Raw genomic sequence first — 71,932 nt, 5'->3', positions numbered from 1 at the left:
AATGGTATTCTTCTAAACGATCACATGCACGATGCCTTAGAGCAAAACGAAATATATAAAGATGCATTTTTTAAACGTAAACACGAATTCACGTAACTCCCCCTGGTTGGGTTTTAACAACGGTAATACATCTAGTGACGCTCTCAATTTATTTCGACTTGACGTGGTGAGTCACGCGACTGCGTCACGGGGCCACGTGACGTGACATTTTCTGACAGCATGTCTTGGCACCATGACGTCATTTGACCACGTGACACATGATTAATCGTAGTGCCAATACAAAAGCGCCACGAAAACCTACAATTTCTAACACATTGCGATTCGGTATATGACAATTTGACCACTATCTAGAAATACAGCTGCCAATTTTTACTTCTCAAACACTCATTTTGCAAAAATTAAAAATAAAAATACCGGGTACCGCTATATTTTTTTCCGGTTCGGTTCCGGTTTAGTTTTAAGATGGCGGCGAAGATTTCGGTTTGGTTCATTTCCGGTTTGGCTAAAAATAACGATTCGGTTCCGGTTTTCGGTTCGGTTTAATTCCTGTTCGACACTTTGGTTGGTAGTAGTTCGCGATGAAGTTGTTTCTCGTCCCTTAAAAATCTTGGGCGACTTTAACAAATACTTTGTCTGTTTTTAGTATGTCACCTGACCCGCGCTCGCAGGCCGTGCCGACGTCCCTGATGACTCACACACGCCGAAGTTTGTTTCGTCAAAGAGCTGTATTTTTAATTTGCTTTTGAATATTGAAGATAAAGAAGGCGTCTGGACCACACGGTATTTCGAACGGATTCCTGAGACCATAAACGGAGAGGGTATCTCGGTACTTTTCTTAATTTTGAGGCTCCGTTCCGACAAGGCAAGCTACGGGCAGATTGGGTGTGTGCAAAAATTGCGCCTCTTCATATTTCCGGAAACAAGATGACTCATCAATATTATTGTCATAAACATTTAACAGCGGCATATAGTAAACACGTCTTACTAGATAAGCACCACAGTGGGTTTAGGCAGGGTCTTTTGACCATCACGAAAGCATTTAAATGCACACACGAGTTTATATTTGTAATGAGCAAACGCAGTCAGGGGGACCCAATGTTCGAGGACTTTTTTAAACACGTTGGATTGTAGGCGTTAGAACGAATTTCTCTTAATAACTAGGTAAACCGTGATTGAATCATTATTAATCAATATTATAGAAACGCTCCTGTTTAAGTAGCCGAATGCCTTGTATTTGTTGTAATAGTTTATATAAATTACATAGCAAAAAACTTGTCTTTGGTCTATAGTTTTCGCAGGCAGCTGACATGTTTTTCTTTTAGTCGATAAGACACAGTTTAATATCAGGGACTGCTCAGTGCACATCTAAACGGAACCTGTTCGTAAGGTAATAACCCATAATTATTCATTTAGATAACACTGTGTTTGGCAGTATTGCTAAATAGAAAAATGGTTTACACTTCCAATATTGACTGCATGGAACTTAATAATGTAGACGAATTTAAGCATTCAGGGAGCATTTACAGTAATGCGCTGCGCAGGAAAAGTTACGACCACTTCCAATTTTACGTGCATGGTTAGACGAAGCGGCATGCGATTTAGGATTAGGTTTCGGTGTTTTTCGGATAAATATGAAAAAAAAAAGTTGTAAAACCACCCCAGTCAAAATGTTTCGATTCGCCGTTTATTCGTAAAATGCCATAATTTAAGGTTAAATGAAATCAAATAACGAAGAAAAAACAAATAAACGCTATGCTAAGCGGTTCTAAGGAGAGGTCAACCTGTCCCTTCATGGTTTTTGGACGATTGACGCGTGAGAGACTATATCCCACCTGGTCCGTTTACTACCGCGCGTCATTGTATCACTGGGTCACAAAACGCGGTGTCTTAAGTTTGTACCATACCAGTTGAGCTTCCAACCTAGAGGAGAGTTTCTGGTTTTATAACAGTGCAATCTAAGAAATGATTCCGCAGGTTTCGTGTTGAAGGTGGAATCTGAGGACCTTTTGGGGAAAAGGGGGGGGGGGGGGATTTGAATTTTTATATTCTCCGTTCTCCCTGCGCAGACAATAAACTTTTTCTGTGGACTTCGCTGCGTCAAGATGGGAAGAAAACGAAAGCTTCCCATCTTATACGTCGGACACCTGACTGAATTAGAAGAGTCAACGTCTAGCGAAAATTCCCATATTTAATTGTCTTGTAGAGTGACCGTTAGTGTCAACAATGTAGATAATTCATAACATTATCAGATTTTTTTTTTAAATAGACATTTGTGTGTAGATGTTCTTGCTATTGAAAACTTTGGGCAACTGGAAAGGCAGCAAAAGTAAACTCCCAAGTTCGGATAATCACAAATATAACAAAAACATATTCTGATAAACATCAAATTTTTGAATAAAAAAAAAAGCTTAGGAAATTTTTTTTTTTACATTGTCGCTAAAAACGTAGAAAACACGGAACACAAATATGATATATCCATCTTCCCATTTTTCGTGCTATAATTTCTTTTTTAGGGATTGGCAGTAATGATGCAATCAAATATAGAGGGCCTTATCAATGTTATATTAATGTAATATTAGGGCACACAGGTTACGAATGGATATCGAGAAGACAGCGAGTCACGCAAAAAGAACGCACAAAAAAACCTCGCATTTCGGTTTATTCCTCGAATGCACACCACGGGTCGGTGACGACAATACAAATTGAGGGGAGGAATTGATAAGTTACAAAAGAGAGAAAAAAATGTCGTAGTTGAAATAATTTCACCATTGAAACTGGCATGACAAACATTATTCCTGAACTGCACCTGCAACCCTCAACGTCGCTCTTCCAGGGGACGGGCGACACTAACGCAATTGCTCCGTATCAGTTCATAGATTATGTTTTCAAATACGCTTGCCGAAAAATAACCGAACGCAAGGCTCTGCGGGAGCAAGTTGTCAACTGTTGTATTATTGAGTTATTCGAAATCTATCCGAATAAACTGCTAGGTTAAATTACGTACGTGGAAATATCCGTCTAAGACACGCGCAGGCATGCAATTACAACCTACTTGTGCACGCTTTAGCTGTTTTGAGTGCATGCATGGATACGCAGTATTCCAGATACATAAATGACAAAGATGAGGCGTCGCAGATTCGATAAAACAACCTCTCCAGGCGGCACGTTAAACGTACATTCTAAAAGACCGACTGCAACGGCCGCTCACACAGGCGTTTCTGTTCTGCATTTCTAATTATAATTCTGACTTCAGAAAGACGGTGAACTCACCATAGTTAATAGAGATGACGAGGCACAAAACCACGGGGAGCTTCATCCTGGCTGAAATTGTGTTTGTCCTCACTCGTGTAGCAGCCGCGTTGGTTGCTCCGGTCTACGATAAAAAAAAAGAAAAAAAAAAAAAAAGAAAACCCCCTCTCTTTCGAGTTTTTCTTTTTTTAAGCTTTACATCCCGTGCGTGATTCAGGGAACAGCTGTGCGCTAATGGTAACACCCTTCTCTGAGCGTGTACCGCGCTGTCCCACAATTGTTCTGCTGTTCCAGTTGCGTTACCAGAATGTCAAAATTAAAAAAAACAAAAAAAAAAAAAAAAAAAAAACGACAGGGAGTTTTAGTTTTGTTTTTTGTGTATACCTCGAGCACGTGCTCGCTGCCTTTCGTCGTGCTCTGGCTGCGCGTGCATGCTGGAGGCTCACGAGAGGACGAAGTGTTATTACTCCGCCCGGAACGCATCTCCGACTGATGCCTTTAGCGACCTATTCCACCCATACACTTCGGACGCCGCGCGATCACGGCGGTTAGTCCTAGAAATTGCTGGCGATAAGCACGTTCGAACACGAGTGTCGCCCTCGTCGCGGCGTCCTAGCTCCTGGCTGCCAAAGCTTCCGTGGATTGTACAGCTGGAGAGCAACCTGCAGCAGAACAGGCGTCTGTCATGTACACCACAGCTGTTGGGACGCCGCCAGGATCGCGACCGGCGACAGCGTGACACTTCTATGATGCCTTCAGGCGGATATCGGGAAACCACTCTTTTGGACCCGGTAAACACACCAGTCAGAGACGCGTTCTTTCTATGTCAGTTTTGCTCGGTGTGCCTCAAACTCTCATAAAAAAAAATATCAAAAGCGAATGCCAGAACCCTAAATAAAAGTCTACACAAAGATCTCAAGTGATTCCGTACCTGTGCATAAGATACCACACTATCTAAAAAAAGTGGCAAACCGCTTCGATGTGCCGCTGGTGTTTTCGGCGCCATGCAAGTGAGCACAACTGTGCCCTCCCGTAAATCGGGCAGATCAGAATAACAGCAACCGGACTTCATGAACCGTCAAACACGCAAGCAAGTTTTTGGACTGCGCGGTCAGCGTCGTATACAAAGTTCCGTGATCACACATGCGCGGCCGAGTTTAGGAAGGGCAATCGGGACGAAAGAATGCGTGAGCATGCCCTTTCTTTGCTGTCAATGACCGGAAGCCACTTGGGCGAAGACTAAAGTTTCAGCGATGCATATTTATTTTTCCTGAGAAAACACTGTGCATTGTTTTCGGGGACGCTCTGTACATTGCATAACGCAGTTAGCGCTGTGCGTGCCCCTGCTCTCTGAATCTTGAGCGTCCATGAGAGCAATACTTGGGTGTCCTTCAATTCATGCGAATCGCCGCAAAAAATTATTTACAGATATGATCATATTCTGAGCTTCGTCCTTCACTCTAAGAAAGTCTGTGCGTCTACTTTCACGCACAACACTGGAGAGCCAATCAGCGCAACTTACGGAGGCAGCTCAGCGAATGACGATGCCGAAACATACGTTTAGTCCAAGAAACGCAGTCTGAGTTGTGACATTAAACAATGCAAAACGTTACGCTTGCATTGCTTAATGTCACAAATCAGTCTGCGTTTTTTGGTCTAAACAGAAGTTTCGGCATCGTCATTCGCTGAGCTGCCTCCATAAGCTGCGCTGATTGGTTCTCCGACTGTTGTGCGTGAAAGTAGACGCACGGACTTCTTTAGAGTGTTGGCTGAAAATATTCCGCTCTTCGTAGTCGGGGCCGTACCCAGAAAAAAAGCTCGGGGGGGGGGGGGGGGGGGGGGGGGTTTCGGGGACAACGGTGGCCATTTTGAAAATGTCTATTGTGTTATTTTCACCTACGAATCATGTGCATCGGTGTCATATAATTGAGAGTTGCAGCAAACCGGAGAACCGGTCCCAGCTTGGTACCCGGTAGACGACCGGCGCCACTGCGCGTGGGCAGAGGTGGAGATTAAAATCGGCTGGCTGCAAGTACACCGACCAGGGCCCTACGCAGAAAAATATTTCGGGGGGGGGGGGGGGGGGGGGTCAGAACCCCCTAATTCCCCCCCCCCCCCCCTGGTTACGGCCCTGTTCGCAGTGATTTACTAACTGTGTGTTCTGCAGTAAAGCTACCAGTGACCATGTGCTCTTTTTTTTTTTAGAATCCATATTAATAGTTCATGTATATTATTCTTGTTATTTAGGAACACACAGATATAACAAAGAGTGAGAATGTCCAGTGTTTGTTTTCACGGATGTGTGAAAAAAGTCAGACATATGTTTGTGCTGGTACCGGTACCCGACGTTGTAGCTGTACCGTGTTATAAACTGATAAATCGGAAAGAAGCATCACCCGAACCAAGTTTTCAGTTTTACACGGTTTATTTTAATTCCCTTAATATACAGCATCTCCAGAAAAAAATATCGCGGAATTAATTTTGCCTTCTCCACGAAATCGGCTAACTCTTCCGAAGCTTCTTTTGTTTCGATGGCGGAAGTCAACTGTACAAATCAATCTTGTGAGCCAGGTCGTCGCTGTTTTGAGACAAAATCACGGTGTAGGTTATTATCGAACCGGTCATCTGAAACACACACAAGTACAAATGAGTATCGTACGTTTTCGAATTCATTCGATTATTAAGAGTAATTGACGCGGGGTGGTGCAGTAAAGCTTATTTCCCCTAGTTACTTCGCGAAGGACCATGTTTGATCGTCAGACTGTGCAACCAACCGCTTATCGAATATTGGTGCGCGCAAATTCCAATAATTATAATTTAATTTCATGGTGGAAAATAAAAATAAAGATGATTTAAATTGTGATTTAAATCAGGCCAGTTTTCCTATGACGATTTAAATCTCCCCTTTTTCGCAAAAGTAACCCTGAAATTTTTTTAATTTTCCCATTTATCTAACATCTGATGCTTTCATTCTGTGTGAATTTGTTTATATTTAAATCAAGTAATAATCAAGGCAGAAATATTTATATCAGGCTAAATACGAGCATAAAGCTCTTCTGTGTAATCGGTGCGTTGACGTTTTCTTTTTACCCTTTACTTCGTTCGTCAGTTACGTAAAGCACATCAGAGCGCGAATGAAACTATAACTAAAAAAAGAAGTAGTGTCCTATTGCAAGAAAATTAGAAAGCGAAAGAGAAAGCGAATTGAGCTTTTTGACTGACTGAGATAACATCACGTTGTTTCTGTTCTAATATGGCGAGTCATCAATAAAGTGTTGTTAATTAAGCTACTTCAAATTTACTATAATTATTTCTTCCGGACTATTACCGTCTGATCGGACGATATTGGTCAATAAATCTGCAGCGTCTAAAAATACATCACGTGACAAAGAATAAATATTTTTGAACTACCTCGATTTACATCAAATATCAGATTAATTTTATTAACAATATGATGTTTTATTACCCTGTTTAATACATAGAGTGTCCCAAGCAGGCCTCCTGCTCAAACATTCACCGGATCTGCTCTGAACAGGTTGGTTTACCGTGTGAAATTTCAAAGCGCAGTTTTCTTCCTGCGAATAGTTAGAGCAAACAACTTGCCAAAGTCGAGTTTGAGCACGTACGCAGACGACCGAGCTAGCAAGGCTATTTACTTGTGGCGCCATCTCCCGACTGGTGCACCGGGCAGACAACAGAGTGCGTCATCTGCAGGCGAGCCGTAAATATTTTGCGAAGAGTGCCCTAATGTACACAAAATCGAGCTAGATACCATTGGTATACTCTCCTGATGCTAATGATGCAGGCGTACCTCGAACCAGAGACAAGAATGGCTTGGTGTTCTACTACTCACGTTCATCGAAAAAAAAACAACAACAACAACAAACAACTAACCAATCCTCAGCTTTTTATTCGCAACAAAAAATGCACCGCTAGTACATTACCAATTAATATTCTGGTAAAGAAGCAAGACCACCACATTGATTACTGCAAACGAAACATGGTTAAAAATAGATTCATGCATCTTCTGGAATATTGACGTATACATGAGTGTCTGATAGGTACTTACCAACACCAGCAAGGATTTCTTCAGGCGGAAAAACCCACCGCCGCTGAGGCACATGCCTTTCGGGTCTATGGTCTCGTGTAAATAGCGAAGCTGCGAACGAACAAATTTGCAAATAATTACCCCTGCCCCTGCCTCTTTTGATATGCGTGAGCACGTGCTGCGTATTACTACCGCGTGATGCACGTTAGAGACCCCGGGCTAGCAGTCGTACTGCGCTAGAAAAATTTCTCTTCTACAGAGGAAACCAATGCCGGCTTATTATGGCGAGGCAACCTCACGATGTCTAAACACTTACGTCTATCTTGCTGTAGCAAGCATTTCAATCGATCACACTTACCTGCTGTATATAACATTCCATCGCATGTAACATGGGTGCTACCTTCGTAGCATTCTTCAGCTTCTGCGCCTGAAATCACCAATGAATTACGCTTTATTTTGTTGCCCTTGCTGACGTGATCCCGCTTACCTCATCGACCAGCGCTTGACTAACGTAGATCATATCAACAAACGATAACCAAGAGTAAACAAGGAACGACACGGACACCCAGACCTCTCTGTGGTGCACTCCGTCCTGGAAAAGCGTGAAGAGAACGACGCAGGTCATGAAGATAATGCCTGAGCACGTTGCTCCTAGCGACCAGTGCCAAATGCTGTTCAAACAGTCCTTGAGGTCCCTAATAACACCGAGGTTCAGTCGAACGGCTTCGATCACTTGAGATGCGTGGGCGTCTGAGCGGGCGCCCTGAAATCCTTTGCAGAGTTCAAATTTAACGAACTGGGCGCGCATGTATTCCACCAGGACCGAAGAACAGCATCTCAGGACCATGTAAGGGATAGAATTGTAGAGGTGAAAGAGAGCACAAACGAAAGCCCCAAATATGTTTCCTGTGAGGATCCACTGAGGAGGTAACAATACAGTCAAACCCGAAACTAAGAAATGAAATCCCACGGCGTAGCTGTTCAGGAGAGCTACAACTACCAGAACTCTGTGGAACTTAGACCACAGATGATTTGTAGCAACGCTCGCGAAGGGTCGAGCTGACAAGAATCCCGTCGACGCTTCGAAGCGTGCAGAGTTCCGAAGAAATTCGAGAAGTCTGGATGACCCTACCACGATTGATACAAAGTTGATTATCATTTTTAATGATACTGTGGAACTTACAATCAGCAATATTGACCTGGAGAAAGAATGGGTGATATTAGATATCATTTCCGCTCTGTGAATCACATATGCCACCTGGAACGAGATTATAGATAGGAAGCAGGTGGCTGAGTAAATGGTGTAGAAGTTTTTCCAATTGACTTTAGCATTTTCCATTGACTTGCTGCTAAAGGTTTGAATGAAGAAACAGCCTCCTAGCCGACAAAGCATTCCAAAGGCAGCAAAGTGTCGTAGCATCACAGGGCTCAACGGGGCTTTAGGCTGCATTGGAGCTATACCCGCATCAGTAATGAGAAAATTTGCAAATCAGCTTGTTTACCTTCTGTCATATTGCACACAACTCTTTTTAACCTTAATCTTACTCAAAGTGCGTAGTAATGAAAAAAAAAACAAAGAAAGAAAACAACCTACAATGTACATTGTGTCCCTAAAACAATTAAATTGTGTGTGTGTGTATGTGTGTTTTACTGCGTATATTGACCACGCATCGCCGAGTGGTCAGTTTCCGCTCAAATGTAGCACTCTAGCTGTTCGAACCGGATGTCAAAGTTTAAGAGCTAGCCTTTATCTTATACAAAGTCATGAGAAATTTTCTTAAAATTTCAATGGGAAAATTGTGGCCGAGTCTGAGGAAACCGTCGAGCACATGCGTTGAATTTCGTAAACATTATTTAAAGATTCAGAAAGTCATTGATAACATTGAAATGAGATAACAGTTAGTTCGGAAAATTTGAAATCTGGTCCGGATTGCTAGTGCTGCATTTGGGCATGTGTGGCGCAGTTTAATTTCAAAGTGAATGTTTGCTGTAATTTTTTCAAGGGACACGTTGTATATATGCACATAAAATAGCTCAATTTAGGACGAGGACACGAAAATGCGCGTTGCGAGATGCTGGCAGGTCGGTTCCTCTGGCTTTAATTAAAGGCTTGATGACACACCCAATGAAAAGTGCAGGAACGAGTAAACAAAAACATGCAGAGTAAATTATGTAAATATTCTCAGGCATTTTGGGTTAAAAACGCGCTTACATACAACCTGCTAACGCCATAACGAACGCGAACGACATGAATAAAACCACACAAACACTTACTCTTAATGGAAAAGGAATGATAACCATGAACAGATATCACGACGTCAAATCCTTTTCGGCTAGATGCAACTTTCTCCGACAGGTACGCCGCAACACAGGTGAATCAAAGTACGGCACAAAGAAGTTACTGTGTTCCAAAAACGAAACCTTAACTCAGGAGTAAAATGAAGTAAGTTTTGAAACAATGCCAGTGATATGTACAGTCTCCGGCGATATGAAAGACCCACTGGGAGCGCGTGGCCGAGGCGGTGGCTGGCGGGGGCGCTGCGAGCGCTCCGGGCAATTCCATTCTGCTTCGAGGGGAGGACGCTCACTCGGGGCTCAGCACAAACTGATAAGTGCGCGCTTTAGCTGAGCCCCGAGTGAGCGTCCTCCCCTCGAAGCAGAATGGAATTGCCCGGAGCGCTCGCAGCGCCCCCGCCAGCCACCGCCTCGGCCACGCGCTCCCAGTGGGTCTTTCATATCGCCGGAGACTGTACAGTTATGCCAATGCGTTCGCTAAACGCGTTCGTTTGGCGGCCACGCCGGCGTGGCCGCACAAATTTGAGGTAGAAAACAAAGCTTTGGTGTTAATGATTCCGCAAAAATACGTGGAGGTCGAAACCGTCGAGCCTCATTTCCGACGCAGAGAACTGTGTCATATATTATTTACGTTCCGTGGGTAGGCCATATCAGGCTCTCGGGTCCCTCCCTGGCGCGGTTTCATTGCAGCCGGCTTCATTAGCATATATGTCATCGCCTTTACGTTCGTGCTGATGACCATTTCCCGATAATATGCTGGGGAAGCCGGGGGTAGGGGAGAGTCTGCCCGAAGGGGACCTGAAGCCACTTAGAGTTTCGATACATATAGTGCAAATGCAGCATGCCTGGTCCCTGGGCCGACGCTCTGGTTGGATCGGGACATGTTCGATCGTCAATGTTTTGTGCAGATTGCGATGGCAACGTATAGAGCGTGCTTTGAACTCCGCACACTTTATTACGTACACAAAGCTGACTAAGCGCCGCAGCATATTTACTCTGATGGAAGTTAGAGCTGGAAGTATTGAACGACCGTGTTAACGACAATGACGAAACGAGAAAATTCAAAGGATTCAGAGCGGACGTGTGTAATCTATAGGAAGAGTACGCAAACGCCCTTAGAGGAAAGCTTTCTATCTGGATTTGTTTGTGGGATAGATTTTACGCAAGATATTCACTTACGTGAGCCCGACCCCGTTCCTTGCAGAATATGTTTTGTCGCAAGTCAAAAATTCCTACCCTATTTGACAATTTCCTAATCAATGCAGTCGTAAAACACTCCACTCCGCGGTAATACGTGCAGTTATGAAGAGCAATACCCTAGCTGGCACCTTCACGCTAGTCGTTTTGCTAGTGCATGCTAGAACAATACAGGCTTCTTTTGTGGAGGACAAAGAATTACTTTTAGTGCGAAAGCAGTAACTGTCGCATGGAGCGAGAAGACGTCATCAGCTTTGAAACCGCGCCAAACGGCACCTCAAATCCATTCTCCAAGTGAAGCCAGCTCCCAGCTATGAAACGATGCGAAAAGCTAGCCAACGGCACCAAAATTTCTCGATCCCAAAGGAGCGGAGTAAAGCTGATGGATTTTCAACTTCGGTCCCATTGGCTGGCGCGCGTCGACGAGGCTCCCATTGGCCGCTGCGCGTCAGTTTCAACGACCGCTCACCCCCTGGCGCTGCGTGTCCGTCAGCGCGACGCTGACACAGAGCGTCCAAGGTCAGAGCGGCGAGGAGAGGGCGGGCTCTGCCGTCGACGCAAATACGCTACAGACGAAATAAGGGAGCGGAAGAATGATGTACAAGCTTTCACATTCACAACTCGTAGGAAATGCTTAGGTGTAACTTGAGCCTTTATTTTTTTTTAATTGAATCACCTGGAAATATAAACCCTATTTTTATTTATTTGTTTACACATACTGCCGGCTGCCATTTGGCAGCCAAGGCAGGAGAGGGCACACAGGGCAACACACAAGAAGAAAACCACATTGCACGCTAGTGAAAGAAAAAGCATCTAGGACTGCACATCTAAGAAATAATGCTGTAATGATGAGGCGAATTCCTGAACGGACGAGACATTGGTAATGTTGGCAGGAAGACTATTCCATTCGTTAATGGTTCGTACGAAAAAGTACTTTTTTAAACATTGGGTTTTGCTGTAAGGTACCACAATTGTGTTGGAGTGCTTGTATCGCGTGTGACGGGATGTGTTAAATTGCATAAATCTGTCAAATGAAAGGCGAGATGAGTCATGTACAATAGTATACAAAAGCTTTAGACGATTAATTTTGCGCCGGGTTGAAAGAAGCTCAATTTTCGACTTATTGTACAAGTTAGTGACAGAGCTCATTCTTCTGTACTCGTTGTAAATGAAGCGCAGTGCTTTCTTCTGTACCCCCTCGAGTCGATCAATATTAAGTTTAGTAGCAGGGTCCCAAAAAACATTCGCGTATTCTAAGACAGGTCGTATTACTGTCGTGTAGATTGCAAGCTTGGTTTCAGGGGTACAGTGCTTCAGCCGCCTCTTCAATGACCATAGCCTTGCTGATGCCTTCTGAGCAGTCCAGGATATGTGGCTATTCCAACTGAGGTTCGAGGAGATAATGACACCTAAGTTTTTGAACTCATGCACAACTTGTAAAGGGGAGTTTTGTATACAGTAGTTAGATTCCAAGGGTGACCACTTGCGCGTTACTCTCATTTGTACACTTTTCGAGCTGTTTAGCAACATTTACGATTCGTTACACCATTGAGAAATTGAACACGGGCACTTGTTTAAATTAAGTTGGTCATTGCTTGAAGCTATTTCAGTAAAAAGCACACAGTCATCTGCAAAAAACCGGCAGTGTATACGCTCATCAACCGTCAAATCGTTTAGAAAAACAAGAAAGAGCAGTGGGCCCAGCACCGGTCCTTGTGGAACGCCCGAGATAACTGACTGACTGACGAGATAACTAGCTATGCATTTAGAACCTCGGAACACGATGCTTAAAACCTGGCTCATCTTTCCAACGCGACGCAGTACGGTAGACCAATCAGGAGACGAGAAAAGAAAAGAAGAGTCACGTGCTCGCCTGCGCGCCTCAACGACGCGCATCCGGTTCCCTGTTCGGAGACGGGATCTTGCTTTGCTTCTTATTTTTTTTTATTTACGTAGAAACCTGCATCGCCGTTCGGCATTATAGCAGGGGTGAGTACATAAAAGACATTAATTTCTTACAGAATAATTGAAATGCAAACAAACTTGTATAAACGTCACACACAAACTTCAATAGCCAACCTGTTCCAATCTTCTCTTGTTTTCGGGAAAAGACAAAACGCAAAAGCAACGGTGCGGCAAAAGTAGGGCCTGATTTAGTTCTGGCGGTCTGCCTTCCCCTAGTATATCAAAATGTTCCTGTAAGAACATTTCTCGACTGATTAGAAGGCATTTGCTATACACTTATCTTGTAAAATGATTAACCGAAATATTTTTCGGCGCACATCTGGTGGTTTCCACTTTAAATTCCCTTTTATGCTGGCGATACTCGCCCCGCGTTGGTAATCATTTTAAACAAGTTTAGCACACTGATTTTTTTTCATTTTTTCTATTAGGTTGTTTTGGTGGGGGTCCCACAAAATGCTGCATATGGGAAGCATGCGGCACCTACAGGTTGCGCGACGCTCCACCACGGAAGCGCCGCCAACGGCCGCTGTGGGTCGATTGGTGGGCAGGCCAGCGGCCAGCTGTATGTGCCTTGTGTGTGCTGTATAGCAACCGGGACCATTGTGGGCCGGTTTTCGGCGTGGGGACAGCGAGGGATTTTTTTGGGGAGGGGGGAGGGGGGAGAGGGAGGAATGAATAAAAGGGAGAAAAACTGAGGAGAAGCAAGCACGTTTTTGATGTTTCGGAGGAGAGCGCAAAGCCTGGTTCAGACATCTGCAACGAGCAACGAGCGCGTTATCTACGGCTGCGTCTGTTGCGACCGGAACGACCTCTCTGCGCCGCGCGTGCACACTCTTGCAACCACTACAACAAGCGCAGAGGGTCGTCTTCACGGCGACCGCTTCTATGCCGCCGTCAGCTGTTTCAGCGAAGCCTCTAAAAAGAAGGGGACGCATTGCCACTCAATGCCGTAACAGAAAATAGACAGAGTTTTCCATAGCCTAAAGCTTTATTATTATTATTATTTTATGATAAGCTTGCAGAGTAGAGTGGATGAAGAAAATAAATAAATGCAGTACACCGTCTTCGACGATCACGACTTTAATACAAGGCTTCGACAGAAGTACAAATCTCGCCACACGCCTTTTCTACGATTATAAAAGACGATGTAATTTTAGCAGCAATATAGCAACGTAGAAATATGATTTTGTGATCACGCAGACGTTGCGAGCGTTTAGGATTGCTATCACTAATCACTTTTTTCGGGTGATGGAATGCGCCAAATAAGAAATCCGGGCGATGGTCCAGGACACAAATGCTAGGAAAGTACCACTGTAGTCGAAGTAAAAAACACGACGGCACGGGCGTCACTGCTGTTTTGAGAGTGCCGCCACGACATTGCTGCACGTGTAGGTGGATCTTCCCTTCTAGTACGTGCTGGGTTATCATAGTGACACGCGACGAAAATTCACAGTCAAGGATAGCGCTTTTACGCGGAACGATGAGCTTTCACTACGCCGTCCAGTCGGCGATCACCACCATCGCCATGTTTGCAGATAGAAGGAGCCGGCCCGCGACCGGTATGCAACGCGCGCGACCGAGCTCTCCTCGACCTGTGATTAGTCTGTCATTGCGCTTTTTTCGGTTGTTTCCAACGCAGCGGGGAAAGTTGGGCTCGCTCCGACTCCTTGCGTCGTGAACGACACGTGCGTGCGTACCTCCGTCGCTACGGCAACTGACGGTTGCAGAACCTTGCAACGGTCATTCCGGTTGTTCCAGTCGTTCCATTCGCTACGGACGCATATGTGTGAACGGGCCTTAAGGCCGCAGTCCACCGTTTTGAACAGAAGGTGTCTGCGGCAGGCAATTGTGAATCTGAAAGCGTATGCTGTTAAAGTGAAGGTTTGTAAACTCTCCATTCTAATGTGACGTTTTTTTTAAGCAAGGCCACGTACATACGTTATTTTTGTCTAGCTGACAGGGCAGCGAAGACAATAAGTAAATAAACGCTTCAACAACACGATCTAGTGCGCGTACCTCGCATTGAACCGAGCCCTTCCAGCGTGGACGCTCGTTTTACGAAAACAGGTCTCAAAGCTGCGATATCATGCCTGTATTGTTCGCTGCACTGTACCGAAAATGCTGCACGCACGCGAGCTCCTTGTGTTTGATCCCGGCTCGGCTGCACGAACGCTTGTCCACAGTGGCCGCGATCGACGGAAATTAATCACTGAGGCAGAATTTAAAGTGCATACAATGTAACGTCCTAATATCAGCTTAGCGAATTCATTGTTGGGCAAAATTATATGCTCATTTACGCGAATGCATACTTTAATGCCGCGCAAATAAACTAAGTATCATGCTTAATTTGATTACATGTACGAAGTGTACAACAAGGGCAATGAGAAGATATTTATTTCGGCGCACATAAATACTGTATGAAGTTATATATAATTTTCATTAAGTAAAATCCTTGAAAGTGCACACATTAACGGTCTTGTCACTTGTGAACACCAGTGGGCGTCGACATGTGTTGATGTGCTGAGCACGTGTTTCTGCCTTTTAGATTTGGCCAAGAGTCCTGCAAAGGGCGGCGATGACTTGAAGCAGAGTCTAAGCAGTACGCTGGAAAACTGGTGTGTTTCTCTGACTTTGTTGTAGCTATGTGCATTAATGCTGCAGGGTCAAATGTTCGTTTGGACATGCACAGGCCGCTTTTGTAGTCTGTCGAATAGATTTATTAAGATGTTTTCGTTTGTCTAGCATGGTATAGAAACGTCTTGTGAAGCAATCTGCAACGGTCAAAAATGATTATCAATATGGATTTGACTTAGATTTGTTCTTGCACATCAGCTTGAGCGATGATGGTGTATACCACTCCACTTCGGCGTTTCGTTTTCTCGAATACCCAGGCTTCATCTCACTCGGTGTAGAAAAGGTGCCTCAGTTTCTAAACAGCCCTGCATTTTCTAGCTAATAAACATTGTTTAATTCGTCAGCCAGGTTTTTTGGCACTAATTCTGCATAAACTTTGCGGATGTTCAAACACTTGGCTGCAAAGCCATACATCACAAACAGTCTGTCCTTGGCAAAAGCTTCCTGCGCTTGTATGACATCTTCCATTCTCATCGTAGCAAGTCGTTCCAAACAGGGTACACCTTCAATGTTCCCCATTCATCTTTAAAAGCCCCGTACTACTATAACACTTGAGCAAAGAATGATCTGATATCTTCATAACCGGTGCATACCATGTATAACATGTTGCATACTTTTTTTGCCTAGTTTCAAGCAAAGTTTTATTGCTTATATTTTTTTTAATTGACTGACACCTGCATGGCAATCGTGAGGACAGGCTATCAAAAAGCAGTACAATGGGACTCACTTATCTTTCCCTTTGAAGTAGATGACGTAACATCTGCCCTGTGCCGAATGTGGGCCACAATATGTTAATTATTGTTACTTTTGCGACACAACTTGTATAATATTAAAAAATTCTAACACCAACCAAGCCCTTCTGTAGGGACCCAACGTTTCAAAGCCAAATCGGCCTCTTCTTCAGGGGCGACTACGGCTGTGGCCTTTGAGGAGCAGTGTCTTTTTCTTTTTCTTCTACGGCGTGTGTCTGGTCTTCCTCTTCTACGGCTGTGCCTTTTTCAATAAAGTGACGAAGTCCGATCACATAGGCGGATGTTAAGGCTCCGAGAGATCTATTGATGTTATGTGGCGTTGTTTAAATATGCCATGATTCGAGGAACAGTGTTTTTCGAGGATTTGTCTCAACGTCAACGATGCATGCGTTGTCAAAATCAATGCGATGGTCCTTGACGTCGCAGTGCTCAGCGACCGCGCTACGCTCGTGATCGAACTTGCGCACGTCGTTTTTATGTTGACGGATTCTCTTTGTAAAGTTCTTCGTTTCGCCGATGTATGTGGCCGCGCAAACCCCGCAAGGAATCTTATATATAACCCCTTATTGGGCTCTTTCTTTACCAGGGCGATCTTTTGCGCGTGGCATGAGTCGTCCAAGGGTAAACACAGGTTTGTGCGCTAGTTGGATACCCTCTTTCGCAAGCACACGTGCCAGTGCCTCGCTTGTTCCGTTGATGTAGGGAACGCTGATGCGGGAGGTTGGGCGGGAATTCGCACTTAACTGTTGCTGCACGTGTCGTTGGTTTCGACCACCGTGGTTTCGACCTACACGGCGGGCAACGCGATGGATGAACCTGCTCGTGCAGCCGTTCTTTTTAAGGTCAGCAATGACAGTTTGTTCCTCCTTTCTTTTGTCCTCTTCTGATGAGCAGATGGTCTTTGTCCCGGTTAAGAGTGTCCTGACCACCGACGCCTTATGATTGGCTGGGTGGCTGGATTCATACTAGAGGTAGCGTCCAGTGTGCGTCGGTTTTCTGTATACAAAGAATTTTAGCTCTTCCTTTTGCCGTTTTACTAGCACGTCCAGGAAAGGTAAGGTGCCGTCCTTTTCGAGCTCCACAGTGAACTGGATGGCCGGCTCGATGGTGTTGAGATGCGCCAGGAATTTGTCCACTTCATACTTTTCCAGGACGCAGAGGCAGTCGTCTACGTACCGCAAGAAGATCTTGCGTGGTGTGGATAAATACTGCAGTGCCTTCTGTTCAATAGCTTCCATGCAGAGGTTTGCCGTGGTGACGAAGATGGAAACGCCCATCGCGGTTCCACTGGTCTGCTTTAAGGTGGAGCTCTTCAAGCAGACCAGTGGAACCGCGATGGGTGCTCCCATCTCCTTCACCACGGCAAACCTCTGCATGGGAGCTATTGAACAGAAGCCACTGTATGTTGTATGTCGCTGTATGTTCTGAACCTTACCGTGTGTCACTTCTTTGTGTACTCGCCACTTCAACTTTTTGATGTTACTTATTCCAAACATGGAGTGGTTTTACTTCAAGTTTTACAAGTCAGAAGTGATGAAGGGGCCTTCGTCACTTTTAGTACCCAATGTCTTTACCGCCATTTACATAACATTCCAATGTGCCAGAAAGACCTGGCACAGTATTCTGTCATAGAATCTAGTCTTTATTTATTTAAATAACTTGAGGTTTACATAATTGCCACTTCCAAAAGGAAATGCACCTCTACAATGTACATTAAAATGTTATTTTATCACGAACAAAGAGTGCCATACTCTCACGATTTCAGAGATTGAGTGACTTTTACCTGCAAGACAGGTGCAGATACACCCTACACCAATTTCTGATCTCGAAGGCAAGTTAGTAGCTCGCAAAGTGCATCATGAAATACCGCAAAATCAAATCCCTCTCCTTCTGTGCTGGGCTACTCTGAAATACTGACCTTTTTTGGTTAAAGGGTAACTCTGATTCGAAAGTCGGCTTAAAGCAAAACCACTGACATCACTTTAGGAGGTCGAAATACGGCCATATCCAAAATTTTGCAAAGTGACGACGCAGTCTTGATTAAAACGGATATTAAAAATGCTATACGAGCTGGCTAGCGGGCAAACGGTGGATTAGCTATTTTTGAACCAACACTGGTCATTGACGCATCTTTCATCCCGCAGAAATGCGGCTTGCTGATTGCCAGTGCTGCCTTGGACGGCAATGACAGCTCAAAAGTAACGGTCAATAATAGCTAACCCGCCGTTTGCCCACTACCCAGCTGGAATAGCATTTTTATTATCCGTCTTAGTCAGGACTGCGGCGTCGCCAACATAAACATTTGGTAGGACCATATTTTGGCCTTTAAAGCAATATCCATGCTTTACTTTGACCAGACTTTTAGAGCGGAGTTAACCCTTAAAGATTAAAGCAAGTTACACTAGAAATCCCATCTTTTGCTTTTGGAAGTAACCGTGCTCTATCATTTCCCCTTTGTTGGCAAAGGAACTGCCCTTTTTAAATTCTTGTCGCAATAAATTCTCAACTTTCTACTCATTTTCTCGAAGGTAGCTCATTGACTGAGCCTAGGAAATGTGAAAAACTGGCTTTTAACACTAAATCGCGGGCCCGTAGCCAGTATTTATTTTTTCAGGGAGAGGGAAGGGGGGGGGGGGGGGACGCTTTTGTCAAGCTGGCCTGGGTGAGGGAGGGGGCAGAAGAGGTGATCTAAACTTGACGTTTGGGGAGGGGGCCTCCTAGGGAACCCCCCCCCCCCCCTTCCCCCCCATGGCTACGGCCAGGGATGGGCAAAATACATGCAAATATGTATCTAAATACAAATACAAAATACTTCGTCAAAAATGTATTTAATTACAAATCTAATTACATTTCCAAAAAAGCATTTAAGTACAGGATACAAATACAACCAAATGTATTTAGTCTCCTCCAAATACTTTTCCAAATACATTCCTCAAGATTTGCGTCAGCGACTTCAGGGCACCTGCGACGGGTTTCTGGGTATATCATTCTAATTTTGCATCGCACACTCTGGAGTTTCTGTGCGGGGCTCAGAAACGTAATAGAAATATAGTGACAAAAAAATGTAATCAGCTTGGACGTAATAGGTGAAAAAAGTACAGAGCTGCAAGCAGCTTTTTGTCTATTACATTTTGGTATAGACCAACAAAGAACCGAGACGACGAAGACGCCCAGCACTAGCTAGGAGGAGGAGGAGGAAATAACTTTATTGAGTCCAATAAAGAGGCCTATTCAGGCCCGTGGCGCCTTAGACGACGACCAAGATGTCTTGGCTCCTGGCGGCGTCTTCGGCCCTTTGAACGGCCCACTGTTGGATGTCAGGGTTTTCGCTAAGCAGCAGGGTCTCCCACTGCTCTTTACTGGTGATAATAAACGTGAATTTTAAATTTCTAAAGTCTTGTCTTTGTATACTGGGGCATTCCCATAGCATGTGAGCCAAGCCCGCAAGCTCTGGGCAGTGTTTGCAGCTGCCGTCGTGTATTTCCGGATGAAAGTGCCTGTAGAGGCGTCGATTAGGATAACTGTTAGTCTGGAGACGCCTCCACGCGACTTCTTGCCTCTTGGTGAGCGAGGGGTCGGCAGCTGGGTAGGTTCGTCTTTCCTCTTTGTAGTGATCGAGCACCTCTCGGTAAGTACAGAGGCGATCTCTGGAGTTGTCCGTGAAATGTGGGCCGGGTAGCGGGGGCTCTCGGTGGGTGAGATCTCGAGCAGCCTCGTTGGCCCGTTCGTTGCCTTCTAGTGCCGCGTGTGCGGGCGTCCATATCAAGGTGGTTCTGGTGTTTTGGTTCGTGTCGCGGCGGGTAAGGACCATTAGCGCAGTGCCGGAAATTCTTCCTCGTGCAAAGTTGCGGATCACCGGATGGGAGTCGCTAACGATTTTCCGCGCATGGGTCGTTGCTAGGGCTAGCGCTATGGCTAGTTCTTCGCCCTCCTCCGGGTGTTTGGTTCGGATGGAGCAGGCGGCGAGCACCTTGCCCGAGTGGTCGGTGACGACCGAACCCATTGTTCCACGCCGTTTCTAAGTGGCCGCGTCTGTATAAACGACTTGCGGATCCTCTCCAAGTTGTTTGTCGAGCGCCTGGGCTCGCAGCTCTCTGCGCTTCTCATTGTATAGTAGGTGCATATTCCTGGGAAGGGGTGGAACGTGGATGCTTTTCCGTAGTTCGGCAGGGATGGAGAGCTTTTTTCCGAAGGTCTGCTCATATGGGATGCGCAGGCAATCCAGTAGGTGTCTGCCGGTGGCCGTCTTGGTGAGACGTTCAAGGTGCGCAGTGCGTTGCGCCTCGATGAGTTCTTCGAGAATGTTGTGCACACCCAACGCTTCGAATATCCCGTTTGGGGCGCATATTGGTATTCCTAGGACTTGTTTGTGTGCCCTCTTGATGAGGCTGCTGATCTTCTGCTTCTCTACTTGTTTGAGGGGTAGGAACAGAGGCCACATATGTGATTCTGCTAATAACGAAGGCGTAGACGAGCCTTAGCAGCGTAGTTTTTTTCATGCCCCTGTGCTTGCTGGCAATCCGCGTGATTAGTCTCGTGATTTTGTGTGTTGTCTTTTCCAGGCATTGTACGGTCTTGCCGTGGTGCCCGTTAGCTTGCAGGTGGAGGCCGAGGACTCGAATTTCGGCCACCTGTGGGACCGGAGTTTCTCCCACTCTTAGCGTTATGCTGTGGGTCTTGGGGCCGTCCTTAGGTTTTCTGCCCCTGCGCGTGGGCTGGTAGATGAGCTGCTCCGATTTTTCAGGGGAGCACGAGAGGCCTAGAATTTTTGCGTGTACCTTGACAGCGTCGATCGCCTCCTGAAGGCGGTCTTGTATGTCGCCGTCTCGGCCGCCCGCAGTCCACAGTGTGACATCATCTGTGTAAATGCTGTGGTGTACTTCGTCAATACTCTGTAGCTTGTTGGTAAGTTCGATTATGGTGGCGTTCAACAGAAAGGGGGAGATGACCGAGCCCTGAGGGGTCCCGGTGCTTCCCGTGGGGGTCTCGGGCAATTCGTGTGGTCCCACTTTGAGTTGCGCCGTCCTAGCCGTGAGAAATTCTCTGACGTAGTCGTATGTTTTTGTTTCCTATCGCTAGGCTCTGGAGGCTTCGGAGTATTGCCTCGTGCTTGAGTCTATCGAAAGCTTTGGTCAGGTCCAGTGCAACTATTACGCGGCCGTCCGTGGATGCCTTGTCCTCGGTATTAACAATTTGATGTTTCAGCTGTAGCATAACGTCCTGGGTCGACAGGCCGGCCCTGAAACCCACCATAGAGTGCGGTTAGAGCTGGTTGTCCTCCATGTGGTCATTGATCCTATTGAGGACCATGTGCTCTAGAAGTTTCCTAAGGCACGACGTGAGTGAAATTGGCCTAAGATTCTCTACACTGAGAGGTTTCCCCGGCTTGGGTATCAGCCGCACTAATGCCTTCTTCCATTGCTTGGGCGGCGTCGCCGTGTCCCAGCATTTGTTAAAGTAGTCGAGTAGGAGTTCACATTCCTCGTCCGCGAGGTTCCGCAGCATCTTGTTGGTAATGCTGTCCGGGACGGGGGCCGATTTGGGTTTGAGGCCATGTAAGGCCGCCTTGAGTTCCTCCATGGTGAAGGGTTGGTCGAGTTTTGCGTTCGGAGCGCCTGTGTAATCTCCATGCCCGACTCGGGGGTGTTCGGGCGTGTATGTGGCCCGCATCTCTCGGATGGTCTCGTTTACGTCTCCTCGATTGTGCCCGTATGGAGGAGTTTCTCCAAACTCCTGCATTGCTCGGTCTTGCTTTTCGTGGGGTCTATTAGGTGCCTTAATAGCGGGATTTTAGAATAGCGGGCCCACAGCTTTGGCTACCCCAAACAGCTTGGGGCGTCCAACTGCGCATGCGCAGAACTTCTGCGGATTCCCATTGCGATGCCCCGAACTGTTTGGGGCACCCAAAGCTGTGGGGCCCCTATTCTAAAACTCGCTATTATGTTCCACGCCTTGGCTGTACTCATTTGGAGCTCCGTGCGCTCGCATACGCGTGCCAGTTTTGCAGCGCGAGCTTTTCGGCGTACTCTTCTATTTCTAGATTTAACTTCGCTATACGTCTTTTAAGCGGGCGGTTTCGTTTATTTCCCTTGAGCCGTTTTAGATGCGGAGCATTTATTGCTCGGGTCTATGTCCCGCGGCGTCGTAGTCCGCACTCACACTACGCATGCGAAACTCTCCTCCTTCCCTCTCTCCAACAGCTGCGCGTTACTCTCTCCGCTCTATCTCTCTACCAGCTGCGTGCACTTCGCGTGCGTTCGCTTCTACTCACACCGCGCGCGCATGCGCAACTCTCCTCCTCTAGTCTCCTCTCCTTCAAGTGTGAATATAAGCAGCGGTAGCGCGCTGCGCGCGTTCAGTTCACCGCTGTTGACTCCACTTCACTCCGTTCTTCCGACGAAGTGTGATGGAAGCAACAGTCCCGTCAGTTAGTGGGTTGGCGCAAGCAAGCGTCAGCACCACCCCACAAACTAACAGCAACGCTACATCCACTGAAGACAAAGCTGCGCAGCGAAGGGCACGCGACGCTGAGCGCGAACGCTTGAAGCGAGCGGCAGACCCTGAACTACGGCAACGAGAAGCGGCGTCCATTCGTCAACGTCGAGCGGCGGATGCTGAAGTACGACAACGTGAAGCAGCGGCGGTTCGAGAACGTCGAGCAGCAGAACCTGAGGTTCGGGACCGTGAAGTTCAACGTAAACGTACGAAGCGAGCGGCGGAACCCGACCTTCGAGAACGGGAAGCCGCGTTGGTTCGTGAACGTCGAGCAGCAGAACCTGAGGTTCGGGACCGCGAAGTTCAACAACGTTACTAACACCGTTAATAACACCGTTAATAACGATCCGCGATGCTCCGCATCACCCCATGGTTCCCCTCGGGAAGATGGTGTTTGTAAGCTCTCTTTGGCCTCCCACATGTGCAGGAGCCTGGAGTCTGGCTGTTGTAGCCCCTCTTCCTCGGGAATGGTTGTGGTGGCATCCTCTGCCATTTTCAAAATTTTAGTCGTCCAATCTTCGATATCGCAAATAGCGCTATCTACCTCTCGGTCTCGGGGACATTTACTAAATTTCTCCCAGTTAGTGATTTTGCACGATACGCCTTTGCGTTTGCTCGGGCCCGCTGCTATTTGAATGGCCGCAGTGATGTGATCGCTACCCAAGTCCTGGCCGAGGTTACTCCATTCGACGCTGTTGCCTGTGGCCAGTTTCCTAACAAATGAGAGATCTGGCGTCGTGTCTCTCGTGACGCTGTTTCCCTGCCTCGTAGGTTGGTTGGGATCTGTGATCAACGCCAGCCAACCAGAACCTACGTTCAGGTTAACCTCTCTGTCCTTCCTTAATAAACCCTTCTCTCTCTCTCTCTCTCCCGTACCCCCACGCAGGATGGGCCGCGTTAAAATTTCCGAGTATTACCAACGGGTGTCCCCTGGCGATTTCTATCGTCTTGAGGAATAGGTTTTGCAAATCTGTGCTGCTTCTTGGGGCGGCTGTATAGATTTAGAATAAACAGACTGGTATTGTCTTGTTTAGATGTGGTAAAGATTTCTAAGAGAACGTGCTTGATCGTCTTTTCTTCGGTGTCGTGCTGGAGCGTCGGTACATTTCTTCCGACCAGGGTCGTAACCGCGGCCGTCTTGTTTGTTGCGTTTATGTCTATGAAGGCCCTGTAGCTTGCAAGCCTGGCTTTTCCCCCTGTTTCTTGCAATGCTATTATATCGGGAGGCGTCTGGTGTGTCTTTAGGTAAAATTGCACATTGCTTCGCTTCTTTTTGAAACCACTGCAGTTCCACTGCCACACGCTGTATTTGGGATATTTAGTTTTTGTCTGCGACGGCATGGTGGTTGTAGTCATCGGGTCTGAGTGTATCTCTTGAGCTGTGTCTGTCATGGGGTTTGCTATGCTTCAATTTCTTTCCCATCAGGGCTGCTGCTTCCATTTGGCTCATTTGGCTGCTCATCTGGCTTACTGTTGCTTCTATCTGGCTAAACCTGTCGGTCATACCTGCCAGGGGGCGGTTTAGTATTTCTTGCATCGCCCCTATAGCTTCTGCTATGGCCGCCTTCATCTCGGTCCTGATGGCCTTGCCGAAATTCTCAAGTTTTCTCTCGACTGTTTCTTCCAGTGTAATCGGCTCGCGCTCCTCCTTTGCTCGTTTGCGCGGAGGGTTGGAGTCTTCGCCTAAGCTGTGGTTATGTTCTCGGGCGGGCGCCTCACTTCTAGGTGTCTCTTCTTCCCTGGGTTCGGATGCTTGTGCTTTGGCGCTTGTGATCTCGGGGGCAGCGGGTGCGGTCTCTTTTTCTCTTTTGAGTGTTGCTACTTCCCTTTTTAGCTCCCTATTTTCTTGCATGAGTAATTCTAAGACCTGCCGAATGCGTGCAAGTTCGGATTGCTCGTGCTGTTTTGGGGTGGGGGCGAGTATCCCTATCTTTCTAATATTAGCTTTTCGGGAGACCGTGCTAGCCCAGCTTACCTGTTCTTTCGGGAGGCTTGCAGGGCCGCCGTCACTGCGGTAGTCGTTGGCCTGGTCCTCCCGGGGTGTGCGCCCTGTATCCCGGGCTCCGGTTGGTCTGCTCGCCTGGCTCTGGTCCCTGCGGGTGTGAATGTCTTGTCTTGAGATTCGCGGGTCTTTGCGGCTCTCGGCCCCCATGCACTTGTGGTTTCCTCTGCCGGGTAGACGGGGGAAGGACATGGATTTGTTCCTCCCCGTCGCTGACGGGCTTCCTTCGCGTTCTCGCTCTTTGCTGTGCGATTGTCGTCCCTTGGAGCTTCTCCGCTGTCGGTCTGTTTCATCTTGTCGGAGCTTCTTTTCCCACTGCCGTCGTCGGAGCGGGTACGGGGTCTGGAATCTTTGGTGATACTTCTTGTCGCCTGTGGGGTGCCCCTTACCGCAAAGTGCGCACTTCGGCTCGCATGCGTGGCTTTCGGGCGGTTGTTGCATGCCGCAGACCTTGCTGTACGTGGTTTCAGGTTTCGGGCACACGTCGGTTCTCTGCCCGACTTTGCTACAGGTTTCGCAGATTTCATGCTTCTTCTTGTGTAGGTAGCATCGCATTTCGGCTCCTCGATAATAGATGTAATAAGGGACTTTCCCTCCTTCAAAGAGGATGATGACCGAGCTTGATTTGCCCAAGCGTCTTTCTTGTAGTATGGTTGGATTTTTCTTATATACAAGGCTTCTCGTGATGTCCTCTGGAGTGTCGTAGTCTGGGATGCTGCGTATTACGCCTCTGAACGTGTTGTCCGGCGGTGTCGCATACGCCATAGCTTCGTAACTTGCTCCGCCGACGGGGAGTTCTCGGATCTTAGCGTAGGCCTCCGCACGGGTTACCGAAGGAGTGTTGATCATGAAGGTGTTTTGCTTCGGGCTGGCGCGTAGAATATCGCCCGCCGCTTGCTCGGGTTCAATTCCCGTCGCTCTGGCAATGCAGTCGCGTAGTTGCGCTTCACTGAGTTCGTACACGTTGAGGCCGTCTCTCGGTCGGACAACAATTTTAAGGTCCTCACGCGGCAGATGCGGAGGCAGGGGAGTTTTGTTTTTTTCTTTGTTACCTTTTGTAATTGCTGCTCGGGGGTTGTTGACCCCGGTAGCCTGGCCATGGCGGCCCGCCGTCGTTTTTTCTAGCGTGAGGTTCAGGTTCTCGAGCTCTCTGCGGCGCAGCTTCTTGTGGCTTAGGAGCCACCCGGAGGTGTCGTCGGGTGAAAGGGGCTCACCTTCGACTTCCATAGCGTTCGGGTAGAGGTGTCTTACGGTCTGGCTGTGGTTTTCAGGCTGCGCTTGTCCCTCGTCGGTCTCCTCCTCGGCGGGCATGGCCGACCACGCCCTTGGTGAGCCGGCCGCCGCTAGGCTTAGCGCCGCGCTCGGCTGGCACTGGTCGAAAGGCGGTGATAACTCACTGAAAAAGTCAGTAAAGGTCCAGTGGGTGGTGTCCGGTGGTGCGGGTGGTCCTTAGGAAATGGTATCCACACCAGAAAGGCACTTGTCTCGGATATTTCCGCTGGGAGAGATGGAAAAACACGGAGCCCACGCGAACATGCGTTCGCACTGCTCCCTCCATAAACAGCCTCTCGCACTAGCTAGAGAATTTTTTTTAATGTTGCAACTCGCACCAGTTACAAAAATCTGGACGACCCGCGCATTTAGAATGTTCCAGGCAAAAATATGGATGGAAATCAGGCTGGAAAGCATCACAAGTTGTCACAGGCACTTATTTAGCCAGTCTGCCCGTGAACGTCGATTTCGTCACTATTCTTGCCCTGGACTAGCACCGTAATGACAAAGTCACTAAACGCTTGTACTTCATTGAGAGGCACTGCATTCGGTGCAGAACGCAGTTTTCTTCCTGCTCTGGACAGTGACAATAAATTTGAGGGATGTATTTTCGCCCACAAAATTGTATTTAATTACAATTGTATTTGAAATACCCACGTTTTAGTATTTAAATACACACGTCAAATACATTACCGAATTTGTAATTAAATACAAATGCAAAATACACAAAGTATTTGAAATACGTATTTTAAATACTTGTATTTGAAATACTGCCCACCCCTGCCTACGGCGCTGCTAGATAGAAGTTTTTTTGAACTATTTCCATGAGAAAGAGCGAATAGGTGCTGCTGACTCTGTGCTGTCAGGATTGACAACTGTGGTAAACCGGCAAGACCCTTGCCATGTCTGGCCTTCCCACCCTCCAAATAGACTGAACGGAAGTAACTCAAGTACAGGCTACTGGTAAAACGAGTACAATTTAGTGACAATAGGTATTTAAAATAAAGTAACTTGGTTAGAGTATTTAAAGGGGCAATGAAGGCGATTTCATTTAGTCTTTTGAAATGGTGTTTTTAGGCTTCTTGGGAACGTAGCACGCTGCCCAATTTTTTGTAGAGATTTGTGACGCGTATTTCTGTGCTAAAAAAGAACTGAAGGAACCGAAACTGAACGATCTCCATTCTCATTTCTGGGCCTCCGAAAACGGAGGTGACGTAGAAAGTGACAACAAGTGTGAATGGTCGGTATCGGTAGCATTTAGAAGATCGAGACTGGTTACCGCGGTGGTTTATAGCACCGCGGTGGCGCGATCGTTTCGTCGGATATGTCAACATGGGCGACAATGCCGCTCTCGCGAGCGAGTTCGGTTCGGGCTTTCGTTCAGTGACCTTCACCAACGGAACGGGAGTACGTGTGTGGCGTTCTTTGCTATCACCCGAGGCCGACGGTGACCGCCCAGCCGACAACGAGCGGCCTGCTAGCCCCGAGCAATAAAGCTGTGAGCAACATTCGCACGGGCGAGACGAGAGCGACGCGTTGCCGTAGGACAGGCCCTGTCTCTGTCCGACAGGAAAGCGGCAGCGACCCGGGAACCGGTTCCTCCGCGGGGGACACTCCCCAAGGAGAAAATAAACAGCACAATTTTTGTTTTCACTAGAGTCGGACGTCCACTCATTTCGTCGTCAAAGAGCAAGAACGATTACTGGTCTTCAGTCGACCGTTTGAACAGCCATCTACGGGGCACAAATATGGCACGACTACCACTTTGCAGAATCCTTCGAGTACCGTGTTCCCAAAGTAAACACGACATCGAGGTATCCAGCGTGCTCCGCGCTTTGTTATTTTTTATTTATTTCGTTTGCCCATAGTTGCTCGTAGCCCGTTTCGCGTCCAGCGTAGCAAAGAAAAAAAAATATGTATGCCGTTTTATTTACGGTTTAGTAATCATCTCCAGTCCGATTTATACTTTTCATGGTTATTCAAGCAGAAATAAAAACAGTATTTCTAAAAACTACGAAGCAAAACGTGACCGAGGGCACGTCTCTCGTTCCGACCAATCGCTGACGTGTCTCTTGTGACGTCGCGCTTCTTGGCCCCGCATTGGTCACGTGAGCTCCGCTTCTCCTGGCTTCTCCCGCAACTCTTGGAGCGTCGCCCCAGTCGATCCCGGTGCGATTATTACCGCGACTGTTTAATTGATTTGCACGGCACACAAGCGCCGGTTTCGGCTGAAACTTGGGCAACTTGGGTTGGGTTCCAGGCACGTCTGAGGCCACCTCAGACGTGCCTGGAACCCAGTTCAATCGTCTAAAAAATAACCGAAATTGCCTTCATTGTCCCTTTAAGTTATGTACAAGTCTGCTTATGCTCGAAATACAAGAGCTTTTAAATGCCAGCATTTGAAAATAGTACCACATGGGGTTTGTCTCCTTCCTTCATACGCGTTCGTTGAAAATGGGCTTCTGCATGTTCGCGAGAATGCAGCACAGGGTTACGATTTTGTCCACGCGCTTTCTCAGCTCGTAGGGTAGCCTTGGAGGCAAGATGTTGTAGACTTTTATCCTTTCAATGCAGCTCTCGACATGAACACGATGAAAGGCTATCTTATAAGTGCGTTCTACCTCTAAAGCTGTGAACTGCTTTTTCATGGAGGCGAAAGGGGGGATTTCTAATGCGAATTTGGGCGCCTCCATATCACAACGAATGTGAGGGAAGCCCTTGTCTGTCATGACAAGGTCATTGGGTTCAAGAAGGTCTAGCATTCCAGAGTTTGCTGTTATGTAGATATCACTGGACCACCCACCAAAACATTGGAGACGAAGAGTGAAGTTACTCTTGTAGCTACTCCAACAATTAATTTTCTCACTCACTTCAGGCGGCTTTTCGATGGGGACGTCCGTACTGTCTATGATGACTCTGCAAGTAGGATATTTTTCACAAAACGAAGGGGGCATCGTCTCCTGCACCACGTCTCTCGGAAACCAAACCAACCACCCCTGTTTTTTTTTTGTGTGTGTAGTGTGTCCAGAATGGCATAGAATGTACGAGACGCAGTTGTGCGATGCATACCAAAGAGGACGCTTAGTGCAGCGAACGTCAGCCCGTGCTTCATCTTCAATAGGAAGAAAAGTCATTAGGAAGAAAAGAAAAAGATTTCGGAGGGGTCTGAAGTCCATGGCGTCTTGACCTGTGCTGTACAAAGACAGAAAGCAAGTTTGTTGTAACCATTTGTGAAGCATAAGGTCGGTCTACCTTGTACATGTGGCAATACTGGTTTACGCCGTAGATAAGAAATTTCATCAGTGCGCACATAGTTACGTGTCCCTGCCTCTTTTCTTCGCAACTTACAACATGCTTTCTTGACCATTACCATTTCTATAGTCAGTGACAAGTTTAGAATGCAGGGTGAGGGAAAGGAAGCTAGGGTGGGGACAAGAAAGCGGATGCAACGCTGGAGAGGAGGCTCCAGTGTTCTGTCTGGTTCCTCCTCCTCCTTCCTTTCCCTCGACCTAACTTCTTAGCCAGTAGCTGACTAGTAGCCCTGAGATAGCACCAGGACTACAACGTCATTCTGCAGCCTTTGTCAAGAGGGTCAATGGTTTTGAACACCGTTTTTTTTCATGCGGACGTGAAGGGGTGGCCATACCGTGTCGAGGAGTTTCGCGACGCGGTGATTGGCTGGCTTTGCTTCCCGAGGTCTTGGCCGTCGGGGCTTACCAGATGAATCACGTGTGGCCAGTATCGTTCAAGAATGACGAAGGCAAAAAGAAAGTGCTGGAAACGCCGGAGGTGACGGTGACGTTATCGACCCCAGCCACCAGGACGTTCGCGTCAAGCTTCATTGGTTGCTCTTTAGCGTCGCCGACGGTGATGTAAGAGATTTCCTGGCGGCTTAAGGCAAGGTCATCGAAGGGAACAGAAAGAAATGGCGTGTCGACGGCTGCCAGAGCGTCGGCACCATAACGCGCACTGCGGTACTTTGGCTCAAGGTGGGCGTCACTTGCGACGACACCCCGCACCAGTTGCGGGTGGGCGGAGAGCTAGCCCTCGTCGTCGTTCCTGGAAGACCTCCGCTTTATCTCCGGTACCAGCAGACGGGGCACATTCGCAAGGAGTGTAGTGTCCCACGCTGCAACGTCTGTCGCCGTTTCGGCCACGAATGCGCTCGCTGCGTCGGAGCGTACGCGGCGGCTGCTGCGCCTGGGGGGGGGGGGGGGGGGGGGGGCAGGAGAAATCCGAGCTTCTTATGGACGAAGACAACGCCGAGGAGGCTGCCGCGGGCTCTACAGTCAAAAGAAGCCCTGTAGTGAACGCTATCCTTGCGGCCGAGAACGTGGCGGGGACAAACACGAACAATGCGTCACCAAATACTGGCGAGACGGTGCATGCTGGGCAGCAGAAGATGGTGGCGGCGGAGGCGCCTACACCGTCCGGTGTGAAGGGTGTCGTCTTCGATGCAGTCAAGAGGCAGCCGGCAGTCGACGTCCCCATGGACGACGCAGGAAAAACGGAGGGTTTCTACACGGCGAAAAGGACGCGGGAGGAAAACGTCGCAGGCCCCACGAATTCGGAGCAGAAAGAGCCGCCGTCAAAGGCGGGCCCTATCTGGATGCGACGTTCCACAGTCAATGCGAATGCAACTGTGGACGACAAGGCGGCAGCCAAGCCACCCCCGTGATAGCATGCACCGGAGTTCGACGGGGGCCTCGGAGTCTGAGCAAGCAAAGTGCAGAAACCATTATCGCGCTGAGTCCGAACAGATGGGCGCACGACCCAAGGTAAGCACCATGAGGTCCCTCTCTCTCTGAGTGGCGGCGATGTTAGAACCTCTTTTACGTGTCGCCACAATAAACGTCCGTGGGCTGGCGGCGGGTCGCCGGCAGTATCAACTTATTCGACTATTAGTCGAGAACGAGATTGACATCGTGGCCATGCAGAAATCAAAGATCGAAAGCTTAGAGCAGACGGACCGCATGGTGCAACCGTTTCGAACTCTTTTCAATGTTTGTGTCTCACACGATGTCGAAACTTCCGGGGGTCGCTGTTTGTTTTTCCGCTGGTCTCTAGGTGTCATTGATACGGTCATGGTTTTGTGTGCGTCTGGCCGTTTTGTACTCTGCAATTTTCTTTTGCAGGTATAGAGTGGCGCGTTATTTGTGTTTATGCTCCGACTGACGAGCGTGAACGTAGAAAAACTTATGAAGGAATGAGTGAGTTCCTTAAAGGCGAGAGTTGTTATTTTCTTGTAGATTTCATTTGATTCCGCGCACTGGAGGATCGTGCTAATGAAACCCGGATTCGCGACTCGAGTGCTCTTTATTGAAATGACATTGTCGCTGTAAATGCGTTAGAGAACGTCGTAAACATCACCCCCAAAAGTAGCGTTAATTTCACACACTTTCAGGGCCTTATGCTCGACTTGACAGGGCCTACGTTTCGCTTAGTCTTGTCCCACTGTGCAACAATTACTCCGTTCAACCTGTTGCTTTTAGCGATCATGCGTTAGCTATGTTCACCTTCAGTAAAAAAATGAAAAAAAGTCACGATGGGAACGTTCACTTTAAAAAAATGATGAGTAGCTTCATGAAGGATGGAGTTTTTAAATCTAAGGTAGATGATTTAATTAGGTTATTTTACGAAGACGAGAAGACAATGTGGGGTGCTAGTTGGGAACTTTTCAATGAAGTAAAAATTAACACAATTGAAAGAAGAATCACCTTTAACTATCAAAAACAGAAGGAAGGAAAAGCTACGCCGTTAATTGAATTTGTATTTAATCAAGGAAAGCACGAAACCGGATGAGTTTGTACAAGAGATATGGGATATCAAGAACCAACAATGGACCGTGAGAGATAAGAAGGGGCTACTGCGCGTGCGCGGTCTCAGAGGCTATGAATGGGCGAAAGACCTTCGAAGCGACCGTTGAGCGACGACAAAAGGTGTGCTCAGCGAAATGAGATAAAATAAATACGCTACGGAAATTCGATAACTCGCGATAAGAAAACGATCGGGCGAGCTTTCGTTGAATATTATGCAATAAAGTTTTTACCAACCAAATTGAATATTATAACGATTTGATGGTTCACAGCGTACCAAAAGATGACGGTTTTGACGCCGAGTGTTTGTCGCTTATGCCCGCGCTTGAAAACGATGTTCGAAAAATTTTAGAATCGCCGATCAACGTCCGTGCGCTTGAAGATGACATAGATGAATGAACTGCGGGCAAAACGCCCGGACTGATGGTTCTCTCGGAAGTGCATAAATAAGTTACCGCCATCCTTTTTGAAAAGCCATGTTGTCCTCATTCCGACGGTCGATGAAACTGTAAAGCCATTGTCTGTTTCCTATTACAGGCCAATAAGTCTGACTAATGTCGAGTACAAAATTTACAAAAAAAAGTCCTGACTAGACATTTGCAAAGTGTTATAAAATACATTGTGGGACCGCATCACACCTGCGATATTAAAGGCCGCACTATTTTAGCCAATAGGTAAGGAGCATTCTACTGGGTGACCCAAGGAGCGGCCAGGCTCTTTAAATCGACCGCAAAATTCGGTTTCTTGACCTATGGCGCTACGAGTTTTTCCAGCGTTGCCAACAGATGGTGCATTCTTTTTTGTAAAATTTGCAAAGAGCAAACTTACCTGAGGAAAAAGTAAAGAAAGAAAAAGACTTAGCGCCTATGGAAACGCAGCAAAGCCACTTTTCTTCAAACATTATGGCGCCGCTACGCACGGGAGACAAGAGATGGAGCAAGTGGTGGCGACGCCAACTTCCGCCAACGAACGAGCGTACGGCGCCGAGAGCCGGCGTCATTAGTGGACGATATTTTCGACTCAAAAGGGGCGCGAGCTTTTTTTCTATAAGTTGCCAATGCATTATTTTATCATCCGTACTATTAAAACACATTGAATGGACAGATAATCGATTAAAAAAATGTTTTGTCGGGATATTTTGACTGTTTTTTTCGGGTTACTGATGTCGTCTGCTTTGCTGTTCCTTGTCGTTACCGCGGCTGTTTTTGTTTCTGCGACTCGCTGCCTGCGGAGCGCGCGCCGATTTTGAGAAACCCGGGTTTCATTAGTCTGTGGTGTCATCTAGTAATCAAATGCGTTCTAGTGTACAAGGCTATTTGCGTGAAGTTTGTGGAATTTCCCTTGCTGCTACCCGTCTCGGAGAATGACACAGCACACCGGTTCAACAACACGTAAACATTTAATGACCGCTATCGCCTGCGCCGCGGTCCCAACAGCCCCCGCGCATCCGCTGCGACGGCCTTTTTATTAGCGGCGGAGCGCCGCTCGCGTGGCCAGTTGTCCTTGGCCCCCTCGTGGTCAAGATGACCACTTATGATTGTCGGCAGGGCAGCCTGGGCCAACCGCTTGGAATCGCCAGGTTGCCCACCACATCTCCCCCCTTCCAAAAACGAAAACAGAGGACGTCTTAGATGGTCTTGGGGGGGGGGGGGGGAGGGGGGGGGGGGGCGGCTTTCTTCTGAGTCAGCAAGGGTCTTCTCAGATGGGCGAGCACGGGTCCGACGTCAGTACTTCCGGACAGTACCGATGCAGCTGTGGGGGGGTGGTCTGATGATGAGAGCTGCGTCGCCGCTGTCTGGCACGAGGAACTAGAAATTAAAACCAACATGAAGCCATGGCGCGGTAGGAATAAGTAACCGCGCATACGAAAGATGCCTGCCCCGCTGTGCATGTGGGAGCGCGGTCCCTTTCTCTTCTCCCTCCAAAAACACCGAAGAGGGCATGAACATAATGCACTTAGAGCTTCTGCTACTCCCGGTTGTCTTCACCGCCGTCTCAAGTTGTACCGCGGTAGAGACGGTGTGGAATCTTCCGAGAGGTGGTCCGGATAGTCGTCATCTGGAACCTGCGACACATCTAAATCCTCGGGTTCATAGAAAGCTTTTAGGTCGGCTACATGAATAGACCCGCACACTTCACTAGATTCATAATGCACCAGCTCATAAGACAGGTTGGAGAGCTTCCTACTAACACGGCAGGGGCCATCCCACCTCTTTGCTAAAGAGGCCGTGAAGCCTCTAGCAGCATCACTCAGCGGATGAGTTCGCCTCAGTACCAGATCTCCTACCTTGAACTGCAGATTTCGCCTACCCTTGTTGTACTGGTTTGCCTGCTGCAGTCTCGAGACGTCGAGGCTCTTTAGCTTCACGCAGGTTCTCCGTGAAACGCTTTCGGAGATCTTCTGCGAACTGCGTGGTAGTGCGCTGCATGCTTGCAGGATCTGTGCAAAGGAGGCCGTTTCCCAGGGGAAACACGAGCTCTTTCCCAAAGTTAAGTTGGGAAGGAGTAAAACCCGTGGACCGGTTGATTGTTGTGCGGGTAGCGAATGCCATTTCTGCCAATTTCGCGTCCCAGTCTTTGTGTTGCTCTTTATGCAATACAGGAGTCTGCTTCAGGTTACCGGAAAGTGTTATGAGCTGGCCGCCCGGTTGTCGATGCGAGAGCAGACACGCCGGGAGTCTCAAGACCGCGAACGGTTTGAGCTGGGCGCCCTGGTGTCAACGCGAACGCCGACACGCCGGGAGTCTCATCACGGAAAGTGTTGTGAGCTGGCCGCCCAGTTGTCAATGCGAGAGCAGACACGCCGGGAATCTCAAGACCGCTAACGGTGTGAGCTGGGCACCCGGGTGTCCATGCAAAATCGAACACGCCGGGAGTCTCACAACGAAGAGTGAAAGTGTTATGAGCTGGCCAGCCCGGTTGTCGATGCGAGAGCAGACACGCCGGGAGTCTCAAGACCGCGAAGGTGTGAGCTGGGCGCCCGGGTGGCAACGCGAACGCCGACACGCCAGGAGTCTCATGACGGAAAGTGTTGTGAGCTAGCCGCCCGGTTGTCGATGCGAGAGCAGACACGCCGGGAGTCTCAACACCGCGAGCGGTGTGAGCTGAGCGCCCGGGTGTCCATTAAAAATGCATCGCGGCTGACTTTCTATCTGTGTACCCCGAAGAAACCGGAACGCTAAGCGAGAGCCTTAGGTAGTCCCTGGGGGGCGTGCTTCCAGCAAAAGTGGGGCTTGAGCGCATCATCTGCTTTCGTTGCATGTTAAGAAGCATGGTGATAGCCACTCTTAGTTCTGCTAGACCACCCTCTGATGATGCGCCTGCCGGAACTGAGACTGCAGGCTTAGCGTCTGGTTTTATGTCGCTGGCGGCGTTATCCGCCAGTGCACCGAGCGTCGAAAGGTCGTCCTCACTCACGTTTCTGTCGGCGTCCTCTGTAGACGGCATCGTGTTAAAGTGGAGGCTTCCGCAGGTCGATGAACTTAGGCTTGCGAAGTAACGCCCTCTCAACTGTGGGCGAACTCAGGAACGCAAAATTGACTATGTAAAACGTAAGAACGAAGCCAGTTTGCTGCCATCCTCCCAGACGAGCAGCATATCACGTCTGGGCGCCAGTGTGGGATTTCCCTTGCTGCTACCCGTCTCGGAGAATGACACAGCACACCGGTTCAACAACACGTAAACATTTAATGAGCGCTATCGCCTGCGCCGCGATCCCAACAGCCCCCGCGCATCCGCTGCGACGGCCTTTTATCAGCGGCGGAGCGCCGCTCGCGTGGCCAGTTGCCCTTAGCCCCCTCGTGGTCAAGATGACCACTTATGATTGTCGGAGGGGCAGCCTGGGCCAACCGCTTGGAATCACCAGAGGCCGGATTCACGAAGAACGTCTTATCTTAAGACAATTTTTCTAAGAAGTTCGTATCCCAAGAAGTTCCTACGACATGCCGAAATCGGTATTCTCGAAGGGCTACTTACGAACGAAAATCCTACGACAAAAAAAGTGAGGGAAAGAGAGAAACTTCCGGTGTCTCGCGACCAACGTGAGCTGCAAGAGGGAAGCGTTGCCATGTCAACCGCAGGGGACGCTTTGTCCGCACACATGCGTTTGTCTGCCACGTGCATTCGTTCTCGCCGGTCAAACCGATAGACACCGGGAAATGTCGACATCGCCCGCCGACAAGAAGGCTCGGATGAAGAACTTTTCAGAGGTCGAATTATCGACCTTGGTTGATGGGTATGAAGCGCATAGAATCGCGATCGACGCGAAAGGAGACGGGCCCCATGGATCGGCCGCCAAGCAGCGGGCTTGGCAGAGGATTACGAATGACTTGCTTGCTGTGTCTGGGGTGAAAAGAGAGATCGCCGATGTAAAGAAAAAATGGGCTGACTACAAGAGTTCCCAGAAGAAGCGAGGTAAGATAACCCATTTTTACAGTTCGCGAACTAAGTTGTTGCGATATGCGTCGTAACGCGAAACGTTTGGCGCGAATGGTGAGCCTACGAGCGAGCACATTTTACTCCTTCAAGTTAGTTTTTATTACTTTTGGCGGCAGTCTTGAAGATGTGAAGTTGCCGAAGGGCGACGAGTGCTATGTTCCCGAATGCCGCAGAAGGTTATTGTGTAATGAAATGTGCAATCGTTTGAATTTCGCTCATACCAGTGTCGTGCACGAGATAATGCGCAGTTAGATGTCACTGGTTTTAACCAACATTCGAACTCACCAACAGTACAGTGGCAGTCTGTTACGCGAAGAAAATCCAGGAGCAGCTGATCAGTCGCGCGATGTATATCTCGTTTTTCTGACGAGATCCGTGCAATGTTATTTGGTACTAACCACAGGTGCAGCCCTCAAGCGCAGTCAGTGTGCGACTGGAGGCGGCGTAGGAGACAAGCCCCTGAACGACATGGAGGAAAGGGTCGTGGGACTTCTGAATGTGGAGGCCATGATTGGCATCCCAGGCGCGTTCGACATTGGTGTTCCTGCAGAGGCACCTAATGGCGAGCCCTTCAGCCTGCCGCTTTCCGGTAGGTTAACAGGAGGCTCGGCAAGGCACTAGCATTCCTTCATTAATGGGTATCTCATAATTATTATGCTCTTTCATTATACTAATTCCATTCCTGGACCCTAGCTTAGTCAGAGAGGGTTTTACTTTATCTTTCCAATATAAATTATGTCACCTTTCTATTAAAACCCACATTACCACACTAAAACAACAACAAAAAAATGTTTCATAAGTAGTATGTTTCCTAATTAAAATTTCAATTTTCCAGGCACTCCCATAACATCGGACGCTGCTAGGCCCAGATCAGTAGACCTAGTTTTTTCATTCGGTGAGTTCATAATAGATACTGGTCTGGTTAATTTAACTAGTCATGTTGCACCTTGGCATCCTGTAAACCAAACCCCTGGTTTGGGAGCACGGCCTAAAAATTTCAGTCTAGCTTGACTAATCAAATAGCTCTATATCCAAATGGTCTCGACGAGGGACTAAATTATTTGGATAAACAAGGCATAACGGTAATAAGAGTTCAGGCACAGGCAAGCTGGTGAACGGTTACACTGAGAAACCTCAATGCAAGTAAGTTGAAGAAACAGGACAAGCACAACGATGTACCATCATCTAATGTTGTGTTTGTTCTGTTTTTTTCGCTTCCCTTGTCTGAGGGTTTCTCAGTAGACAGAAGTGTACTATATTTTTACCGAAGATTCAGTTTTCTGGGTCAGTACAACATGTTTCTTAATCTGTGTTCAAGATACTACTGCAGAACCAAGCAGGCCTAGTTCAGTGAGGCCACGACATACGAGGTTTGCTGCCTTATCAATCATAACATTGCACATAGTGAATATACTTGTTTCATTACCTAATAAGAACTAAATCTTTTTTGCCTTCCAGCCAGGCTGATAATATTCCGGAACGCCCGCAGGGTGATGCAGGTGCGCGACTTCAGATTTTGTTGAATAATCATGCTTGCTCGACAGCCGACCACATACTTCAACAGCAGATTTTCCTAGTACTCAGCTCTATTGTTATTTCTATTCAGATGTCCACGGTGCAAGCGGAGGTGGGCTCCAGGAGAGCGAGGCCCTGCCGTGCACTTCAGGTAGCCGCAGGTCTAACCACAAACGTGAGTATAGTCCTGCTAGATTTGGATTGCAGCATGCAGCAATACGAATTTAACTCTGAATACAAAAATGATACTAGATAGAATGTGCAGCAAAAAAACATGTGCGAGAAGAGAGATCCACTGTAAATTCCATGCCAAGGCAATCTGCCATGCAATCTACAGCCTCTGAGCTGCAATGCACTAACACTCGGCCACTGATCCCCCAATTATCTCATTAACTACTTGTTTTGCTCATTCATGCATGCTTCCTACAGCTACACCTGGACATTAATTTTCCATACAAGTATCACAACAGTAGCGTGAAAGTGGTGCAAGGATTTTAGGTTTTCAATCACAAAGAAATTATTTTTCTCTGATGTGCAGGTAGCAGGGACGCCCCTAGCCACGAGATAATCGAGACCCAGGAGGCTATTGTGGAACGCCTCGACAGGATTGTGGTCCTGCAGGAGCAGATGGTGGCACTGAAGGCATACAAACTGAATGTTCGGTTTGAAAATGGCAAAATTGTCCCCAGGTATTAATAAAACCTTACTTAGGTACAATAACAATAAACTGTTTCTTTAATGCACTGAAGACTCTCGTTTTCCTGAAGTTTCACTTGAAAACGCTGTTCACAAGCTCATTCCTGACGGCGGTGCCAGTGGCCGTGTCTCGGGCAGTGGTTGGCCTGTCGTCTTCTTCCTCTTCCTCGTCCTCAGATTCTGGAACTGTTCAGGATGCCACATTTAGCACAACAGAAAATGAACACCTCGAAGGCTTGCAAGCACAATTTAAACTTATAACACTGCAATAGCTGAATTAAGGTGCTGGAAGCACTCATTTATAAATTGCGGGTGTCTCAAATCCAGATAGAGGCTTATTAAAAGTTCATAAACGAAAATAACAGTATGGAAAGGGAATTGTGGGTCTCATGTGTATACCAAAATTAACATATGAGAGGCATTACCACCCACTTTGGAAGCAGAGTGGCCAACCACGGTGCAGGGCCCTTCGTGATAATAGACCCTCCCGACACTAGATCAAATCACTTCTGCAATATGTACAGGAGGAGCCTTATACACGAATTCAACTCTATTACGTCACGGCTCGGTGGTGGCGCATTGGGCGCACTTCCGGTCTGTAGCTGTGAGCAGAAATCACCATGTGGGACATGCATTCCTACGCTCTTTTGGAAGAAACAATACAAAAACCCGCCTTTTCGTCAATACACTGTGGCTGGGGCTGTACCAGAGGAGTCGGGGAAAGTTTAGGTCACTTTTTATGAGTTTTCTGCCTGCTCGGTTCGTCCGAGAATGTGGATAGGTGCCGTGAAAGAGGAAAACCAGACGCCATCGGACCACAATTACTTGTGCGGGAAGCACTTTGGGTTGATTTAGCGGATACTTGGGGTCGTCAGATTTATTTGTTTTGTTCCAACATGAAGGAGGGAAAACCAGAGTTGTACGGACCACCTGCGGACTACGTTCAGTGCTTCATCACATTCAAACAGCCGCCTGATCGTTCGAACTGCCGTCTGCTCTTTCAAACGTTTCTGCCTGTTCTCGTATGCTTGTTCAAACAGCGTCCCGTAGACGGAACGTTGACCCGGTAATTCCGATCAGAAGTAACTAAGTCAAAAGACCTTTAAGTTTGAAGGTTGGTTCGTGTAAGTAGACTCCGTGTAAACAGTAGATACAAGGAGATGTTGATCATTGTCACCCATGGCCATCACCCAGGCACGTAGCCAGGATTTTGTTTCGGGGGGGCCCGCCCATGACAAAAGGCTGTATGAGGGGGGAGAGGAGGCCCCAGCAAAAAGAAAGATTTCAAGGGGGGCCTGGGCCCCATGGCCTGGCTACGTGCCTGCCATCACCGACTTGTTATGCCTGATTCACTTGGTCCGATTCTGCTTGAGATTCTTAGTATCGACGTCGACCATCTCAGCTACGGTTCACCATATTGCAGCCCGAGCGACGTCATCGTGCGAATCAGGCTTCAGCATCCATTCTGTGGTGTCCACGTGGAATCAGTCGCCGCATGTCACATTATTCAGGCAATTTTGTGGTGTAACGAGCCTCATTAATTTCGCTGAGGCCGCTAAAGTAGTCGCACATTGCCAGGAAAACGTAGGATAAGAAATTCCAACGCGAAAAAGCACGGGGATTGACACTGACGGCGACAACATCGTATTTCAATACTTTGCTTATGGACGACGGCGAGCTTCTTGCCCACACTCTATCGCACATGTGCGGCGCCGATGGCGTCCGCTAGGGGCGCTCCATTTTGTTTGCAAACACGAGTTGGTCTACAGCCAGCAGGTGAGTGACGCTCACGATAAGTTAAGAACAGGCGTAAGGTGTGTTGATTTTCGCTAGTACCTTATTTTTTAAGTAGCCTGATCTAGCCTGCCAAACCCTGCTGGCTCGTTTGAGCGCACAGGGAGAGCTGGTGCTGCGAATGAGACGCTAGGCTTAAAAGGTAGAACATCCGCCTCAGCTTCAATGAGTCCCGAAGTGAACCAGCGGTGCGCAAGTCATGCAAACGCTTCGAATGAAGCTAAGAAGGTCAATAAAAACAAACCATTGCCACCGCAGGCCGGAAGAGTACGGTGAAAGTATCGAGTGAGAGCGGACACTACATGGTCCGCACTTCGCTTCGACCAAGCAGGGCAGCGACATATTGACACATCTGTTAATGTGACTGTTGCGCCACAACGCGGTTCTGAAATGAGCTTTGGGGTTTTGGTACTATTTGAAACCATATAGTGACTCTAGGTAAAGCTTCATGAATGCCAAAGTTGACTGCGCCTTTGATCAAGCGGACTGTTTGCGTTACTTTCCTCCAGCAAATTTAACGCCTGTATTTGCAAGCGGTGACAGACCTTATATAATAGTGTGCGAATTGATACCTACAAAATAAAAATTAGAGTAAGCAGGGAGCTTGTAAAAGAGATTACTGTTGAGCTTGCAGGCGACCAGAATTAGTTTCCCCTTTACCCCCTTGTGACGAGCAGAATGAAGAGCCCGGGGTCACACCGAACAATGCTGTCGCTAAACTCGTTAATGTGGCATTCCTAGTGCTCCAATGCACAAAGCCTTACCGGGTGGTTCAGCGAGGGAAACATGGTGGCGGATGCAGTAATTGTGCAGGACTGCACAGGCCACAATTATGCGGCAGCACACACTAGGGGTGTACTGGAGGACCCCTCCGGACCTGTCCAGGCATCTGAAGCGTGACTTGAGGATTCCGAAAGTCCTCTCGATGACCTGTCTGGTCTTCGTGAGGCACTCGTTGTAGTTCTCTTCCTCCTTCTTCCGCGGCTTACGGAAGGGAGTCATGAGCCACGGCTGGATGGGGTAACCTGCGTCCCCTAAAATATTGCAAACGGTGTGAGATTTTATGCCAGTGTGTAATGCAATCAACACAATGTTCCACCTAAATTTAACTACCTCACACTTTGCCTCTCGTAGCTGCATTGGTGCAACTCCCACCTAATTTGTTTCTTTCTGACGGCTATGTCAGCTGCGAACGAGCTATGTGTGAGCAACACTAAACAAAGCACTCAACCAATGTTCGCACTCGTAAAGGTTCGCAGGTTTGATTTCCACCTTCTCTCAGTTTCTATGTCAATCGGCATTATGCTGGTGTGCTTTCATAACTTATTATAATGAGGTGCGCACGAAAACAGCTCGTGAACTGCATCATGATCACTTTCGACGAGATCCAATAGACTCATTTTACCAGCCAGTTTGGTTGTGATGTGCTCATTGTGCTGCGATTTATTCTGTGAGCTGCAGTCCTTTCGCAGGCGTGAAAACCGATTTGCCAGCCTGCGCGTGCAGAACGTGAAACAGTATGACCGTCCTGCGCACTGCTGCCTGCTCTTTGTGAACTGCGGTCATGGTGGCGACACATGTGCACAGAGTAGTTGGTGAGATTGGTCTACCCCAAAAGATGCTATGTACATGATTCTGGAAGGTTCAACCAACTAACCTCATTGTGTTCGCTCGGTGAAGGACATTCCCAGCTGTAGAGTTTGACTGACGTGTGCAGCGATAAACGTTGCTATACTGTCATAGCGTTTAGTCGTTTTTAGGGGTTGCTCATTTGCCTTTCTCGCAATAGATGCATACTCAGGTTAAAATCAAAACAAGGCTGTTTAAACAGTGTTGTACACTTTGCTCCTCAAAGGTAACGAAATACATTTACTCGTTACTTGGCCTTAAAAGTAACTAAGTGCATTACTCGTTACTTGGCGTTAAAAGTAACTAAGTGCATTACTCATTCCTTTTCTTAGAAAGTAACTCGGTAGAAGTAACTTATTACTAGTAATGCATTACATACATTTCTGATTCTAAGTGTGATAAGGCATTGTCATTCAGGCTGCTAAATATCAAATAACTCTATAAATTGGGACCAAAGCATACCAAGCAACCACCCGTCGGGCATGTTGCCCGCCTCGAACTTGTCAGCCAGGTCACAGTTTCTCCACATGAAGCTGTCGTGCGTGCTTCCTGGCCACTTCACTGTGAGCTGTGTGATTTCATTGCTGGCGTTGCAGATGGCTTGCACATTCAGCGAGTCGTAGCCCTTCCGGTTGCGGTAGAGGTGCTGCTCCTTTTTCGCGATTTTCAGGGCGATGTGTGTCCCATCAATGCACCCCAACACCTTGGGGAACCCGTTGATCTCCAAGAAGCCTAGAGGTTAAACAACAAAGATTATGTTATGGCGTATTTTTATAGAGCTAGAACAGGTAATGCAGACACTTTTCCTACCTGAGATAACACTTCTAGATGAGACATGCCTCAAATGAGGTACGATCACGATCGTTCAACATAATTAACTAAACAGGAAACGGGGGAGGGGGGGGGGGGCAGTGATTTTAATTGCCACTTTGCGTGGTGCAAATCCTCCATCTTTCAGCCTGCATCTGCGGCAGAGAACAGCCTACACACTCATGTTGTGCGAGAGATCGGTTCCTCAGAGCAAAACTTTGCGTCGCGCACGGAAAGCGGACGCCGATGGCGGAATTTTAGCCCGCAGATCCAAATATAAGGATCAGTCCGAGTAAGCGCGCTAACGTGGCTCTGGCTTTGTTAATTGCATTGAACCGACGGTCCCCACATTGGGGAAAACACTTACCGCGTGCAGTGAGCAACGCTGCCCGCGACGTCGTGGAAAACTTGATGCCACTGTTGGCGAGATCGCAGAGCGCACTGCTCACTCCGTTGATTATCCGTGAGGAGCTCGACTGGCTGATGTTTGCAACGTCGCCCACCACCGACTGAAAGCTCCCGCTCGCATAAAAGCGGAGCGCAAGCAGCACTTGAACGTCGACGGGGAGCGAGCACGAACGAGCTGTCGGGCGTCGAAGCGCCGGCGCCAGAGCATCGCAGAGCCTCTGCACGGCTGGCCTCGGCAAGCGGTAGTAACGCTCGAGGTGGTGGTCCGCGATCGTCTCTAATGTTCGACGAGTCCGGAAGACACGCTGCTGATGCAAAGTCCTTCTCGCATCGCGCTGCTGGTCGAGTAAGAAGGCGACGTAGGCAGCCATTTTGAGCAAGCAGTCGCGAAAATGTTCGTAAGAAGAAATGGACCCCTGTCGTAGGATTTTGTCGTAACTTACGCAAAAACTGAGAACATTTTGCTTCGAGAATACCAAAAAGTTCGTAACTTTTGCGTAAGTTATATTTACGAACTTTTTTGTCGTAAGAACGTTTCGTGAATCCGGCCTCAGCTTGCCTATAAGGTGTGCTTTCTTTCAAAATACTCAAGGTGCGCTTTTCCTTAGAGTATCTCAGTTATCCGAAAATGATTGTATAAAGATTTAATAGATGTACTGTTGCCAATAGCTCTTTATAGGTCATTGTACTGTGAACGTCCAGGGCTAGATGTGCTTGAAAGGGTGAAGAAAATGCCAATCAAATCTTCGGCGAAATATTTTTTCTTTAAATTGCACTGCGGCGTACTTTCTGTAAAAACGTGGCTAGGACAGAAAGGTATTTTTGTACTTTCTTAATTGAATTTTATCCTCTGCAAGAAACCCGAGACGCTAGAGCACGTATTTATTGAGTGTTGGGACGCGTGTTTCATTGGGACATTCTTCAGCGCACGCTGAAGAAGGATCTAGCTTTAACTGCACATGGCATCCGCTTTTTGCCCCTGGAAAACGAGGAGGGGGGGGGGGGGGGGGGGGTCCCCTGCGTTATGTTCATGCTGCTTGGCCTCCACAAGTCTGTAAAGGACAAGAATGAGTGTTAATAATGCTGATGTGAATATCAAAACAATAAGAGCAAATTTACTTGAAAGTGTGGCATATATTCGCGAGGTATACGGTGCACACTCTGAACACCCTGATTGGCCAATGCTCATCTAGCATGGCCAATACTAGATGAGTTGGTGTGTTTGAAAATATTTTAATGCGCTGGCGACCGCCGCTAGGGTGCTGATTCGCTCTTAAACAAATTGTACGTGTGTGAACGACCGTGTGCATTTTCATTGTGTCTTCACCGGCATTAAAGAAAAGGAAAACTGAAAAGATTTTCCTTTAGACCCAAATGGTATTCGTTTTTTGGCCACCGATAATGAGGACGGGGTGCCTTTTGATTTGTTAATGCTCCTGGGCCTTCACAGTCTATGGCTCTCCCGCACGGCGAGGCTCCATATTGACGTCGATGCTCAGCCGGCCAGGATGTATTTTCTACAAGGTGTTGGGGCGTACATTGCAAACTGTAGGACACAAGAGACCGTACCTGATTGGTTACCTAGAATTGAAACGCTCGAAATTTTGAGGTGTCAACGTCAGCCATTGAAGGGATGACGATTTCATATTTCTTCCCCATTTTTATATACCTGTCATGTAACCATGTCATGTAACCACGTGTGTGTAATGTAAATATGTGTGTTTGTGTGTGTTTGGTTTGAAAAATCAGATAATGAAGAAAAAAAAAAGGAGTGGTGTAGTTGTCAGCACACCCGGCCGGACATTGGGAGGCCCAGAGTTCAAATCCTGGCTCCGCCGTTTATTTCGGCTTTCGGTGGGTTCGTAAAACTTTGATGCTTTGATTCATTTTTTGTTCCAAAGTTTAATATATATATATATATATATATATATATATATATATATATATATACACACATATAGCTGGTACTGCTCGTCAATGTCGGCCAGGATATAAATTAACAACGACTGATAAGGGTTTTTTGTTCAGCAGAGGCTGAGTTATGTAATGGTTAGTATTTCGAGCGTAATGATTTGAGCTTTGTACGAGTTTCCCTCCTGTCAAACAAACCAGGACTAATAAGGTGAAAACATTTTCACTTAGGACCTTCGTTCCGGGACGTGGACAGGCTGATAAAAAAAGATAAAATATTCATGCAATAACATTGAGCAGCCACTGTATTACATTTTGTACATTTTTATTCAGATTTATACAAGTGAAGAGTTGTAAAACAATTCGTTTGACGAGTATGGCGTTGCCAGATTGTATTCGTTGTTCGATGAAGCTTCAAACCCCTGCACAAAAAATAAATAAATAAACGTAAATTAATTATAGGTGCAAATGCTCGAGGAACTTTGTTTTTAAAAGACCCGCGGATACATCGCAATGCTTTGTTACACTAATTCAATCACCCCGTCGCACGATGTTTTTAAGCGGGAAGAGGACAAATCAAAATAAATGTAAAGATGTACTGCTATGAGCTTCAGAAAATGCTCTGAGAGTAAAAAAAACAAAAAAAAAAACAAAAACAAACAACAACAATGTCGAGTAGTTTTGTCAGTTTAAACTATTCTACAATTGGGAATGCTACGAATCTGCCGATGTTTGCGTTCAACAAGGTTCAAAAGTTTTAAAGTTTAAACGCAAAGTGCAAATTTTTTTATAAACTTTATATGTTTGCGTGGAAACCGAAAACTTTCTGACGCCTCATAACCCAGGATGGCTTCATTATTTATGGAAAAACTTGAGCATTTTTTCAGTCTCTGTTTTTTATCTAAACATTAGTAGGCATTATGCTAAAGTCATGTCGTTCTGGAATAAAAGAAATCATATTCGAATGTGAAGTAAAATAAATATAGCGTCCATATCAGTTATCTTTAGTATTGTTGCAAACATATCCAATGTTGTACAAGTAAATTGCGTTTGACTTTTCCACTGCAATTTTGCTGATGTCTTGTACGGAGCTGGGCTGTAAGGAGAAGGAGGTAGAGGACTCATCAAGCTGCAACATCAGTTTTTTTTTTTCTCTGTACTCCCGCTGTCTCTTTATAGTAGAAAATAATGGTCGGGATTTCGAAAGGACCGACCAGTTATATGTCTATTTGTTTTCTCCCTATATTTGAAATTTCTACGTAGAAGTCGGACAATACTGTTCAAACGCCGAACTTCGTTCAATTTCGCCAAAAGTTCGAAAGTTCGCTGAACAAGATCAACCTCTGTGTCCGGTAAAAGTTCGTTGCATCCCTGCAGATGAGACTAATTTAGTGTATCAGATTCCGCCCCTCCCCCATCCCCCATTTTGCCAACTAAAACCCCAATGACACTTCTCAGGCATCATTCAAAATACATTCTCCCGAAACTGTCTTGAGCGCGTTTCTTTCTTGTATGACCTCTCTCATTGGCCATACGAAAAACTGTCTGCAGGTATGTTTTAAACATACTTCGAGCATGCTTAAGTTGTGTCCGCGGGGAATTCTGGCATCATCATCATCATCCGTCTTCGTCATTTTGTATGACGTACAAACTGTGTGACTGCGAAACGCGTAAGGGGACGTACGCAGACAGGCGACTTCGCACTCCAGCTGTGACTTGTAGTTGTTGGCGTTGCCTCCGCAGCCTCCGTACACGAACTGCTCGCAGCTTCCCGCGCTCACGTCGAAGTACCAGCGCTCGAAATAGGCGTTGCACAGTCCGCTCACGGGGGCAGGCCGACAACCCTTGTCGAAATCCACGCCACGGTACTTTTCCTCCAGGTCATTTTCGACTCTGGCATGAGTCGTCGCTGAATAAAAGTTAAAAAAAAGTATTTGTCAGCAGTTAACACTTTGTAAATGTGTTTCCTTGAAAGCTAACCTACATCTCGACGCAATTAATCACAAAAAAAAAACATTGCTTGGCGGGGCGTGTTTTGGGCATCTTATAATCGCTACGCAAACAATCAAATTGCAGCATTAGCTAATAAGAACACCAAAGAACAAATCACAAAGCATAAACATAACAAGCACGGCGTTTTTTTTGTTTTTTTTTGTTCGCTTTGATTATACACTTTTCCATTCTTGGGTAAATAACTTTTAAAAAGTAATTCGTTACAGTTACAGTTACCTTCAGAAAAAAGTAGCGAAGTTACCGTTAAAGTTACCGCAACAAAAGAGTAACTCGTTACAGTTACAGTTACTTTTGAAAAGTAACGACGTTAATTTTCAGTTATTTTCCTAAAACACACAAAAATAGAAAAAAACTAGAAAACGCCCTTCACAATGTTTTATTGCATAAGATTAAAAAGTACGCTTTTTACTCCATATCGTAACTTAGCAGTAGTTGCTTCTCGAAGTTTGTGTTTGAAATTTTCAACGCCAGAATAGTGGCGCAAATCAAAATAGGAAACATGCGCAGAGCGGAGTAGTGGCGCTAATCAAAGTACGAGACATGCGCAGTGCCCTCCACGTGTATTGTTGTTACACGGTTGATTCACCCGATTAAAAAGCGTTTGCTTAAGGAAAAAATTACACCATCTTCCCGAGGGGAACCATGGGGTGATGCGGAGCATCGCGGATCGTTATTAACGGTGTTATTAACGGTGTTAGTAACGTTGTTAGTAACGTTGTTAACTTGCGTGTTATTACGTTAGTTTGTGGGGTGGTGCTGACGCTTGCTTGCGCCAACCCACTGACTGACGGGACTGTTACTTCCATCACACTTCATCGGAAGAACGGAGTGAAGTGGAGTCAACAGCGGGTGAACTGAACGCGCGCAGTCAGTCAGTCAGAGTCTTGAGAGCAAGGAAATCAAAGGAGAAACGCGCGCAGCGCGCTACCGCTGCTTATATTCACACTTGAAGGAGAGGAGACTAGAGGAGGAGAGTTGCGCATGCGCGCGCGGTGTGAGTAGAAGCGAACACACGCGAAGTGCACGCAGCTGGTAGAGAGAGAGAGAGCGGAGAGAGTAACGCGCAGCTGTTGGAGAGAGGGAAGGAGGAGAGTTGCGCATGCGTAGTGTGAGTGCGGACTACGACGCCGCGGGACATAGACCCGAGCAAGAGATGCTCCGCATCTAAAAGAACAACCGCAACAGAAATAGTGCTTCAAGAGACTAAGATGTAAGTGTTCACTCACAAAGTACAAGCGCGCGCGTAAAGATAACTAGATATTTTTTCATAGCATCTACACGTGGCTATATTCGGGTCGTGACTCGCGAGAAAGAACGTATTCACAACTTTGTGCGAGGCCAACTTGACACTCGAAATGTCGGAATAGACGATTTGGAAAGTGCAAGAGATGGCTAAATTGTACTCGTTCAGTGATATATTATTCATAAAACACTGGAAAGTAACGACAAAAGTAACGTCGTTACTTGCATCGTTACCTTAGAAAAAAGTAATAGAACTACAGTTACAAGTTGCATTTTAAAAAGTAACTCGTTACAGTTAGAAGTTACCAAAAAAGTAACAAAGTTACAGTAACGCGTTACTAGTAACGCGTTACTACCCAAGACCGCACTTTTCCCACAAAGGCGCGGCCATCTTGAACGTCGTCACTTCAGCTATGGGTTAAAACATCGTTATCATTTCTCCACGCCGCTGGATCGTGCTCACGAGAAATGCGCGATTGTCACACATTCTTGTTTTGCTTAACCTATATTTTTTCGCATATTCCAGGTTGACATGCTTTATTAATTTTTCGTTCTGCTAACGAGATACGGAACCCACGCAACTGAAAACAATAGAAAACGAAAACCGTCTATACGCTCCGTGTGGGAACTATAGACCGACACACTGTTTACAAACAAGCCCGCCTTTGCCCACACCAGGTGTGGGCACTGCGCGTGCGCAGAAACCGAATTTGGGAGGAGCGAAGCGTCTGCGCATGCGCTGTGCCGCCAACAGCGCCACCGCAGCTGCATGACGTCAGGGCCGCGTGTTGGTCTATAGGGGGCGCTTTGAAAAACGCGCGTACCGCCGTTCACGGAGGAGCTGGCGTTCGAGAGTGAGGAGCGTTCAGCAGCCTGCGGCGCCTTTTCGCATGCGAAGCTGTGGCGGCGGAAGCGCACAGGGAAGGAACTTTTGCTTTTTGAGCCGATATGTTGAGGGTGACGTTGCATGAGTGCTGGGGCAGAAGGGCATTTAGCTGTTCTCCATTTCTGATATATTGAGTTTGAGTCGTTAATAGGGGTAATTTTTCTAGTTGCAGAGGAAAAAGGGGTTTGAGCAATTTTCGAAAAGCAAGATGGCCGCCACCATAATTGCTCTCAGTGGGAGATTCATTAAGCTCGTCGCTGTAAACGTAGGGCTGCTGGGACGACGATATTTGGAGGCGAGTGAGATGTTCACTAAAGAAATGTGCGTTCACAACTGTCTCAGTCTGAAATTTCTTTCGCTCGTCGCTAGAACAGCAGTACTCTTTGGAAAAATGATATTTGGAGGCGAGTGAGATGCTCACTAAGTTTGTGCACTAAGTGTGCAAAGTTATGTTTCGAACGAATAAAGCAATAAAGTTCTACGCGATATCCAATATTGGACACAAAATGTTGTGTTATAACCGGGCTGCGCGAAGAGCAGATTTAGACACACAGGTTCTTGGACCTGACCGTAACTTGACACAACACTTATTATACCAAACATAGGTGGCATAGGGAAACCAGGTGGAAATTTGGCTTGTGGGGCGTAACTAAATGGAAACCGGCTTTGATTGTGAAAGGGCTGTCAAGAGAATACCACTCGTCGTGGGAGGTGGAGACTTTACAGGTAGGAAGAGACTAGTGGACTGTACTTCCAATTGAAACAAATTTACGAAAGGTGGTTCCAAAGCCGAGAAAGCAGTGCTTTCGGCCAACACACGATTTGGCCGTCAAAGGCATTTGCGGTCAGCTGTTGTGTAATAACCTGGTTGTGCGAGGTGTCCATTTTTGGCACACAGGTACTTGGGCATGACCGTAACTTGAGACAGCACTTATTATACCAAAAAGAGGTGGCACAGTGAAACCAAACGGAAATTTAATTTGGGTGGCGTAACTAAATGGGAACCGGTTTTAAGAGCCAAAGGCTGTCAAGAGGACACCACTCGTCGTGGGATGTGCACACTTTACAGGTGGGAATGGACCAATGGACGGTACTTCCAGTTCGATCAACTTTGCGATAGGCGGCTCCAAAGCTGAGGGAAAAAAAACGTTGTCTACAGGACTCGGGGTGCCGGCGTTTCCACATCCAAAAGGAGGCTGTTCAAAAAAAGGTAGCACACCACATAAACTTCCATACTCAAACGCCGATTGTCCAGTGATTCCAAGTTTCATTGAAGTTTTCCTTAGATTCATATATGTCACTTTTCGGAGCGTCCGAATCTTTCTTCATGAAGTACAGACTGCGTGCCATACTGGTCCAGAAATATCATCTACATGTACGATGGGGACGAAACTTCTTTCGGAGGGCATTCCTCCAGCGAAATTGGCACTGCATATGCAGTACATTAGCGCTAACATATGTAGGCGTTACTGATACGAAAACAAACGCGGAGCGCAACACGGCAGTGTAGAATATGTCAGGCGTGCCGAAACAGTGGCAGACATAATCGGGAGACCGATTTTCTCGCGTCGTACGGCACGGGTCTATCGTTGTCACTGTCTCGCAAAACATCGGCGAGTTGATAAACTGTGAAACTTTGTCCCCACGAGAAACGACGCGCAAATATTGGAGCACTTAACGACGCATCAGTTCATGCTGTCAACCCAGCGCAACCGCACCGCTCCGACTTCAATGCGTACCAATGTACGCGGCGTGGTTTCGTTTCGCTGGGGCTCTCACTGCCTACCTTCGGTAACAGCCGCGCGGCGGCGCGCCGGTCGCGTTGCATGGAGTGCATAGCATAGGTTATCCATTCTACTTGAACTGGGACCAGGGCGAAAGGTAAGGAAACAACCACTGAAACCTGCCGCAGCGGGGTGACTGGACTGTGTCCCACTGGCGGCTTCTTCTCGGCAGGTACCTGCGCCTTACGATGGAGGGCGCGGCGGCATACGGAAGGCGATAGACTTTGGGTCTGTATGAAACTCTTCGAGAAAACGCGCCGTGTCAGCGATATACTTAGATTTTAAGTAGAATTTACTAAGTCCTGGCAAAATAAGACTACCGCACGATTATTTATCAACATCTTTCTTAACTTTCACGCATTTTTCAATGCGTGTAGCGACTGACCGAAGTCGTCTGCGAAACCTGTCACGTGCTCTTTTCTTTTTGTTGTGTTTGTTTTGCTCCCGAACGCGCTTGGAGCAGATGAATCTGGCGGTAGCAGACGAAATTGTCATTTGTCGCCTTGTTTTGACGCTTGGGGACGGCGAACGTTCTTGAGGTATAGACGCTTTGCAGCAGCTGTGCATGGGCGCCGCCATAACTGACCTTCAGTTTTTGTTTCCCCTTATTACGTTTACTTCACTTCATTATTACCATAGCAGGCTAGGTCATTGCCATCCTAGATTTTATTCTGTCTTTCTTCCCAGCATTGGCCTTTGTGGAGGCTCGTCCACACCAATTTCAGTGGCTCGGTATCTCGGTAAAACACGAGAAGGTCAGCAATGGCGGCTGTATTTTGGCGCGTGTGTAAAGCGTCTATAGTCTGCTAGTGTTGTGTTACGAACTTTCGGTCGGATTACGACAAAAAAACAAAAAAAAAAAAGGCTTGAGGTTCACTTAAGCATTTCTTATGGGTTGTGAATGCGAAAGCATGCATGCCGTTCCTCCACTTCCTTATTTTGCCTGCGGCGTACTTGCATCGACGGTCGAGCGCGCGCTCCTCGCCATGCTGACTTCGGGGCTGGAGCCGCTGCCTCGCGGACACGCAGCGCTGTTGGGAGGTCCTAATTGAAATTGATGCGCGGCGGCTTCATATCAATGCCGTTTGGCGCGGCTTTCTGCGTGGTTTCAAAGCTGGGATGCCTCAGATCGCGGCTTCGGGAATTTATCTGCCGTTTGGCGCTGGTGATGACGTCGGCTCGCTCCATGGAACCAGATAATAATAATAATAATCTTTATTTTTCATTTCCCATTACAGGTAATGATGGGGCCGAGAATAAAAGCCGCGATAGACGGCTTGACAAGCTCTCGGCCCCAGTTACATTCAGCAGCAGTCAGAGGGAACAAAAGAAAATACAAAGGCATTCAATCAAAGAATAAGCACATTTAACGGATATCAATTACCTAGTTAATCTTTAAAGCATATCAATGTACAAAATCTACGTTTACATAATAAATACAAATACATGGACATGAAGGGAATTATAACCTACCGAGAACAGAGAGATACAACATTGAAGATATACAAAACCAAATATCAGTAGACTACATCAAAGGTATACATGACAGAACGTAATGCATTTAAACTCAATTTATCTATATCAATATCGTGTAAAATTAGTGAATTGAGAAGTCTTGGGACTCGGTAGGCTAACATTTCTTTGCCAACATTCAATCGACACGTTGGTATTTGCCAATAATCGGGGTTACGAGTTTGATACGTTAAAACATGTTTTTGTAAATTTGACAATGTTACCAAGGAAGAGGTGTTATGTTGCAATTCTTTTTTAAGGCTTGTGGATAGTCTATAGCTATACATATTTTTGATACTAAGTATATTATAAATTTTGAATAAGTTTTCTGTATGCGACAAATAGGGTGCGTTTGCAATAGTTCTTAGTATTCTTTTTTGAATTAAGTGTACTTTCTCCAAGTTTGTTATTGTAGTTGTGCTCCAGACTAAAGAACAGTAATTCAAATGAGAATAAAATAACGATTTATATAACAAGAGTTTAATCGATGTTGGAAGTATATACCGGTGCCTGCTTATCAGCCCTACAACCTTAGATAGCTTTTTATTTAGATACGCAATATGATGGTCCCAGGTCATATTATGAGAAAATACTACACCAAGTGTTTTAAAATTCTCTACCAATTCGATGTCTACTGAGTTTAAGGTTATCCTAAATATTGATTGAATAACTTTATGTTTTGTCCGAAATATAACAGCTTTAGTTTTGCTAGTATTTATTTTTAGAACGTTCCTGTTGGTCCATGATGATATTTTATCTAATACTAAATTAATTTTTGACACGAGCTCTTCTGCATTATCAGAAGCATAGAGAAGTGTTGTATCGTCTGCATACATTACAATTTTAATAGACTGGTCAATATTTACTATATCATTTACATAGACATTAAAAAGAAATGGACCTAAAATACTTCCCTGTGGTACCCCTGAGGAAATTTGTTTTATATTACAACAAAAGTTACCGCAACACACATATTGTTTCCGATTTTCGAGATAGGACCGTAGTGGATGCAAGGCTTGCCCCCGAACACCATAAAATTCGAGTTTTTGTAATAACAATTCGTGGTTTAAATAATCGAAAGCTTTAGTAAAATCAATATAAACCCCTAAAACAAGTTTCTTGTCCTCTAAGTTGCGCAAGATAAATTCTTTTTCTTCAAGTAAGGCAAGTTCCGTAGAACAATGTTTTTGGAATCCAAACTGCGACCTTGTAATGAGTTCATACTTTTCGAAAAAATTTGACAATCTGACATGAATAAGTTTTTCAAGCCCTTTTGAAAACACGGGAAGTATTGAAACAGGTCTATAGTTATTAATGTCATTCTTATCACCTTTCTTATGCAGTACAGAAACTTTGGCAATCAGCATACGTTTTGGAAATATACCTGCAGATAAACACAAGTTAAATATATGAGTTAAACAATGCACGATTAAGTCTAATACATATTTTACGGGTCTAATCTGAATATCATCTGCATCTCTACTGCATGTATTATTTAAGTTCATAAATACATTAAAGACCTCGGAATCGCTAACGGGATCTAAGAATATGGAATTTAAGTTTCTATATTTAATATACTCGCAAGCCTTATTGTCGTGAGCTAGAGAAACTAGATTTACAAAGTAATCATTAAATACATTAGCTAAAGCAGTACCTTTAACTTCTTCGCCGTTAATATGCAATCTATCTATGTTGTCATGGTTCTGATTATTTTTTCTAATTGAGTTTACTTTTTTCCAAATAACATCAATACGTCCAGCTGAAGATCTAAAACTATTGTGATAATACCGTTCCCTAGCGGTTCTTAGTTCCTTCGTTAACTGGTTGCGATAAGCTTTAAACTTTGTCAAGTCATCTTGATTTCGTGATTTGTTAAATCTTTGGAATAACTTGTTTTTTTCATTAATTTTCGATAAAAGACTTGGGGTAACCCATGGTTTCCGAATTCTACGTGATTTTTTCGTTCTTTTGTAAGGAAAGTTTTTTATATAGAGGCGTTTAAAACTCTCTAGGAACGTGTCGTAAGCTACATCAGGGTCTGTTGCAGCAAAAACATTGTTCCAGTCAGCATTTTCAATATCATTACGAAACATGTCCAGATTATAAGGGGTGATATGCTGAAAGTGCCTAAATGACTCTGCATTTTTTTTTGTGAGAAAGACTATCATTTACGCATAGGAATATAGGTAGGTGATCGCTTATATGGGTGGTAAGTATACCAGCTTTCAGACATACGTGATCAATGTTTGTAATAAAAAGGTCAATAAGAGTTTCCGTGTGCACTGTAATTCTTGTTGGTAGAGTTATTATGTTAGCATATCCATACGTTGTAAGTAATATTTCAAATTCAGTTCTAGGCGTAGTATCAAGTAGCATATTAATATTTAAATCTCCTCCAATGATTACCTTCAAGTTATTATCACTACCGAATCCCAAAAGCCCCTCAAAATATGCAAGAAAAGTATTAATATTGCCATCCGGTGGACGGTAAACCACAGATATAAGCATATTTTCTACCACCAAAGATAACACTTCATAATCCTTTGTCATAGTACAAAAACTAGATAATGATTCGGTTTTGATGCTTTCTTCAATCAACAAACATACACCTCCGCCACGATTAGAAACACGATTTAAACAGTAGTGGTTATAAGATGGCAGCCTAAAAACATCTTCTTCCTCAGTATACCATGTCTCGGTAAACATAATTATATTGAATTTAATTGAAAACTGGCTAAAAAGACACTCGAGATCTGTTACTTTATTTCTAGCAGACCTTGCATTTAAATGAAAAACTTTCAGTGACGACTCAAAACTGCGTTCAAGATATTGTGAAAAATCAGCGGGAAGTACGTATGGTGATTCTTTCATGAATTGCGATGGCCCTAGTATCTAGGCGATAAAGACCTCGAGCTACGAATGGATCGCTTTCAGATCATCTTCGCTTCTAATCACACAGGCGTCATCACCATCTTTGCGCCTGATAAAGACTTTTCCATTCCTATGCCATACGTACATGAAGCCTTTTCCCTTCGACCATTCTTTTGCCTTGGCTAGTAGTTCACGATTTTGCTTCGTCAGATTTTCATTAATGAAGTATTTGTTTCCAGTGTTTCGAAACTTTCCCCTCCTGCTCAACCATGCGTCCCTTGTTGCTTGCAAAGCAAAGCGGACAATAATGCCAGGGATTTTATCTGGCTTTGAGGGCAGACGGTGAATGGCTGTTACTTCGGCTTCAGCTAACTCGGGCAGTTCTAGGCTGGGAGCTATTTCATTTATTTTGCTCATTAGATCCTCATCTTTCGTCTTTGTGATACCGTGAAATTCAAGGTTGAGCTTTCGGTTTCTCCATTCGAGGTCATGAAGTTCATTCCTGAGCCGCTTCACCTCCTCACCATTGTCTTTTGCCTCGAGTTCCGCCACTTTACTTTTTAGTTGTTTAATTTCTTCCCTCTGTTCTTTGACACTTTCTAATATTTCATCATATTTTGCCGACATCATGCTAATGGATGCTTCGATGCCTCCTACAGTTTCTTTGAGATCTAAGAGTTCGTTTAATTTGTTGTTCATGGAAACGTTTTTGCGCGCGTTCTCGGGAAGTGGTCGATACGTCAACATCCGATTTCGGTTTATTGGTCGCGCCTTTCTTAAGTTTTGAGGTTCGACAAGTGGGGCATTTCCACGCGCTACGATAGGTTTCGCCCTTTGTTTTTAGTGTTACTTCAGAGATTCCCGCACAACTACCGCAATGATACGTGGAACCGCATTCACTACACGTAATTGACTGCTCATCATCGAGGATTTCCTCTTGGCATTTCAAACACAACGTATCGGTCATCTTTGATCGCGTGCATAGACCAAATAGCAGGCACAACAGGCAGCAGCAGCGACAAGGATATAATTGCCTTAGGAATGATAGTGAAATAAACCAACCTGGAATGACGTACAGAACAGATTATCGTTTGTTGCTGTTGCTCGTCGCTGCTGCCGCCAGAATGCTGCGGCTCACGTTGGTGACGGCTTTTATGGCAGGATTTCTTGCTCAGAGGTCGCTTGGGTCTGGTACCATGGGCGGGGCTGCACGCTTCTCTTCGTTGGATGAAATCACGATGGTCCGTTGCTTGTAGTAACGCGTCACAGCCGATCCCACGCTGCAGCTTCCGCTTGTACACGGCCAGGCGTTTAGCAGATAACTGGAATGACGTACAGAACAGATTATCGTTTGTTGCTGTTGCTCGTCGCTGCTGCCGCCAGAATCGGCAGCAGCGACGCCGATTCTGATTTGATTTAATGCTTTCGCATTAAAAAAAAAAAAAAGGCTCGAAGTACGGCTAGTCATTTTTTTAGGAGTTGTGAATGCGAAAGCATGTATGTCGTTTTTGCGCGCGTTCTCGGGAAGTGGCCGAGCCGCTCTCCTGTGTATACTCTAGCGGGATCTTTCTGGGAAGCCTCGCCAGTCAAACGCTTCCTTTTCCCGTCGCGCTCTGGCGCGGGCACGTAGCGTCACGGGGTGGCTTTCCTTGAAACTGACGCGCCTCGGCCAATGGGAACCTCGTTCCTTGAAACAATGACGCGCGCCAGCCGATGGGGTCCCCATCCATCAGATTTCGGCTTCACTGGAAGAGGGGAATTTATTTACCGTTTGGCTGCAGATGATAACGTCGGCTCGTTCAATGGGACAGCTAATGCGTTTGAGTTCAAAAAAAAGAAAAGAAAAAGGAGATAATGTGGTGATATTTATCGCGGGCGAAGTTCAGTTCGGGTGACTCTGTCGTGCTGGGCCTAGCTGGGCGAGTGTGACCGAAGTGTAGTTCGGGGGCGTACCGCTGGCTTCAAATTGAGTCAAACTAAATCTTACCTTGCTTGCACGTAAACAGACGAAACTTATAAGCTAGATCGCCGAACACACCTGCAGGCGTAGCGGAATCGGAGTCAGCCGACACATTCACGACACACCTCTGCTGACTTCTCAGCTCGCCTTTATTTTTCCCGCTGCACGTCCCCTTGATGATTTTATCTTGATATGTGGAATTACAGGTAAAACGGAACCTATGTGTCAAATATATTATTAGTTTGCTCGATTAAACTTGCATGGTTCATGCACGGTTTGGGAAATAAATCGTCAGTGAGTCGCGTTGCCTGCAGAATGATTGAGACTATTTTGTTTTTCGTTTCTTATCTGCGCGGCGCCATCTATGGTAGTGTTATGAAACTGGGACACAATCGGGTCACCAAATCGCCTCTCGTGTCCCCAGCTGCCTATCTTAAATCCTAACTGGGTCCTTGCTCCGCGAGGACAGCGGTCCACTCTCGCTATATCTGTTGCTTTACATTTCGCCAGACACCCAGGAAATTGAGAAACAATGAACGTTCAGGAATCTACTGGGATTCGCCTGAAGAACCGTTGCAAAAAAAAGTCCGGATACTCGCGAGAGGTTACTCCTTTTTCCCCTGTGCGTTGAAATAAGGGGCACGTAGGTACATCTTGGATTAGCTTTATGTTATTTTATCAAGACGTACACGTTTCAAAAAGCAAAATCATAGAACTACTTCGCGCAACGCATGAATAATGTGCAAAACGTTTTTTTTTTTTTTTGTCTTGATGTGACAACAAGTAGATCTGTCATTATCAGAGTCATTGCAACGAATCTTTGACAAATCGATCCTGTGGGCATGATCCTCGAGGCAATAAAAATAATTACAATGCCGGTCCGCCAAACTGCCTATATATAGTCACAGCCAGCAGCAGGGTTGTGGCTTCTTTTTCTGCGCGATTCGTTCTTAGCTGTTATTACGGGTTAATGCTGCATTCTCATTGGCCGAGGAACGATAATATGATGTCCCGGACTCTGCCTGCGCTCAGTGAAAAACCACAGTTGAAGCTTGAAAAAAAAAAATTGAAAGGAAAACACCTAAACACTTCTTATGAGTTGTGAATGCGAAAGCATTCTCGGCGCCGAGAGGAACAGAAGCGGCCAAAGCGCCGCCATGTTGTGCGTGTGGCGTTGCACCTAGCAAGTGGGAATTTGCTGCCCCCTCTTGAACCCCCTCCCTCCGTACCTCCGGCCACTCCTGACACGTGACCCAAGATGGGAAAGTGGTGGGCTGCCGAGCGTTCGTCACCCTCTCCTTATTTCCTCGTTTTTTTTGTGCGGACACAAACAACGCCGGCTGCGCTCCACGGGACTGTTAATGCTTTTGCATCATTAAAAAGTTAATGACACTACTTGGTTTTGGCTATGCTTCTGATATCAGAAAAGCCTCATCGACACAAAGGGAAAATGGTTCATATCCTGGAGTCCTGTGTTACCGCCTTTAGGTAACCGATGACATGATCGCTATAGAATTTTTTTTACAAGAGACAAAGAAGGCATAAACACTGCACCACAGAAATGACGATAATACTGTGCCAACTAGGACACAGGGTGTTTGATTTTTAATTTGAGCAGATTTTTTTTAGAAAAAAAGGGTTGAAAGTTGGGCGAGTGCCGCCTTCACCGTGTATTTATCATACTAGGCGGACTTTAGATGAGGGGATAATCGTAAGGTAATTGACTAATTAAACAAAATTTCTTAATTTTTGAATTACTGGTTTTAAGGGTCATGTTTGAATTGCAGTATTAGCGGCAAGTACGATTAGAGGCCACGCCAATTTAAAGAATTCGCGAAAAGGTAGTGGTATATTTAAATATTACTCTATCCATTTTTGGGTTTATTGCCCTGAATCTAAAAATTGCGCGCAAAAACAGCGCATCAGGACCTGCCTAGAATGACGCTTAGAAGAGTGAAGTAGTCGTTTAGGTCACGTCGTCACTTGTGTCGTCGGCGAACCCATCAAGGACTCGCTGCGAAGATAGCGAAGACATGAATTAAATGACCACTTTACTTAATATCTCGAAAACCGTAACCTTTTCACAAATGTTTTAAATTGGTCTGGCCTTTAATAGTAATTGCAGTCCATACTGCAATTACAGCCAATAATGAAGAAGAAAATTGATTAGTCAACTTAGCATGACGATTATCCCCTAATTTAATGTCCTCCAAACAGGATAAGCGCATGAAGGCAAAACTCGTGTAACTCTCCCCTCTCATTGAAAAAGAAAAATGTTTGAATTAAAATAAAATTTCCCGTATAGTCCTCTAATGAACAAGTTGTGTGGGATTCCCTGCGAGCAGAACAGCTGTCAAAATAGCTACATCGCTTGTACCTACACTTCAACCTAATCGGAAGAGGTGTACAGATGTGAAAAGCTAGGTTATGGACGTGCCCGTTTGTGTCCAAAGAGAAATGAATCACAAATATTTCTGCTCTCAAAAAAAAAAAAAAAAAAATTAAATAAAAAGCTTTTTTGAAACTATGTGCGAGAGAACGAATCAAACAGGATGTCCTCCGAATCTCATTGAAACATGAGCAATACGCTAAATCCTTTACCTTGAGTGACGTCGGTACACATAGAGGACAGAGCATCAGGACACCTACGTCATTCATCTAGACTAGAAAAAAGCTGGTCACTGTTGCAAGCACACGCTCGCAACACTGAGCAGACCAGCACGTAGAGTGTGAAATGAAATTGTACACAAAATTCCTTTGTCATGCGGCAAAGTATACATTGGTCAGTCGGGCAACTGTACTAACGATAGGTTGCGGGAGCACGCGCTGGGCAGTCAATTCATCGCCCAGTGGACATCTTGCGATTCATTGCAATAGGTTTGTGTACGCACCAACATTTTTTGACACAGGTTATGACGCGACACGCCAACCAAAGGACTCGCGTAATAACGGATGCATTCCTTATGACACAGTATGACCAAGGCACGTGTGTCAGTGCACCGTATATTGCGCGATATGAAAGAGAGATAGGATATTTTGTACGGACAGAAGGAATTGGATGATGTTAGCAGTGTAGTTGCATGTTTAAGATTACGCAGGTTTATATTTTCTTCATAGTAAAACCAGTTGTAAGTCAGCGCTTGTTCTGTCCAGCTTCTTAGACTCGTCCTTCGTTTCTTTCTTTTTTTTTTTTTTTGACGCGCTGTTTTGATTCAAGAGCGTGTGCGTTTAGGATGCAAACACGAACATATAAAACTAAACATCGTTGTACCGCTTGCGGATAATTTCACTTACGAAAGGCGACGAAGGCGACGAAACAGATTGCCAGAGAAAGGTTCATTTTGAGTTTAAACTCAGGGTTGACTTCGCTAACTTGATCTGCTTTTTTGCTTCTGCGATGACGGCCCCTGTTCCCTCCGTCTTTTTATATCTTACTCGTGGAATCCGTGACAGTTGGAAGCGAAGTCCAACATCTGTCTCTGAGATCGGCTGCGTCGCTGGTTTGTTTTTCGGGTATAACTAAAGCGCGATAAGCAATGGGGTTATGTTTATATCTGGCCTTATCTTGGAGTGCTCCGGATTCCGTATACGAGAGCTTTACGACATAGCTTACCTAGTGCGGTATAGCTGGTACTGTATTTTCCTTTATGCGCAGCTCAACTCTTATCAATCGTACAAGATAGACAAAGTGTTTGGTCAATACATCAGGAGAAACGTGGCGGAAGAGTTAAGGATAATAAGTAACAAACAACCTCTATTTAGGTTAAGAAATACCACGTTTTTTTTTTTTCGAAACATCTTATTTATTTCCTCTTGTAACGTTCAGTGTCTGTTTATTTTCTCCCATATGCTCAACCCAGAAACAAGGAACCGAACCGAAAAATGTAAATAATCGTAAGTTATAATTGACACGAGACCGATATTTGAACAGCGTATGAGCCAAACGCGCAACAGAACAACAGAGGGAAAATTATACTGGCAGTTAATATAGGTAGTATTCCAGCGATTGGGGAGTAATAGCGCGGGCGTTCCGAGTAGTAGATGGGTTAAACCCCCAAAATACTGCAAATTTGCAACTCGCGGGCGAATGAAATAATGAGCCGCCGATTGAGGGACGTGTACAATCGCAATCAAACTTGACTGGAACGCAGTAGTTAATTTTGATGCAATAAAAATAACGCGAAATTGCACCTGGACATATTTATTGAACCGAAGATTTAGAATAGATGAAGTAGTTGGTCAAAAAAAAAATAAACGAACTGTAGGGAAAGAAAAAGTAAAATTCGCATGAAGACTAATATATGCGAAGGGGAGGCTTAACGGGCGTGGTTGCGACTGAGCTCCGTAGACAGTATAGTGATCGGCGCTCAGTTTGCTGAGCCGGGAAGTATACGCAGAGGCAGTTTATGGAGCGCAGCGCTTTCGACCCATGTTCAGACTTCCGATGCCGCACTTTACGTTTCTCTGTCATTGATCAATCTTCGAAGGTCGCTTAAAGCTTCAAAGGGACAGAGAGGGATGTGATTTTGGTTAACACATTCAACGGCATTGACCTGTACTTTGATGACTTTTGTAACTTAATATAGTCGACAACAGTTTAACAAACGCGGGGATTGGCTTATTATGCTGCTTCTGACTTCCTGAGCGGAGCATTAAGATTCTCAGATCTCGCCACGCACTACGTAGTCCAAGCTGTCTATATATCCCAAAGGTGTTGAAATAGCTGTTTTAACGTGGAACGTTCGTAGGCTAGGTTTTCAAATGAAGCGAAGCCTCAAAAAGCGTAACCGCTAAAGCATGACCGGAAAATGACGTCGCATGGCTTCGTGTCACGTGGCCTATACAAAAATCTAACTTCCCCGGTAGATTTAGCGAAAAAATTGCCGTCACGGCACGTGATGTTTCGGAACCTATGCGCAAATTCAATTTCGCGCTAAACTTAGCGGGAAAATTGACATGTAAAAAGTGTTGTTAGCATTACTATATTCACTAACTCTAACTCTAACTCACCACCAACTCTACTAACTCCACTAAACGCTTGAGTTAGGACTAGTGGTTTAGTACTACTACTGCTAAACTAAGAACGTGTCACCAACCATTTTCAGGACAATTAATTTTTTTAGAATAAATTTTATTGTTTTCCAATTGAGTTTTCACCATCTATATAATGAGGCATAGTGAGCTAAATAAAGTACTCCAGCATTCTGAACGTATAAAGTTGCATACAAATCAAGACCGTGCTATATAAAACACCACCACGTAAACCACCCACAGCATCGAATCGCTCCGTGGCCCAACTAGAAAAGACAGTAGCATGGAGGCAGCGTTGCAGGTGTTATCGAAAAAAAGTAAAGGAATACATTACTCGTTCCTTGCAAATAAAAGCCACGCGCTACCGACTGCGTTACCTCAAAATAAGAAGAACGCGTTGCCATTACCGACAAAAAGTAACGCACGTTACCACTTTTGCGTTACTTCTTAATTATGAATGAACGCTTTTTGCTGTTTGGTGTTAGAGGCACGCTTGAGTGCCGTATTTCAAGAAACATTATGTCCATGCCAAAAGTTAACATAATTATATTCTATTTTCACCGGCTTCACTTGAATACTCATAAAAAGAAACTCAAAGAAAGACGCCAAAAACTTAGAAATTCACGTGGCTTGGCGCCTAAAAACACGAAAATATGAAGTGTCATTGTTTTTTTAAGTTTTGGGGAGAATATGTAACGAGTAACGTAACTATGGAACCTGTTACTCGAAGTAAGTAACGTAAGTACACTACCCGTTGCTGTTTTGAAAATGTGACTACCTTATTACGTTACTCAAAAAACTAACACGTTACCGCGATAACGCCGTCACTTGTAACGCACGGGTTACCACCAACGCTGCATGGAGGTAGAGATAAGAGGAGACGACACACCGACTGAAGCAGGCCAAACGAAAGAACCTCAAGTGAAGCCGGAAGTAATGGTCGAGGTGGACTGTGTAATAACACTTGATTACACCGCTGGAAAAAAGAAAGTACGCATAGTGATGCAGTTCGATACTTCAATACGCATTGCGATTTCAAGGGGGGTGGGCGCCATGACAATACTGAGGATTCCAAAAAAGGTGATAACAAAAAAACAGAATATGGAAAGCGATGCTGGCGAACCTCCTTGGGATGCTTGTAAAATGGCAACAGTTCTTCGGAAATCCAAACAAAATTTATTGAAATATGACGCGCGTGTGGGCAGCATTACACTGATTTATTCATCTGCCCTTTCATTAATTTTATAATTTAGGATCCTGTCAGCTGTACAGACGGTGGTAATGTTAATATTTTGAAAACGTTTGTGAAGCCGCTTGTGCTTACACACATCTCAAAGAGTCGTAATTTAATTTGTTGGCTCATACAGCTTGCTCATTGTACCATAAACTATTCGAAAAAGAAGTTAACAAAGCTCGCGCGCGATCCAGACAAATAAGAACGCCAGTTGCCAGCGCTTTGTATTCGGGTGGAGAGGGTAACGTGGTGCGCCGCTGGCGCGTGTTTTGTCGCCGGTTCCACCAGCAAGGGCGATTGACCACTCGAATTCACCATGAGTATACGACCCTTTTTAATGGTTAAAAAGCGCAACAGGACAACGGACAGAAAGGAAGAAACCGACACAGCGCTACTTACAAGTGAACTTTATTTTCGTTGTCACTCAATATATATATACACCGGTGCCAACAAAACCAAGTTAAAAGAAATATACAAATACAGATTGCTAAATGGCTAAAATTGTAACATCACTCATCGCACCATTTCAGACTAGTCATCCCTAGCTGAGGAACAGCCAGGGATAACTCCAAATCAAGCACCTCCCCTGCGGCTGCCATGCCTCTGTCAGCCGTCGGATGGCCGCGCGCTCTGCCCCACAGCGCCCTCACCGGCGTGCTTGCACATCGCTACACTCTCACCATGGCCTCCGCTGCACTGGCTAAATTGCTCATCTACAACGAGTGACTCGTCAATATCGCGACTCCAGCGACCTATAGGGGGCGCCACCACGAAACAAACATGGCGGCTGAGTCCAGGTCGCGGCGGCTCGGCCGGGCCGCCTGAACAGGTGGCGCGTTCAATTTAACAGATTTTCTTTTGTTTAATGCCCAATTTTATAGGTATTTGAACTGAGACGGTTAAGTGTAGCCGGTGCAGATAAACTTGCAAAGCATAGTTTTGTTTTGCCGGTGTTTTTTTGCTCTTTTCGTGTCAAACTTCCGTTTCGGAGATTTCGTTCAAAACCGAAACTATGGGCTCCGGAGAGACGGTAATATACTAATCAGTTTTGATTATCTAAGGAAAGCGGCGATGACTATAGAATTGTTCCACAGAGAGTAACTTTTCAGCTAACTCGCACGCCTCGACCATGCGACTAATCTGTCCGCGAAATCGAGCTTTTGTGCGTATCCGCGTTTACGAAACAGCTCCAGTCGTCTGCTAGGCCAACAACACAGGCTGCAGGAAAATTACGAAAATTAAGCAACCGCTTCTTGAGCCAAGGACCATGTTAACGCGCCGGCGCCCCACTAAGCAGCTGATACTCGTATCTCGATTCAGGTTTCAGTAGCAATTGAGAAGTCATTTTGACGAGCGGGTTATGTATTATATTACGTACTATGGGGGTCCCAATAAAGCGATATTAGTATATCCTTCGGGTTGAAATATGAGCTTAGTTGACTAGCTATTAGGTGAGCTGCTGAATAAAAGTATATTTGACAGACGGAGACATACTACTTAAACTTAGCCAAATGGTTCAATAGCCGGCAGCACGGAGACAAAGTGAAGAGAGCCTCTATTGAAGATCCGCGCAGAACCTCTCCGCATTGAACTTTGCTTCAAATCCTGAACGGAGAAAATTAGTATTTTTTTGTGGCCGGTCAACCTGACCAATGTAGACGTATATTGCTGCTGGCTTCGACGTCCTCGTAATATAAATATTGGAGGCGCGATAGGTCAAAACGCCGTGACAGCATCTAACGTTGCGAGACTTGTCTCCCACCTTTTGAAAACAGATAAGTTCCCTCATTCATCATTTGCAGCAAGCAAGTTTTCCTGAATCAAGTAATTGCGAAATAAGCCCAACTCCTTCAGTGTGGTCCAGAGGCTTTTTCGGCGAAAAGCAGCCAAGATGAATAGCCAGCGCACCGACCGGCATGGGTTGCTCAAACTTGAAGCTAACCGAACACAACCAAACTCAAGAAAAGCAGCTATCGAACCTTCCCATTCACTTGACTGCAACATTGATGTTCCCTCCAGTATCAGTTACCAAGCAGTCGTCACTTTGAACGTGATTCGAGACAGACAAGAAATCAAAAAGTTTTTCCGTGATTCCTCCCCATCCAAGAAATCGAAAGCACACGACCGTGTGCTGTGGAGTAAACGGGCTTTCAAACACGTAATAGAAGAAAACAATCTACTGAGGCCTCACTACACTAATGATCACTCAGGCAAACTTAAGAAATATTCGGACCTTCGTCAAATTATATTGTTCGCCACCGCGCCGACAACACGTCTCCGCGAAAGCCACCAGAGACGCGGAGGGGCGCGGAGCAACCTGGACCGGCTGGTTCCCGGTTTTCCCGCTTGGCGGCGTCCGTTTTGCTGGAGTCGCGAATACACCATTCCATTTAGCGCTCTCTGGGCGGCACCATTTTGTTCGACCACAGCGTCCTCTCCACACATCCGGGAAGTTCAGCGGGTTCGGCGGGGTAAAACGAGAGAGAGGGCACGCGCCTGACTCCGCTAGCAGACGACGAACCGGGAGGTTGCCGTTCTCCATCTTCGGGCTGTATCGGCGGGCTCTACCGAACGTCGAACTCTCGCTCGTGACTGCCGTTGTGAAGTGGTTCGGGTTCTTAGAATAGTTGTGGATACTCCAAAATTAGCCTATAGCTATCTGTTGTTCTATTTTGCTAAATTATCAACTAGCATATCTTTTTTCCGTTACTTAAATAGCAGTTGAGTCAGCCGGCAGTACTACCCTCAACTACTGCTTGCATTGCGGCAGGAGAGCACGTTTTATTTATTATTTCAGACTTCCACTCATGGTCGCTAAAGGCCTACACCAGTACGAACTTTGTATAGTAAAAAAGGTACAACAACCGGATTTACTTTTCGCCAAAGAGACCGGTCAATCTGACACAGTTTTCCCTATTTTTTTTTTATTTGCACGCAGGTAACAGCGCAATTGGACCCTGTGAGTCTTTTTATCTAGCATAATATTACACGAACACTGGCAAAATCTGCGCATCTGCGCTTGAAAGTTCCAAAATGACGCGATTTTAAACAGAGTTTGCACGCCAGCCGGACGCTAGCTACAGCCCACTCGGCGGAGCGGACGACAGTCGGGGTGAGAGGGGGAGTGCATTTTTTTCTCTTTTACCGTCTCTGCTATGACCCTAATAAAACGGTCTATAAGACCTTTGCAAAAAGAGCTCTCTGGCCGCCGCCATTTTGCGGATCGAGCGACCCCTATCAGCTAGAAATGTCTGCCACCCGCCTAAGCTGTGGGAGCCCGGCCAGCGTGACTCCCCACCTGCATTGTGCATTCGGAGTTCGTCGGCTTTTCTTGGAAGTTTTTACTTCATTTGCCTGTTTAGGATGCTTGCCCTTTGCGTGTTATCTTCCACTGTGAGAACCAGGGAATGCCAGGGCCCGAAGCCTGCTCGGCCTTCGCAGGAAACGAACCAAGAGAGCGAACGCCAAGCAGCCCGCGACGCAGACAGTGCACCGTTCTTGGAGGATTATTTCCGGTGAGATAATCTCCAAAAAGCCTTCCCGGCTACGTTCCGGGTTTCGCGAAAAATAGCTGATAGGGTTGGGTCCGGGGTGTGGGGACGCAATAGACCCTTTCGTTCATCTGCTTTGAAGCTGTGCAAAAATTGCGGTGGTTTAGCTCGGCTATGGCAGGATATACGTAGCGTGAGCTTATGCGCACGAAATGAAAGGCGCTATCAAGCGGCTCCTGTGCAGCTTCAGACTTGGCGCGACAGAGGTGGACAGCTAGGAACGCGGCGGCGCCGGCGCGTCTGCCGCGGCTATGACGTCACTCCTCTGGAATGTGCAGACCGCGAGGCGCGCGCGGTGGCGGCGGCTCCGGCGCGCCAACTGTGCGCCGTGTGACGTCACTGTTCCTCGCGCATGCGCAGACCGGCGAGGCGCGCGCGGTGGCGGCGGAGCGCGCGGCGGCGGCGTTTCGGGCGCGCCAGCCGTGCGCCGTGTGACGTCACTGCTCCTCGCGCTTGTGCAGCACGGAGTACAAAAAACAGCTCTCTTCAAATTGTGCCCCAAAACACGCCGGTATCCGTCCGATCGTCGTGAAGTGACTATCGTCGACACTGTATATTGCATATGCTGTGTTATTTGAGACCTTTCTCAAATCCTGTTCGGGTAACGCGGCACCATGAAGTACGTACAATATATGTTGTTCGATAAATGAGACTGGTTGAATTTCATGCTGTGAGCGGGGAATATCTATGCAGTTCGGATATCCTGTGTGATCAAATATTTTCGACGGTTAAGACCTTTGTAGATTGACACGACTGAGTGTATGGTGCCGTAATAAGATCAACCCTATTGAAAAATATTTTTTACCGGAATGTCATTTCCAGTAAAAGTCTATTTTACTCGACTGTGGGACTGTTTTCACTTCCAGTAAAGCCGTAGTTTACTGGAATGTCACCGGTTGTTTTACAGGAATGTTACCGGACTTTTATCGCAATGTCACCAGATTTTTTACCAGAATGTCACCGGATTTGTATTGGAAGTATATTTCGAGTAAAAATCTATTTTACTGGATTATGGGACTCTTTTCACTTCCAGTAAAGCCACAATTTAGCAGAAGATCACCAGATTGGCCGGAATTTACCGTGTTTTTTTTTTTTTTTTTTTTCGGACGTCAACGATAGGCACTCAGGAGGAAGCCGGTGAACCGTGGTTGGTCTATGTTTACCAGGTGCTGGACGATTCGCTAACAATTAAAGCAGTTAGTCCATATAGACCTGAGGGTTCTATGTATTTATTTAACAGGGTCGATACCAGTGAAACAATTTGCAGAGCTGTAGGCAAAAGCAATCAGACCAAATAGGAACAACCAAGTCCTTTGCCGCAAAAGATATCTTTCAAGGTACTCACAATGCCGCTGCGTAAATTGCTAGACGCACGGTAGTTCAACTAATAAAACCGCGCAGGTGCACCACACGGACACACACACGTATACTGTCAGCAGCACATTTAGCGAAAACCACGAACGCGCTGAGCGAGCATCCGCCGCCGTTGAGAAACCCCGGGCACACTCATGATGTCGTCCCTGATGCCGTCGCCGCGGGTGCACTAGGCGTCAGTAGCACGCTTAGCGAAAACCACGACCGCGCGGAGCGAACATCCGCCGCCGTAGAGAAATCCCGGGCACACTCACGATGTCGTGCCTGATGCCGTCGCCGCGGGTGCACCAGGCGTCAGTAGTACGCTTAGCGAAAACCACGACCGCGCGGAGCGAACATCCGCCGCCGTAGAGAAATCCCGGGCACACTCACGATGTCGTGCCTGATGCCGTCGCCGCGGGTGCACCAGGCGTCAGTAGCACGCTTAGCGAAAACCACGACCGCGCGGAGCGAACATCCGCCGCCATAGAGAAATCCCGGGCACACTCACGATGTCGTGCCTGATGCCGTCGCCGCGGGTGCACCAGGCGTCAGTAGCACGCTTAGCGAAAACCACGACCGCGCGGAGCGAACATCCGCCGCCGTAGAGAAATCCCGGGCACACTCACGATGTCGTGCCTGATGCCGTCGCCGCGGGTGCACCAGGCGTCAGTAGCACGCTTAGCGAAAACCACGACCGCGCGGAGCGAACATCCGCCGCCGTAGAGAAATCCCGGGCACACTCACGATGTCGTGCCTGATGCCGTCGCCGCGGGTGCACCAGGCGTCAGTAGCACGCTTAGCGAAAACCACGACCGCGCGGAGCGAACATCCGCCGCCGTAGAGAAATCCCGGGCACACTCACGATGTCGTGCCTGATGCCGTCGCCGCGGGTGCACCAGGCGTCAGTAGTACGCTTAGCGAAAACCACGACCGCGCGGAGCGAACATCCGCCGCCGTAGAGAAATCCCGGGCACACTCACGATGTCGTGCCTGATGCCGTCGCCGCGGGTGCACCAGGCGTCAGTAGCACGCTTAGCGAAAACCACGACCGCGCGGAGCGAACATCCGCCGCCATAGAGAAATCCCGGGCACACTCACGATGTCGTGCCTGATGCCGTCGCCGCGGGTGCACCAGGCGTCAGTAGCACGCTTAGCGAAAACCACGACCGCGCGGAGCGAACATCCGCCGCCGTAGAGAAATCCCGGGCACACTCACGATGTCGTGCCTGATGCCGTCGCCGCGGGTGCACCAGGCGTCAGTAGCACGCTTAGCGAAAACCACGACCGCGCGGAGCGAACATCCGCCGCCGTAGAGAAATCCCGGGCACACTCACGATGTCGTGCCTGATGCCGTCGCCGCGGGTGCACCAGGCGTCAGTAGCACGCTTAGCGAAAACCACGACCGCGCGGAGCGAACATCCGCCGCCGTAGAGAAATCCCGGGCACACTCACGATGTCGTCCCTGATGCAGTCGCCGCGGGTGCACCAGGCGTCAGTAGCACGCTTCGCGAAAACCACGAATGCGCGAAACGAACATCCGCCGACGTTGAGAAATCTTGTGCACAGTCTTTTTCGCTCGCTGGATGCTTCTGAAGGCGGACGGACAGAGGCGTAAGAAACAGGTCACTGAAAAATTCTTTCCATCTGCACACCCAGCTGCTTTGGAAGATATAGGCCCCCCCACATACAGTAAAAGCTCGTTAATGCGAACCGCAAGGGGAAGCCGCCTCAGTTCGAATTAACGAAAGTTCGAACAAGCGCAAGTGAAGTAACGGCCTTTCCTTCTCCCGGCACAGCACGGAAAACAAAGTCGTAACGCTCGTGGAATCGGTGCGGCCACCCATCTGAAGCAGCAAAGTCGTCGTGAACCAGCTGCTGGGCGAAGTCCGCTGCCTCGCCAGCATGACAGGGCCGCGCAGTGGAATATCCTGTGCACGCATGTCCTTAATCCAAAGCAGAAGTGCTTTCTCGAGGTCGGGATACTTTGCGGGACGCATCCTCTTCCTTTCGTTGGCAACTTCTGCCGCCATAGCGTGTTTTTCGGTATTGCACGCTTCTTCGCAATTTCTTGCTTAGACAAAAGTCCGGCGTCCACTTCCCGCAGGATGTCACTCTTGTTTTGGCACGGTATTTGCCGCGGGCACACGCCATCTTCAAGTCGCAACTCTGGGTCCGGCGCCTTACCACCGATGTCCGCCGAAACAAACTTTAGCCGAGGCTAGAGTGCCTTTATGTGCGCACATGAAGGCTCCCAGCCGAGGCTTAAGGCTGCGGTCCCACGGCGGCCATGACATATGACGCTTTCCGCACGTTTTCGAAATGCGATCGTGGCGAGTTGAAGCTTGCTGAAATTATGTGTTATATATCATCTTGTAGTTGTTGTGAAAACGGAAAAGCCCCGGACCAGACCCTCCCTATCTAATCCGTCCGGCAACGGTGAACTCATTGAGTAGCATCGCCACATAGCTCCGGTCGGCTTGCCCGGAAACGAGGCGAGAGGCGACAAGGGGGTGCCGTGGGACCACCGTGTTGGCGTCGCCCACCTAGGCGCGGAGCTAAGCCGGACCCTTCTTTCTGGCTGCGTTAACGCTGGTCCGAAACGGGGTCAGCCGACTCAAGAACCGGGAGGATTACCGGGCCAAGATTCCGGGTAACGACGCGCCAGCTGCGGGACCTCCGTGAGGGTGGGATTATCCCCGGACGCCACCTGCGGATGATCCGGCCAAGCCTTTTCCCGTGCCTCAACGCCGTCTGATGGAGGGGTCAGCACTACCACGGCCAACGTCGTCACCCGGGCAAACACTGGACCCCTTGCTGTCGCCTCCTCGGCGCAGCTTTCGAGGGCAAGGGTGCCTCGGCGCCGGAGTGTGAAGTCCGGCCACAGCTGCAGTGTGTGCATGTGGGTGTGTGCGTGCTCAGGGGATGAGTGGAGGCGGGGCCTGAATATGATTTGTTGGCAGCTCGGCCACCATTGGCTGCCAGCCGCGAGAGTACCGAAGAGCGACCCTATAAAAGGGGCAAACAGAATGTCGCATCTGTGCTCTCGGACGTTGTAAATACTTTGTACATATGTATTAAACAAAGTTTCGTTGCGAGAGACCCTCCCGTCTCGTCATGTTCCTGGACGGGAGTCTGCCCGCTGCTCCTTTCCTGGCCTGGCCCTGCGTGACGCTACCCGGAGAGCCCCATCGGTCCCAACATAGTGTACAACATTATCTTTCTTCTGGTGTAGGATTTGTTTTCCTAGTGCAAAAAGCTAATTCAGAGGGGACCCGCGAACATTGACCTTTTCGGCAAAACATGGTTTCGTAGTACAGTGGTACAGGGTGCACTATTGGAGCAATTTCTTTCAAATTTTAGAATGTTATAGAAGAAGAGTGCGTTCATTGCGAACGGAGGCCCTTTTTTCGTTTCTTATTTTATTTTGACAGATATTTACTTTAGAAAAATTGACTTCGCGGAAGCACTTGAGTCGCGAAGTTTTGGGCGCTTACTCGGTCATTTTATTTGAAACTTTTTACATCAGTCTGTAATTATGGTCGAAAGAGTTACGCTAAATTTCATTGT

At 46.8% G+C, this 71,932-nt stretch overlaps 1 protein-coding gene, 2 long non-coding RNA genes and 1 pseudogene across 3 annotated transcripts; 1 reads left to right on the top strand and 3 right to left on the bottom strand.

Annotated features, from left to right (window-relative positions):
- Positions 1-28,344: 28,344 nt before the first annotated feature.
- On the bottom strand, positions 28,345-29,039 carry LOC8031739 (annotated as a pseudogene).
- An 8,523-nt stretch (positions 29,040-37,562) lies between these two features.
- Positions 37,563-38,322, top strand: LOC120850516. Its single transcript, XR_005718154.3, has 3 exons — positions 37,563-37,661; positions 37,769-37,852; positions 38,216-38,322. It is a non-coding gene; the product is annotated as an uncharacterized LOC120850516 (long non-coding RNA).
- A 70-nt stretch (positions 38,323-38,392) lies between these two features.
- Positions 38,393-41,164, bottom strand: LOC120850517. Its single transcript, XR_005718155.1, has 2 exons — positions 40,932-41,164; positions 38,393-38,559 (listed from the first exon to the last, which is right to left on the bottom strand). It is a non-coding gene; the product is annotated as an uncharacterized LOC120850517 (long non-coding RNA).
- Positions 41,165-42,217: 1,053 nt separating this feature from the next.
- Positions 42,218-43,541, bottom strand: LOC120850519 (putative nuclease HARBI1). The gene is made up of 2 exons (XM_040223041.3): positions 42,974-43,541; positions 42,218-42,528 (listed from the first exon to the last, which is right to left on the bottom strand). The coding sequence occupies exons 1-2, from the start codon at positions 43,383-43,385 to the stop codon at positions 42,218-42,220; spliced, it is 723 nt and encodes a 240-aa protein (XP_040078975.1). The 5' UTR covers positions 43,386-43,541.
- Between the last annotated feature and the right edge of the window lie 28,391 nt (positions 43,542-71,932).

Source organism: Ixodes scapularis, unplaced genomic scaffold (genome assembly GCF_016920785.2).
Source record: "Ixodes scapularis isolate PalLabHiFi unplaced genomic scaffold, ASM1692078v2 PGA_scaffold2__306_contigs__length_199485367, whole genome shotgun sequence".
In the NCBI taxonomy this organism is placed as follows: domain Eukaryota; kingdom Metazoa; phylum Arthropoda; class Arachnida; order Ixodida; family Ixodidae; genus Ixodes; species Ixodes scapularis.
Note: the sequence above shows the minus strand (reverse complement) of the source record. Positions and strands in the feature narration are given on the sequence as shown.

Bases quoted from the DNA above. Each gene is read 5' to 3' on its own strand.
- LOC120850519 (XM_040223041.3), bottom strand. From the start codon at position 43,385: ATGGCTGCCTACGTCGCCTTCTTACTCGACCAGCAGCGCGATGCGAGA. The intron at 42,529-42,973 runs GTAAGTGTTTTC...TTTAACCTCTAG, and splicing joins AGCGTTGCTCACTGCACGCG to GCTTCTTGGAGATCAACGGG.